Source organism: Ahaetulla prasina, chromosome 4 (assembly GCF_028640845.1).
Source record: "Ahaetulla prasina isolate Xishuangbanna chromosome 4, ASM2864084v1, whole genome shotgun sequence".
NCBI lineage: Eukaryota > Metazoa > Chordata > Lepidosauria > Squamata > Colubridae > Ahaetulla > Ahaetulla prasina.
In genome coordinates, this window is record NC_080542.1 from 29,116,164 (window position 1) to 29,188,252 (window position 72,089).

General features: G+C 37.9%; 2 protein-coding genes across 2 annotated transcripts; both read left to right on the forward strand.

Annotated features, from left to right (window-relative positions):
• The first annotated feature begins 6,366 nt into the window (after positions 1-6,366).
• LOC131198107 (vomeronasal type-2 receptor 26-like) lies at positions 6,367-16,993 on the forward strand. The gene is made up of 6 exons (XM_058182615.1): positions 6,367-6,569; positions 6,909-7,200; positions 9,198-10,058; positions 11,232-11,453; positions 13,814-13,940; positions 16,092-16,993. Exons 1-6 carry the CDS (start codon positions 6,367-6,369, stop codon positions 16,991-16,993), a joined length of 2,607 nt encoding a protein of 868 aa, XP_058038598.1.
• A 7,424-nt stretch (positions 16,994-24,417) lies between these two features.
• LOC131198108 (vomeronasal type-2 receptor 26-like) lies at positions 24,418-47,969 on the forward strand. Its single transcript, XM_058182616.1, has 8 exons — positions 24,418-24,635; positions 25,246-25,536; positions 26,463-27,191; positions 40,082-40,373; positions 43,365-44,228; positions 45,596-45,823; positions 46,546-46,672; positions 47,068-47,969. Exons 1-8 carry the CDS (start codon positions 24,418-24,420, stop codon positions 47,967-47,969), a joined length of 3,651 nt encoding a protein of 1,216 aa, XP_058038599.1.
• The last annotated feature ends 24,120 nt before the right edge of the window (positions 47,970-72,089 follow it).

The window sequence follows — 72,089 nt, forward strand, 5'->3', positions numbered from 1 at the left end:
AAATAACAACATTAACTCTTCTCAGTGCAGTTAAATGAACCAATAAAGGAGAATATTCGTAGCTCAGAGTTGACACGAGGGGTTGTTTCATTACTCAAACTACGTAACATCAGCAGTGCTGCAAGGAATGTTGTTTGCTGTCAGTTTATATTCTAATGGCTTTCCTGTCAATTTCTTCATTGAGGTATTGTTTACTTGATTTATTTTATTTATTTATTTATTTATTAAATTTTTATACCACCCTTCTCCCGAAGGACTCAGGGTGGTTTACAGCCATAATAAGAAACAACAACAATATACACATAAAACCATAATTTAAAAAACTTATTATACAAATGGCCGAATTAAAACATTTAGAATAAAACCCCAAATTTTAAAATGTTAAAACATTAAAACTAATTAAAATCCTATTAAAATCCTATGCCAGTCCTGTGCGAACAAACAAATAGGTCTTCAGCTCTCAGAGGAAAGTCTGAAGGTCCGGCAGTTGCCGAAGTCCAGGGGGAAGTTCGTTCCAAAGGGTGGGAGCCCCCACAGAGAAGGCCCTCCCCCTGGGGGCCACCAGCCAACATTGCTTGGCGGACCGCACCCTAAGGAGTCCCTCTCTGTGCGAGCGTATAGGTCGGTGGGAGGCATTCGGTAACAGCAGGCGGTCCCGTAAGTACCCTGGCCCTAAGCCATGGAGCGCTCAGATGTCATGATGCTCAGATGTTAACCTTGCTGTTAATCTATGTCAGTGATGGCTAACCTTTTCCAGACCAAGTGCCCAAAGTGTGCGTGCGTGCATGTGTGCAAATCCCGAAAATGCAATGCACATGTGGCCCTGTGGATGCACCCCACCCCTGCACAATCCCCACCCCTGCACATTCACGTGAGGTCTCCCCATGCACCCCACCCCCACAAGCACATGTGCTCATCCCTGCTTATGCATGTGCGGCTGCTTGAATGCACCCCCTGCACATATGCAGCAAGCACCCGATGACCTGTTGGGTGGCGGGAGGCACACTGCATGCGCAGTGGAGCTGAATTGGGGTGACGGTTCGAATGCCCACAGAGAAGTTTGCTATCAGGGATCTATGCTAATCTAACTGTTGGTTCCTGGTGGAGAGGTGTTTGGGTCTTTTTTCCTTTTTGGGCTGGGTGAGCTTCTTTTGCATAGTGTATAGCAGTAGTGGGTTGCTACCAGTTCTCCCCAGTTCGCAAGAACCGGTAGTAAACATTTCAAGTAGTTCGGAGAACCGGTAGTAAAAATTCTGCCTGGCCCCACCCCCAATCTATTGCTGCCTCCCGACTCCCAGCTGATCAGCTAGAAGGAAAAAAATCAAGACTCACTTGTCCAAGAAAAGAAAGGAAAAAAAACAAGACACCATCTCTTTAAATTGAGAAGCCAAGAAGCCTCCCAACTGATCAGCTCGCTTTTCAGCCAGGAGATCGCTTGACAAAGAAGAAGGGGGGGGAACACTGTCGTTTTAAATTGACAGAGCGGCGAGAAGCTCCTTTCTGGGTTAGTTGAACAACAAATTGGATAAGAGGAATTCTTATATGGTTCAATGTTTTTGAAGTTTTGGGGTTTGTGCAACATGGGCTTTGTGTTTCTAAAATGGTTTGGGTGATTTCCATTGTGAAGTATCCTGTCTTAAATGAGTTTTCTGCCTGCTTGTAAATGGAGTCGAACTTCCGGCTTCCACTTTATATTATCTGTAAGCACCAGTAGCTGTTTTCTGCTTACAAAGTTTCCTTTATGCAGCTGACAGGAATGTGGAATTCCAGGCAGGTTCCTTGCTAGCAGCTTGATTATTCCTTAATTATCTGGGATATTTTATTTGGGAAATGAAGAGGGGGGAGTTTGATTCCTTCCCAGAACAGATTAGTGGGGTGGGGAGGAAATGGGGATTTTGAAGTAACCTTCCCCTGGAGTGGGAAGGGAATGAGGATTTTAGGCTTGCTGTCAAACATCAGCCATAATACTAATGATTGTTTTGAACAATATGCAGGTTGTATTACATGAATGGCTATTTTATATGTGAAATTATGACTGAAACCTATATAGGTTCACACTGTCAGGAAGTTTGTCCTTAGTTTTAGGTTGCTTCTCTCTTTATTGAGTTTCCATCCATTGCTTCTTGTTTTGCCTTCTGGTGCTTTGGAAAATATTTCCCCCCCTTCCCCCTTAAAAGCCTGTTGCCTATCACACTCTTGGGCAAACCATGTGAGCCATTTCCTCCTTTCAGTGGTCCATGAAAGTGCATCTATAGCAGAGGTCTCTAACCTTGGCCACTTTAAGACTTTAAGACAGCAAAGCTGACTGAGGAATTCTGGGAGTTGAAGTCCATACGTCTTAAAGTGACCAAGTTTGGAGACCCCTGATCTATAGTATGTAGATAATAAAGTTGAAAAAAGGTGTACAACATTTTTGCAGAACTACAGATACATTGAGGCTGGGTGTACAAGGAATGTCTGGGAAGGGAGGGGTCAGGCGAGGTACCCCTTGACATGAGAGACATTGAGTTGGCCATGCCTACCCAGTCATATGACCATCAAGCCACACTCACTGTCATGGCATCAAGTCATGCCCACAACACAAGCCACGCCCACAGAACCGGTAGTAAAAAAAATTAGAACCCACCCCTAGTGTATAGATATTGTTAATGCCTGTGTGTCTATTGATAGCTTGAGTGGTTAGGCACTTCTTGATAAAATAGCATGGATATCCATTTTGTTGGAATGTTTTGTATAGATGCTTTATTTCAGGATTGCTGAAAGTTTCAACTGGAAAAATGTGATCATCCTATACCCATGATGACAAACCTATGGCATGCATGCCACTGGTGGCACATGTAGCCATATCAGTGGGCATGTGAGCTCAGCGCTGGCCAGCTGATTTTCAGGCCTTCTGGGACCACCAGAAATACGGAAACAGGCTGTTTCCTGCCTCTGGAGGGCCTCAGGGGATGGTGGGGAAGGCCTATTTTTCTCTCACACCTGGCTTCAGAACCTTTCTAGGAGTCTGGGGAGGGTGAAAACCACCTTCCCCACCTCCCAGAGGTCCTCCAGAGCAGGGATCACCAACCTTTTGGATCTCAGGGACCACTAAATTCATAATTTTAAATCCTGCGGATCACTAATATGATCTGCCTAATGATTGGCTGCGTGGGTGTGGTAGGTGGTCATGTGACTGGGTGGGCCTGTCCAACTCAATGTTACTCACTAGCCAGCCTCAACTCGCCCCCCCCGCCCCCGCAGCTACTCCTCACCTCCCCACTCAAGCTTCTTAGGGACCCAACAAGAAGCAGTTGTTGGAGCTAAACAGCCACCACAAGAAAGAGTTGGCAAAACAGCTAGCTCAGTTCAAATTGGATTTGACTGAGAAGGAGGCTCAGCAGAAGCACCTCATTGAGGACTACGAGCACAGGCTTTCCAAGCAGCGGGAAGACCTGCGGGAGTGCAAGGCCAGGTACAGGTGCCTGGAGGCTCAGCAGCTGAGATAGTCAGTCAGTTCCAGGCCATGATGCAATTCCACTGGAACAAGGCCTTCCGATTCTTTGCCACCAGCGGCACTTCCCACCAGGAGGCTGAAGCAGACCCCAAGTTGCAATTTCTGCCCCCCTCCAACTCACACAAAAAGACCCCAAAGGGGGAGACTCTCTGCACCAACACAAATGTTTATTGCACGTATCTGTTCCAGGGGCCTTAGTTCGAGGACCTCTGATTTAGTGCAATATTAAAAATGCAAATAATTTTTCTGCAGACCACGAAAATTTACTTGCAGACCACCCATGGTCCATGGACTACCAGTTGGTGACCGCTGCTCCAGAGCCAGAAATGGCCTATTGGGCAACTTCTGGTGGGACTGGAAGTTAGCAAAGAGCCATTTTTCACCTCTGGAGGATCTCTGGGGGGAGGGTAGCTGATTTTACCCTCCCCAGACTCCTAGAGAGGTTCTGGAGCCAGGTGAGAAAGAAAAACAGACCTACTGGGCCATCGCGTGCTAGGAGCGGATGGAGCGGTCACGCGCGCAGGCTCTGGGGCAGGGGCATAGAATTATGGTTGTGGGCATGCACTCCTGCACAACCCCCCATGCCCCTTCTCCTAGCATGCGATGGCAAAAAGGTTAGTCATCACTATCCTAAACCAAGCCAATTCCAAAAATGCCAGGCTAGAATCCTGGCACTCTGACAAATCAGCCATTAATAGACACATAGATATTAACATCATCTATAGACTATGCAAAAGAGACTATTGCTCAGCCCAAAAAGGAACAAAGAATCCCAAGAGTCCTTTCCACCAGCAATCAGCACTCAGATCAGCATAGATTAATTCCAAGGTTAACATCAGACCAACAAACAAGTAAACAATACCCCAATCAAGAAACTTTCAAAGACGCCAACAGCAAACAACACAATAAAAGAATCTTTAAGACCTCTCTCCGCCCACCAGCACTGACAGGCAACCCACTAAAATATAAGCTGACAGCAAGCAGCACTCCTTAGCAACACTGAAGATGTTACCTAGTTTGGTAATGAAATGTTTGCATGAAAATAAGCAGGCTCAGAGACCACCAAGGACCCCTCAGTTAAATGAATGTTATAGTCATCTTACTTTTTTTACTTTTTACTTTAAATACTCAATATATACTAGTCATTTCTATAACAAAAAACCCTTGTCTAAACAATACATCTCAAAATCAAACCTTCATTTTTTCCTTCTGAGTCTTGACATTCAATGTTTAAGAATTATACACTGCAGCAGCTATTTGTCTGTGTCAGTTAAAACTGGAACCAATACTTTTGCTGATTTCTTGAGGTTATAATAGAAAAAAAATCTAATTTCCTTTATTCACATTGGGAACAGCTCAGTGGTGGGTTGCTACTGGTTCACCCTGGTTCAGGCGAACTGGTAGCAGCAGTGGTGAGAGTCTTCACCCACCCGCCCAGACGTATCTGTGCATGCACAGAAGCTTCTACTCATGTGCAAAAGCATCGTGTGCGGGTATGAGCACTTGCGCGTCTGTGAGCGAACCGGTAGCAACCAAAATTAAAACCCATTACTAGAACATCTTCACAAAAAACACTTTGGGTAAATATTTTTAATGCAGAATAAAGTAATATGGAACACCATTGTAGTGAAATTGCTGAGCCTGTAAACTTAAGGTATATATAATTTTCCTACAGCCTCCCAGTAGTAGTATTGATGACAAAAGTGCACATGGTTTGGAGGATCTTGGGAAATTTGGGTGTGTAATAGTAAATTTTGCTACTTTGATCAACACCTTTTCCTGGAAAGAAGACATTCTAAAAATATATCTTTTCGGTTCATAAGGAAACATCTCTTATTTCTAATTAAAATATGCAGGAATCAATGTTTCTTAGACTTTCTAGGTGTTGGAAATTTAGTCCTTCAGTTTCAGTAAACCATATTGAAAAGCAGGGTAGTCCTATGATAACATAAATGAAGCGTCAGTCTTCCTATTTTGGATTGTCTCTTCTTTTACAGCCCAGTTCACAGAAAAATAAAAATAAAATATATTTCTTATTGAAGAAATTAAAGAAATTTCCTTCAGTGGTGATTTTTTAAAGATATTCTATTATATTCAATTTTTTATTAGTTTATAATATGGCATATAAAGAGAATACAAAAGTAAATAGTAGGGAAATTAGGGAAATGAAAAGGGGAAGTGAATAGTGGGGGAAAGCAATGGGGGGGAAAAGACTTTGACTTCTGTCTCCTTTGGTGCAATAAAATAAGGCATTAACATCTAACCTCAACTTTTTACTTTTACATTATAATATAAACTAGCAATTTCTATAACAACAAATCTATCTAATGAGTAAAACCCAAAATCAAAGTTTCATTTTTTTTCCACCTCAAGCACAAAGTCCAGAAGTGGTTTCCAAGTAGAAAGAAAGGCATTTGTATTTTTTTTTCTTTATTCAAAAAAGTCAATTTAGCCATCTCTGCTAACTCCATCCCATTTTTTTCAGATATTCTACATAGAATTTCAGTTCTGTATAAGAAGTACTTCCCATTCCTACAATTAGCATAATCTCTATAATTAAATTAGCTGATATAAAATTGCAGTTTGTCCCAAAGAGGGAACACAGTCAGTGAAATATTGGAGAAATCTAACATCTAGCATTAAAGGTAGGGAAGGGAATATATGTTTGTCAATATGACTTCCAGGATTCAATATTTGGAGTTTTAGATTGGCCAGAAGACTGTCTACTCATTTAATATTGTAATTATAGTAATTATAATTCATTCTACTTGAATGCTAATGAATCAACAGAGATTCTAATGGCTGCTTTGTAGATAAAAGATCTACAAAAAGAAGATTTTTCCATTGACTTCAGGATGTTGGTAGGAGTGATGCTTGTGTTAACTCTGCTTCCATACACAGCATACGAAGCTCTCACAGCAAAATGTAATGTCAGGTATCCAGAACACCCACTTCACAGTTATCGTCAATCTGGAGATCTCATCATTGGTGGCATCGCATCTCATGGGATCTTCCTCTCCTGTGTCAAAGATTTCATGAAGGAACCTCCACCAGCCATGCCTGAGGAACTTACGTAAGGAATTAATTTTAGTCTATGTGTGAATTTATGTTAATTAGAATGCCAGATGATGTTATAGGAAATTGAAGAAACTTTAGATTCTAGGCAGACGATGCAATTGTGTAGAAGGAAGGTGTTTAACTTTTAAAGACATTATATTTTATGATGATTGGAAATCTGAGGTAATATGAAAATATAAGAATTTGCGTATATAAATGTTACATTATTTTTAATATTATGCACTCCAAAGTAGTATACATCTTCTATGATCAACAATGATAAATATCATAAATGCTCCAAAAAGTTTCAGAACTGTAAAATATTATCTGATACAGATTGCAACACTCATTCTAGAATACTTCCCAAGAATTACCAACACATCCTGGCCTTGGCTTTTGCGGTAAAGCAGATAAATGAAAATCCTCAGATTTTACCAAATATCAGCTTGGGATTTCATATTTATGATAATTATTACAATGCAGAATGGACATATCATTCCACCATGCTTCTTATATATACATTAGAACAATTTTTCCCAAATTACAACTGTAACATGCAGAATAAGCTTGTTGCTGTGATTGGTGGACTGGATTCTCTTACTTCTCTTGATATGGCAATTGTTCTGGATACCTATAAGATTCCTCAGGTAAGATTTGCAATGAAGTTTAACACTTCTTTTTTATCATTTCTTTGATTTGGTGGCTCTACTTTTGGTCTTTAAGAATCTTAGAATCAGCTTACTTAATTATGGTAAGATATCCAAAGTTAGTTGCAAATTGATTCATGAATCTTACATGTAAAAAAATAATATTTAAATCTATATAATTAAGCTAAGAATACATTTTCCCACAAATCATATTTACTTAATACATATAATATGTTTGGTCTGATGAGAATGCCATAAAAGTATTTTCAAGGGATTTGACTTCTCAGATCTCTTCATAAGGCCAGATAGTCCTCGAGAATCCATGGAAGTCATGTGAATTAATGCCTGCTAAACTTGATGACAATTTAACTGTCTCTGAAAGCCATTGACCTAGGAGATTTCCTTTTGCTTCTTTGTGCAATGAGTCTGATCCACCAGGATACTACTTATGTTCGTGTGAGAAGAAACAATAATTTCAAAATTTTAAGAATACGTTATAAATACAACTTTTGTAATTTAGAATCAGCCAGACTTCACCTCCAAGGAAGCTGGAAATTGTTGTCTGTTCCAAGTAGGACATTCTGTTTAACAATGTTATCTTTTAATATTTTTATTATTTTTATTTGTTTTGTAGCCTGTAAGCACCCAGGGAGACAGGTAGCATAAAAAATAAATCATAAACAAATAAATAATCATTTTCAAAAAGCAAAGAATGGAAGATTAGTTTGTCATTTTAACTTTGGTTTGTGAAAAAGTAACAGAGAGCGCACATGTGCAATGAATATTAAAATGCTATATTAAGATATTAAGGATTTATATTAATTAGTTCAGTCTGCAAAATAATTTGTTAGTGAAGTAAAATATTCTTTAATGCATTAATTGTTTGATAGACAGACAGACAAATAGATATTATTGATATATCATTATAGATATAGGTATAGACCTACCTTCCACTGAGGACTTGTATATTGCACAAGTCAAAAAGAGTTCTGAAAATATTTACAGAAACCTCACATCCTGGACATAAACTGTTTCAACACCTACCGTCAAAACGACACTAGAGCATTGCACATCAGAACAACTAGACACAAGAACTTTTTTTTTCCTGAACACCTAAGTCTGCACAACTATTAATCTTCTCATCATTCCCATCACCCATCTCCTCACATTTATGACTATATGACTGTAACCTTGTTGCTAGTATTCTTACAATTTATATTGACTGTTTCCTAATATGATTTGATTGCTTGTTTGTTCCCTATGACTATCATTAAGTGTTGTACCTTATGATTCTTCCTGAATGTATCTTTTCTTTTATGTACACGGACAGCGTATGCACCAAGACAAATTCCTTGTGTGTCCAATCACACTTGGCCAATAAATAATTCTATTCTATTCTATTCTATTCTATTCTATTCTATTCTATTCTATTCTATTCTAGAGAGAGATATTTTTATTTAGTGTGTTATTGCTTATCTCATCAGATATGTTACAACTGACAATTGAAACAATATATTCAATTTATTCTTATAATATGGTTCTATTCTATTCTATTCTATTCTATTCTATTCTATTCTATTCTATTCTATTCTATTCTATTCTATTCTATTCTATTCTTTGTTGTTAGTTGTGAAGTCATGTCCGACCCATCGCGACCCCATGGACAACGTTCCTCCAGGCCTTCCTGTCCTCTACCATCCTCTGGAGTCCATTTAAACTCATGCCTACTGCTTCAATGAGTTCATCCAGCCACCTCGTTCTCTGTCGTCCCCTTCTTCTTTGCCCTTAATCTTTCCCAGCATTAGGCTATCTATTCTATTCTATTCTATAGAGAGAGATATTCTTACTTAATGTGTTATTGCCTATCTCATCTGATATGTTATAACTGACAGTTGAAACAATAAATTCAATTTATTCTTATAATATATTACTATAAACAGTGCAACTTAATGATAGATGTTGTAATTATTATTTTTTGTCTTCCTGGATGTCTTTAGCTCACCTATAGTCCCACTCCAGTGATGAAGGACAAATCTCCTGATCTTCCCTTCTACCAGATGGTTCCTAAGGAAGACCTTCAGTATGAAGGCATTCTGTCTCTGCTTCTATACTTCAAATGGATATGGATTGGAGTGGTGATTATGGAAACGGAGAGCGGAGAGAGATTTATACAAACAGTGATACCCATGTTTTCTCAGAAGGGCATTTGTTTTGCATTCATACAGAAAATCCCTGTTATAACTTTTATTACTAATATATCAGAAATACTGCATAAAGGGAGGAATATTTACAATACATTGACACATAGTAAGGCTACAGTGATACTTGCTTATGGTGAATCTAATTCCTTTGGATTTTTTAGATTTCTTTCCTATCAATCAGATGAAGCTATAGACAGTAAACATAGGAAATCTTTAGGAAAAGTATGGATCACCACAGCCCAAATGGAGATTGCATCCTTTGTATTTCAAAGAGATTGGGATTTAGACATCTTCCATGGAGCTGTAGCTTTCATGTTTCACTCCAGGGATGTATCTGGATTTCAGCAGTTTATAGAGAATCGAAACCCTTTCACTACAAAAGAAGATGGTTTTTTCAAAAACTTCTGGGAGCAGGTCTTTGGCTGTGTACTTCCAGATATACCGGATAAAATGGAGAAAAATCATTGCACTGGAGCTGAACAACTAGGGAGCCTCTTGTATCCCAATTTTGAAATGAGCATGTCTGGCCATAGCTACAGTGTGTACAATGCTGTTTTTACTATCGCCCATGCTTTACATGCTATGCAAATAGCTGGATTCAAACACAGGACAAAGATAGAGGGTCAACTGAAGCTACATAACCAACCATTTTGGCAGGTAATGTGCTTAAAATATTCTACAGTCCTAATTCCAGGTTCTCTTCACAATTATACAGTTTCCTTTACATTACATAGTATAATGTAATTTAGTTCAGTTGAAATATCTCTTCTAAAACGTATAATTCATGAAAAATAATTACATCTCATACCATCTCTAACACACACCAGAATAATGTATCTAATTTTGTGATATATTATTAGAATACTTGAAAGACAGCATGCTATTATCTATAGCTCATCCTTGTTTTTTAATTTGTTAATTAACTCCAGAAGAACTCCAAAAGTTATATTTGTCTGTATATAAGACAGCAGGAAGAACATTTTTAGAAGTAGAATCAGCCTTAAGTCATCCTTTCTATCTTTCTGTCTTTATCCATTCCCTCCCCCCCAAAAAAACCCTTCCTAGTGTCCTGAACAAATTGCTCAGAGACAATTGTAGAAGATGCCTCTTTTTGCACCCATTCCAACCTTTATAAAAAATCTGAAACCATGTTTTTAATCATTAGTGCCTCAATGCAAAATGAATTATAGTGGACAATATTTTTTTGAATGAAGGAGGAGTGTTGATGCTGCAGTTTAGCTATCTAAACAGATATTGCAATTTTGGCTCCCCATCTCTAAAGCTTTGGGTCCACATTATTTGACTGCAGGTGTACTGAAATGTTTGCCATGTCCTCTTTCAGCCATATAATAAACATTATTGACTTTTAGGAGCCTTGAATAAAACCAAAATGCAAGGAAACTAGGATTGGTTCTCAGTGATCAGAGAATGAGTGGGATTATAATAACAATGAGTGAGCATTTTAGGCATACATTTTCCCCTACTGTTTTATGAGGTAGGATACTTACATGAATTTGTACATGCTGCTACCAGTAGTTGATGGTATCGGTATCATATATGGTATCAGAGCAGAATTGTTTTGCAAGAGTCTCACAAACTCTCACAATTAACAACATTAACAAGAATAATTAAAATGAAGATTAACAGACAGGGAAGATAAATCCTTCAATTAATGAAAGAATGAAAATATTTCTAACTTAAATGAATAATTAAAGGACCAATGTTTATGTAAATGAAACCAGTCCTGGGACATTTTATCTGCACATGTATTTTGATCCACAATATATTTACATTAATCTTCCTTTTGTTTGTTATCTTTATAAAATTTAGCTCCATTCCTTTCTGAGACATGTTACATTTAACAACAGTCTTGGGGACAAGATAATCTTTGACCAAGATGAAAAGTTAGTGGATGGGTTTGATATAATCAATTTTATTCTTTCTGAAAACCAGTCAAAAGTGAAAATTGGAAGGATAGACCCTCAGTCTCCTGCACACCAAACATTCATCATTGACAAAGATGCCATAACATGGAACAGTTGGTTTAACCAGGTAGGTTGCAGGAACACACAATCTGGGGAATTTCTAATCTGAATAGGAGATTGAAATTGATTGTTAAGTAGGGCAATCATATCATTATTAGCTATGGCATTTTTGCATCTTAATTTTTTGATCAATCAATCAATCAATCAATCAATCATAATAAAGTTAGAAGGGACCTAGGAAGTCTTCTAGTCCAGGGGTCTCCAGCCTTGGTCCCTTTAAGACTTGTGGACTTCAACTCCCAGAGCAAAGCTGGCTGAGGAATTCTAGGAGTTGAAGTCCACAAGTCTTAAAGGGACCAAGGTTGGAGACCCCTGTTCTAGTCTATCTCTTTACTCAAGTAGGAGACCCTGAAACAATTTCAGACAAGTGACTATCCAGTCTCTTCTTAAAGCCCTCCAGTGGTGAAGCACCCACAATTTCTGAAGGCAAGCTGTTCCACTAGGTTAATTGTCCTCACTGTTAGGAAGTACTTCCTTAATTCCAGGTTGTTTCTCTCTTTGATTAGTTTCCATCCATTGTTTCTTTTTCCACCTGAATATCTTGTTTCTGTTATAATTTTTGAAAATTGGAAATATATAGGCTTTTGTTGTCTAATGTATTTTACTTAGCACACAAGTTACTTGGTTACTATATTTTGGAACAATAAAAAATACTTGGAAGAATAATTCATGATACTGATTAAGCAGCTCATTATTTGACAAACAAAGGTGTGTTATTCTGGTATGGACTTGAATGGTCATGAAAGCAAATATTGGGAAGTAAGCAGTTTTCTGATTTGCCTATTTTGGGGAACTGATTCCTGGTTGGGCAAGACCTTGGGTAGGTTGCTGATATTGTCCAGGGTAGGTAACTTGACTTTTTTAAATTTCAGACTTTCTTTTTTCTTGTTAATACTATTGAGATATAAAGCAGATCACTTTGCCTCTGAAAATGCCAGCCACATTAGTTAATGACTAAACGCTGCAGCCGGGGTAAAATGCTCCCAGTTCAGACCCGCTCACCCGATCCAGTAGCAATGGCAGCTGGTGGTTAGGAGAAAAAATCCCTGCCCCTGCCCTCTGCCCCTGCTGAGCTGCAACATCATCAGAGGGGGTTTTTTTAGCCGAAAAATGCTTTTAAAAGTGAAAAAAAAAGCCTTTGATGATCGCGCGGCTCAGCTGGGATCATCAGAACCCTTTAAAAGTTTTTTTTTTTTTAAAATAATCTCTTTGGCCAAAGAAGTTGTAAAAGAAAAGCATTTAAAAGGCTCCTCTGGCAATCCCAGCTGAGTTGCCTGATCGCCAAAACCTTTAAAAAACATGTTTTTTAAAAACAATCCTTTTAAGAGATTCTGGCAATCAGGCAATTTCAGCTGGGATCGTCAGAGGAGCCTTTTAAAATCTTTTTTTCCTCTGGCAATCCCAGCTGAGTTGCCTGATCATCACAGGCTTTTAAAATCATTTTTTACAACTTCTTACAACAGCCCCCACCCATGCCCACCCAATCGCCCCCTCCCCCACTTGCCTAATTGCAGCTTCTTTCGAGCTCGTTAAACCTTGCTTTGCTTCGGCTGCTGCAATCAGTTGCATCAGCTAGCAACTCAATCTGCCTGCTTCCAATTGGGTAAGTAAAGGGGGGGGGGAGCTTTAAAAATAGTTAATTGGGTTTTTTTAAGGAATTTTTTTTTTAGACAGCAATTTAAAGTTAAGGAAGTTTTAATTTTAGCTGCTTTTATCTAAAACAGGGGTCTCCAACCTTAGTAACTTTAAGGCTTGTGGACTTCAACTCCGAGAGTTCCTCAGCCAGCTTTGAACTCTGGGAGTTGAAGTCCACAAACCTAAAAGTTACTAAAGTTGGAGACCCAACTTTAAAGACACAAAATCTCACAAGGTGCATGTGGCATTTTGTGTGTGTGTGTGTGTGATAGTCAGTTGTATTGTGTGTGTGTATAAAGTGTGAAAGTTGGTTTTTGAGGTTTTTGTGTCTGTGTGAGGTTCCTGCTTGTTGTAGGGGCCATTTTGGGTGAAGTACAGCTGCTTTTACATTGTGTGTGAGTCAGTTGTATTGTGTTTTGTGTGTGTGTGTAAAGTGTGAAAGTTGGTTTTTAGTACCTCTTATTGTTTTTTATACTTTGTTTATTATTTTTATTATTTATTGTTATTGGCCACACCCACCAATTAAGCCACGCCCACAGAACCAGTAGGAAAAAAATTTAGATTTCACCCCTGGCTGCAGCCCAACATTTCCAAAAGCTTGTAACTTTGTTCAGTTTGAATATGACAGTATGCATTTATGTAACCATGCTAGAGAGAACAATCACAGCTCAGAATCAAAAGTACTGAAAAAAATATAGCTCTCTTTTATGTTGGCTTTGGTTCATAAATTAGACTGCTCCTGTTTCCCTATGTACACCTCGCTGTAATCCAGGTTCTAGGAAGCAAGTAATGGAAGGGTGGCCATTTTGCTGCTACTCTTGCATCTCATGTCCCAAAGGGAAGATTGCAGAAAAGGAGGGTAAGGATCATATTATTTTTCAGTTGCTTAGTTGTTTCCAAATCTTCATGAGCTGATGAATATCATTTTGTAAGAACTTCCGGCAAATAACTGACACTCGTGAAAATATTTGGATACAGCTTCTTCTGTGTCTCACTTGTTGATTATTATCAATTTTTTTCCAAAGGCCTACTTCAGAGATTCTTGCCTTCCTATTATGTGTCCAAATATTTTTCTTTATCTTTGTTCTTGCACTAGACTGAGCAGTCTGGTTTTACTTTTCTAATACTGAATATACGCTTTACAGTTCAAAGTTTTTTGAACATTTTTCTCCAGCACAACATTTCAAAGTCATACATTTTTGATTGTCCACCTTTTGAAGATTTTTCCTGCACTCAGTATTATCCTTAGCCTTTGAGTGGTTCCCCCATTTTTAAAAAATATTTTCAATGGATGAAAAAATAATCCTAATTACAAAACTATTTTATTTAAAATTCAGTCTCTCATGTATGTTAAAATTTCTTTTTTACTTTAAATATACAAAGTAAAGTAAATATACAAGTAAAGTAAATATACAAGTGAATCCTGCACTTTTTAAAAATATAATTTTATTTATATTTATCTTTAACGCCCGTGTTTATTGGACCGTGTATTATCTGGGTCAATATATTTTGCATACAATTCTGATAATTATATTACCATTTAAATATACATAATCATACTTTTCCAACTTCTAACATTTATGTATACATAGTAATCATAATATTTTCTATTATATTTCAGTATGCATAATATTATTTTCCCAATTTCTACTTTCCACTTCCTTTTTCTAACACTTATTAGAATAAAAGTATTTTAAAAAGTATTCTATGTCTCTCCATCATCTCTTTCCCTTTTGAGAACTTCAGCTCTTATTAGCTTTATTGTGAATCTGTCCTGCTTCTCCTCTGGTATCTGGTAACTCCATTTGTCATTTTTATTTAATCTAAATATTTCCACTGTAATCTCTAGAGTCCCCATCCTCAATTTCTCCATCATTTTTAAAGAATCTTTCTCATTATTCTCTTTTCTATTTTGAATTCTTAAAAATATTTTATTTGTTCCATATTCAAAACTATTGCTATTTCTTCTTTTTGTCTACTAGTATCATTTTTGGAATGATCTCTATTTTTTCCTCAACACTTTCTGTTTTCTCCTCTATTTTCTGACAATTTTTATTGTCATTTTTTATTTTCATTTGCTGAGATTTTTACTAATCTCACTGTATCTTACATCAGTTCAATCATCTCCTTATGACTCCTTGTTATATCTTTCTTAATGCATTGAAACATCTGCATTATTTCCTTATAGACTGAATTTGTTTTCTCCTGCTGAGACATTTTGTGCTGATCATTAATACACTAATCATTCCACCAAAATTTCAATATCCTAATTGGCCAGAAACACCAAACCCACCAGTATTAATAAAATTTACATGGTCCTGGAACTGTTCCTCAAACTGCCCTAAATTTATAATACTTAAAATTATCCAATTTGTACCCTCTGATTTTTCCAAATTTTAAGTCTTATTCAATTTTTCTTCTTTCTTCTTAGTATTCCAAATTGGCCCATGAATTTTCCCCAAATATCTTTAACCCACAAAGTCAGATATGCAATATTGCATCTTTTTTTTATAACTCTATTTAGGAGAGTATTCTTGGGAAGTTAAATAAATTGAAATTAGAAATAAAATGAAAGAAACATCTATCTGACTTCTACAAATTGAGAACCCTCAGGGTTCAAGAATTGAATATTTGGATTCAAGATAGATGGAATAATGTAAAATAATTCAACTGATATCCATCATAACTCATAAGCTAATGGCCACTAAGTCTAAAATTCAGATTATCATGAAGATCACTATCCAACACTGTAAGAATTTCTTTGTCCCTTTGCCACCATTCATATTTTTTTCCAGCCAGGATATAGAAGCTAAGATTCCATGAATTACTGTAAGATATTTTATTAAAAAATGTCAATATTTTAAATTTAATCATATATTGTGGGCTTTACTGTTCATATGCAAGGACTTATGCATGTTATCTGAGTTTATAAATATAGGTATCAATATAGTTATCAATGGTAGTAATTAAGTATAAATTTGATACTTAGACCAGACCCTTTCAATTACAGATTTGAATGAGTGCTATAACTGTACAGAAGAAAAGTATTCCAACAAAAACCAGGATTCATGTATTCCCAAGGACATAAGTTTCTTGTCTTATAAAGAGCCTTTGGGAATATGTTTAGCTTGTTTTTCTCTTTTCTGTTCCATAATCACAGTTCTCATACTAAGGATATTTCTGATGCACCACAACACTCCCATTGTCAAGGCTAGCAACCGGGATCTTACCTATATGCTCCTGGTAACTCTCCTGCTCTGCTTCCTTTGTGCATTACTATTCATCGGTCAACCAAACAAGGTGGCATGTATTCTTCGACAAACTACTTTCAGCATCATCTTCTCTGTGGCTATTTCCTGTGTGCTGGCCAAGACTGTGACTGTGGTCCTGGCTTTCAAGGCAACAAAGCCAGGAAGTGGGATAATGAAGTGGGTGGGCAAAAGATTGGGCTATACTTTTGTTTTATCAGGCTTCTTAATTCAGGTAGGTATTTGCACTATATGGTTGTCCATCTCTCCTCCTGTCCCAGATGCTGACCTGCACACAGAGGCTGAAAAAATTGTCCTACAGTGTAAAGAAGGATCCATGATTATTTTTTACTTTGCAAAGTGTTATATGGGCTTCTTGGCCATGATCAGTTTCCTAGTGGCTTTCTTTGCAAGGAAATTACCAGATACATTTAATGAAGCCAAGTTCATCACTTTCAGCATGTTGGTCTTCTGCAGTGTTTGGCTCTCCTTTGTCCCAACCTATCTGAGCACCAGGGGAAAATACATGGTGGCTGTGGAGATCTTCTCAATGTTAGCCTCAAGTGCTGGGCTGCTGATCTGTATCTTTTTTCCCAAATGCTATATTATTGTTCTGAGATCAGATTTAAACAACAGGCAGATAAAAAGACAGAAGAAGTGGTGAATGTTCCCAAGGAGGTAATTGTAATCTGCATTACAGATGAACTTGTTTGTTTATGTTGTTTTACAAGAGAAATTGTGCTGAATATTTTTCCTAGCATTTATATTGTTTAAGTTTTTAGTGGACCATATTTCTTTAGGAAGACTCTCATTTTGAAGATACCTGGAAAAATAAACAGCAGGTATCTTCAAACTTTCCCCTTCCCAAAATACCCTTTTCAATTCACAATAATATAAAGTTTTGGTAATAGTAATGATAATAAAATTCACAGAAAATATTTTATCACAATTTGTTATTTTATAGAGCTTTCATTAAAGGTGGTTTTACATTTCTGACCATTCACTTAACATTCAAAGTTATAATGTTAATAAAAAAATTGACTTATGACCAATCTTCACACTTCTGACGGCCACAACATCTCTCATGGTTACATATTCAAAATTTGGGCATTTGGATACCACCTGTATTTATGATAGTTGCAGTGTCTGGTGTCCCATGATTGTCATTTGTGACCTTCCTATCTTCCAGCAATAGCACTTAGCAATAGCACTTAGATTTATATATAGCTCCATAGTGCTTTATAGCACTTTTTGAGTGCTTTATACAGTGTCAGAATATTGTTCCCAACAATTTGGAATCTCATTTTACTGACCTCTGAAAGATGGAAGCTTGAATGAACCTTGAGCTGGTCAGGATCAAACTCCTGCCTAAGGGAAGAATTAGGCTGCAGTACTGCATTCCACCCATTGCACCACCACAGTGCAGTGTTAATGAGAAAAGCTGGGGTCACTTAATGACTACATGAGTCACTTAACAACCATGGTGATTTGTTTAATAAATGCAGCAAAATGATTGTAAAATTGAGCATGCCCACTTCACAATTGCTTTGCCTAGCAGCAGAATTTCCTGCTCCAACTGTGTTCATAAGTCAAGAAATACTTGCATTTAGATTGTCATTGTGTAGTATGGAAATAAAAAAAAATCAAATGAATCTTATATACTATACATCATATGTATTTTGCCAACCCAAACTATGAAATTTATTTAGAAGCTGTATCCTTATGCATGAATTAAATGAACCATATTTGATAAATATTAGCATAGATATTCTAAAGGTATCTTTAAAATTCTAATAATAAATAATGGTTTGTTTTTGTTTTGTAGCTGAATAGAATAACATGTACTGGAAAGCCAGCATTTTACAAGGCAATAATTTCCCAAATTTCTTAGGAAGTGAATTGAACTATTTAGACTGCTGGTTCTTTAATTAGCTTGCAACCTTTGTTTGTTTGCTTTGGTCTAAAATATGGAGAAATTTAAAGTAAAAGTACTCCCTTCTGTAAGGAGTAGAAAATATAGGGATTTTGGTCGTAATTATTGTTTTGGTCATAAGTATTGAAAGAAATCATTACATTGTAATGGGATGATGCCACTTTATAAGGGATTATCTGTACCATGAAACTATCACTTCTGTCCCAAAGATTCTCAGACCTTCACCAAGATAATGCAATTAGGAAAAGAAGAGGAGATTTTCAAAGAAACACTATATTGTTTTGAATATAGACTGGATCCAATAATTCTCTTTCAGAATGCCAATCCATGGTATTTCTTCTTTTGATTGGTGACCATTTATTGTCTACCAAATCACAAAAGAAATAGACTGTTGAGAAACGTTTTCATTCAGAATGGAGCCGATAATACAGGTTATTTTTTGTTGTGTGGGGGGGGGGAGCCAAATGGTACCTTTTCTGCTGTGTTATGATTGCAAATTGACTCTATCCTATAGGAAAATCTAGTTTTATTTATAGAATAGAATAGAATAGAATAGAATAGAATAGAATAGAATTTTTATTGGCCAAGTGTGATTGGACACACAAGGAATTTGTCTTGGTGCATATGCTCTCAGTGTACATAAAAGAAAAGATACGTTCATCAAGGTACAACATTTACAACACAATTGATGGTCAATATATCAATATAAATCATAAGGATTGCCAGCAACAAGTTATAGTCATAAGTGGAAAGAGATTGGTGATGGGAACTATGAAACGATTAATAGTAGTGCAGATTCAGTAAATAGTCTGACAGTGTTGAGGGAATTATTTGTTTAGCAGAGTGATGGCCTTCAGGAAAAAACTGTTCTTGTGTCTAGTTGTTCTGGTGTGCAGTGCTCTATAGCGTCGTTTTGAGGGTAGTAGTTGAAACAGTTTATGTCCAGGATGCAACGGATCTGCAAATATTTTCACTATTATGCTATTATGCTATTTTCACTATTATGCCATTATGCTATTATGGATGTTGTCAAGTAGACCAATTTTTCATCTACTATGCACTGCCAACTCTGTTAGTAGAATACTGGGATTTTCTATTTGACAAATGTTCACAACCTATTTTGCTCACTTTGAAAGACATAATAGACCTCATGGCATCTGTTCATTTACCAGAGAAAGTATGTGTATTTACAACCCATTGGCCACAATGATTTGCTATTTCTATTTCTTGTCATTCAGCATTTAAGCAATTTCTGAACTGTATACTGCAGCATCAGGAAACGTATTTTGTTAAGCCAAATTTTGTAATACTAGTAGAGACATCAATGACAAAAGTACATATGGGTTTGGAGCATCTTGGAGAATTTGGGAGGGTGATGGAGAAAACAATAAGAAAATTTGTGCTGTTTCCATCAATATGTTCTTGTGGAAGGAAGATAGTCTAAAAATAATGGGATAATTTTGAATATTTTAGAATATTATGAGATGCATCCAGAAAACAAATGGCAATGATATTTCTAGATGCTCAGAAAGCATTCGACAATGTGAATTGGCAATTTATGATTAATCAATTACAGATAATGGACTTTGGAGAGAGATTTACAAACATGATAAAAACAATTTATGATAAACAAATCGCAAAGATAATGATGAAATGAGAGATGACAGAGAGAATTAACATAGCAAAAGAAGACAAGGATGTCCGTTATCACCATTGTTATTTGTGTTGACCTCAGAAGTTTTAAATAGAAATATAAGATGGAAGGAAGAAAAAAAAGGGATGAAAATTAAAAAAGAAAAATATAAGCTACAACTCTTTGCAGATCATTTAGTGTTTATATTGGAGGAACCTCAAATAACAGGGCCTATATTATCAGAACAAATAGAAGATTATGGAGAGATAATAGGTTTAAAGATAAATAAAGAAAAACCAAAAATATTGGTGAAAAATATGACAGAAAATTAAAAAAGAGATTTAAATGAGAAACTAGCTATACAAATTGTGAAGAAAGTGAAATACTTAGGAATACAATTGACTTCAGGATGTGTAATGATAAAAGAAGATAACTACTATACCTTAAAAAAACAAATCGAGAAAGATTTGGAGAAATGGAAAAACTTGCAGTTATCATTCATGGGAAAAATCACAATTAAGATGAATATATTACCGAAACTATTGTTTTTATTTTAAACAATCTCAATAAAAGTTGAAAAGACCTATTTTCAACATCTCAATAAAATAATAAGAAAGTTTATATGGCAGGGGAGAAAAAGCAAGAATTAATATAAAAATGTTGCAGGATGTGAGACTACATGTAGGATTTGGATTGGCGAATTGAGAATTATATTATCAAGCAGCAGTATTGACTTGGATGAGAATTAAGAAACAGAAGATTAATAACTTTGGAAGGACGTGATTTACAATTGGGATGGCACACATTTTTATGGTCAGGTAGAAGTAAGATGCATGCATATTTTTATAAACACTATGTAAGAAATGCATTGTTTTGGCATGGGAGAGGGTCAGAGATAAATGCTATTTGAAAATACCAGTATGGTTATCAACAATGGAAGCACTAATACACCTAAATATTATTAATTTCAAAAATATGCTTAGATACAAAGATATACTAACAGATAAGAGGGAACTGAAAGGGAAACAAGAATAGAAGAACAAGGGATTGAGATGGATTGGTATACCCATACGCAAATACAAACAAGATATGAAAAAGATGCAAAATCATATGGTTTTTATTTAGAAATGACAGATCTGGATAGGATACTCACAGGAACAGATGATAAAATAATCAAAAAATATACAACTTCTTACTTGGTATTGAATTGGAAGAAGAAGAAGTAAAGGAAACAATGATAGCTTGGGCAAAAAAATTTGCATATTCAATTGAGCTAGACAAATGGCAATAGTTATGGGAAAGGAATTATAAATTATTCTAGGACTTACCTAGTGGCAATGAGGGAGGCGAGGTGTTCTTATGCCTCCACCCTCATTGCATCGGCAGATAACCGCCCGGCCACCCTGTTTCGGGTGACCCGCTCCCTCCTTCACCAGGAGGTGCGGGATGACCCTTTGCAGGGACGAGCCGAGGAGTTTAGTGGTTATCTATACGATAAAATTGCTCAACTCCGGGACGGTCTGGACCGAAATTGGGATGATCCAAGCGAGGGAGAGGAGACACGTCTTGTTGAGCCGGTTTGGGATGAGTTTGACCCTGTGGCTCCCGAGGACATGGACAGGTTGTTGGGGAGGCTTCACGCCACGACATGTTTACTGGACCCGTGTCCTTCCTGGCTGGTACTGGCCACTCAGGAGGTGACACGAGGCTGGCTCCAGAGGATTATCAACGCTTCTCTGTTGGAAGGGGTTTTCCCTGCCGCCTTGAAAGAGGCGGTGGTGAGACCCCTCCTCAAGAAGCCCTCCCTGGACCCAGCTATTTTGGGTAATTATCGTCCAGTCTCCAACCTTCGCTTCGTTGCGTTCCAGTCCGGCTTTCGACCCGGATACAGCACGGAGACAGCTTTGGTCGCATTGTTGGATGATCTCTGGCGGGACAGGGACAGGGGTTATTCCTCTGCCCTGGTCCTATTAGACCTCTCAGCGGCTTTTGATACCATCGACCATGGTATCTTGCTGCGCCGGTTGGGGGGATTGGGAGTGGGAGGCACCGTGTATCGGTGGTTCTCCTCCTATCTCTCTGACCGGTCGCAGACGGTGTTGACAGGGGGGCAGAGGTCGGCCGTGAGGTGCCTCACTTGTGGGGTCCCGCAGGGGTCGATTCTCTCACCCCTGCTGTTCAACATCTACATGAAGCCGTTGGGTGAGATCATCAGTGGCTTCGGGGTGAGATACCAACAGTACGCTGATGACACCCAGCTGTACTTTTCCACCCCGGGCCACCCCAATGAAGTTGTTGAAGTGCTGTCCCGGTGTTTGGAAGCCGTACGGGTCTGGATGGGGAGAAACAGGCTCAAGCTTAATCCCTCCAAGACGGAGTGGCTGTGGATGCCGGCATCCCGATTCAGTCAGCTGCAGCCGCGGCTGACTGTTGGAGGCGAGTTACTGGCCCCAAAGGACAGGGTGCGCAACTTAGGTGTCCTCCTGGATGATCGGCTGTCGTTTGAAGATCATTTGACGGCCGTCTCCAGGAGGGCCTTCCATCAGGTCCGCCTGGTTCGGCAGTTGCGCCCCTTCCTTGATCGGGATGCCTTGTGCACAGTCACTCATGCGCTCGTTACCTCTCGCTTGGATTATTGTAATGCTCTCTACATGGGGCTCCCCTTGAAGTGCACTCTGAGGCTTCAATTAGTCCAGAATGCAGCTGCGCGGGTGATAGAGGGAGCTACGCATAGCTCCCATGTAACACCGCTCCTGCGCAGACTGCACTGGCTACCTGTGGCCTTTCGAGTGCACTTTAAGGTGTTGGTTACGACCTTTAAAGCGCTCCATGGCTTAGGGCCTGGGTACCTACGGGACCGCCTGCTGTTACCACATGCCTCCCACCGACCCGTACGCTCTCACAGAGAGGGACTTCTCAGGGTGCCGTCCGCCAAACAATGTCGGCTGGCGGCCCCCAGGGGAAGGGCCTTCTCTGTGGGGGCTCCCACACTCTGGAACGAGCTTCCCCCGGGTTTACGCCAAATACCTGACCTTCGGACTTTCCGCCGCAAACTGAAGACACACCTTTTCTTCCGCGCGGGGCTGGCTTGAATTGAATTTTAATGTCAAATTTTTATCAATTTTAAATGGGGTTTTTAATGTATGGTAAATTTTAAATTTCCAGGCTAATTTAAATAAGTTTTTTAAATTGCATTTTAAATTGTACTTTGTATTGTTTGTTTTATTTTGCCTGAGTCCTTCGGGAGAAGGGCGGTATAAAAATCAAATAAATAATAAAAATAATAAATAATAATAATAAATGAACGATGTCCACTGCATATAAAGAGAACCAATATAAAATGTTTTATAGATGGCATGAAAAATTGGCAAAAATGTTTAAAGACAAATCAGCTAAATATTAGAAATGCCATCAGACACCAGGATTGTACTATGATATGTGGTAGACATGTCCAGAAGTGAGAAATTATTGGATTAGAATTAAAACATGGTTAGAAGAAATGCTTGAACAACTTATTGATTTAAAACCTGAGCTGTTCCTATTGGGTATCCTTCCAGAGAAAATTATCAAAGAAAAGGTATATTTGATTACATGTAATACATGTAATAACTGCAGTGACGATAGTATTTGCACAAAGTTGAAAAATAGAGAAAATTCCTTCAGAAGACGAAGTAATTAAGAAAATATTAGATTGTACAGAAATGAATAGACTGACTTTGATAACTAAAGGAAGAGAGAATTCGAAATATTAGAAGATATGGAGACAATTTTACAATTGGTTAGAGAAGAGATAAAGATAAATGTATTAATAGTAAACAAGAAAATGTTATGATAAATGAAGTATGGGGAGAATGCTATAATAAAGAAATGGGAAAAATAAAGAAACAATGACGATTGGAGGAGTAAGAAGAAGAAGAAGACACAATAGAAACATCCAGATGATACACTGAATGATTGATTATGTATTGTATGTTTGTTTGTTTATAAAATAAAATAAAAATTATTTTAAAAAATAAGTTGTGTGTGCTTCATCACTGGAGGTTTTTAAGAAGCGACTGGACAGCCACTTGTCTGAAATGGGATAAGAATAGGGGGCTGGACTAGAAGACTTCCGAAGTGCCTTCCAGCTTCATTCTGATTCTGATTCATTCTTTTCCATTTAAGTAGAAGCGAGGACTTCTGTTCAGAATATGTGGCAACTATTGTTTTTTCTGCAATTTTCACATGTATTTTTGGAAGACTGCCTTCTTGTTTAATTATTGAACCTGCTATAATTAATGTTTTTCTAGTTATCCTCTATGGAATCCAGTCACCTTTACCATAACAACATGGGTTATGGAGGGTGCATTGTCTACTAATTGTCAGAAGTGAAGAATAGGCAAGGATCTGGCTGATGGTTTAACATTTACACTTGCTAAATTTAACAGATAAATTCAAATCAACCCACCATAATTTTGGACTTGGGAATGTTATGAAGGTATTATAAGTAGAAAAATAATGAGAAACAGATTCACTTAGGATGATGGTATTATACCTCTTGCTACTAGTGATGTTTCCTTGTAAAATATTTGAGCCTTATATTGTAGGATACAGAATCCAACAACCACACAACCCAAGCCACAAGTATCATCAGGAAGAAGACTACATAATTGGTGTCATTGTATCTCAGAATTTTATTTTATTTAATAATGAAATAGAGTTCATAGAATATCCTCTGCCAGCATCAGTTGATGATTTCAAGTAAGGATTAATTTTAATGTAATAAAGGAAGATCAGGTAAGTAGGTAGGCAATCAGTCAGTCATGCAGCCAACTTCATAAGGCAGAGCCAGATGTTTAGAATATAGTGACAAATTTTGCCAGATGTGATTTTTTCCCAATGTAAATTACTGCATTGGCATATCACAGCTTGTTTCATGGGGTTCCCATTTATAATATTAAATAAATTGAATTTTTTGTTATTCTCAATTTATTCTGTTATCAAACTATTAAAATGGAAATGTTTTTTTGCTTTATATTAATATATAGTTAGTAGAATTAAAATATTATAAAGGACATATGTATAGGATATAAGATTGGGGGTATGTGTAGAAAAATGCCTTGTCTTCCATTGCTAAAATAATAATTATTTTGCAAATATTTCAGAAATATTTATTTTATATAAAATACTAAGATCAACATTAATGTGGCTGATTTTTTTTTATGGTTAAGCTATCTTATGCTAATGATTTCCATAAAAAACAGATTAAATACTAATAACTTTTAATGAATATAATGTAGATCAGTGATAGTGACAGTTATTTTTTAAAGGTAAATTCTTCTTTTGGTATGAGTTGTAACTCTTCTTCTAGTTTATTGCTTAAGAATTATCAGCATATCCTGGCCCTGACATTTGCAGTAAAGGAAATCAATGAAACCCCTCTGATCTTGACTAACCTCACCCTGGGTTTCCGCATTTATGACAGTTATTTCAATGCACAGTGGACTTATCATGCCACATTGCTTCTTATATCTTCTTTTGAGAAATTTGTCCCCAACTATTCATGTGATGCTCAGAATAATGTTATAGCAGTCATTGGTGGTCTTGATGCCCAAACTTCCCTTCACATTGCAACTCTTGTAAATACCTACAAATTCCACAGGTAAAGTCTATATGGTTTCATTAATAATCTATGTATATGTTCAGTATGTTAATGTCTTTAGTATGAGTGTTTGCATATATAGATTCTATTTTATGGAATGGATACTGAAATTTGAAAGCACTTAAAATTAGAACCAAATTAAATAATGGTATTAGAAACCAGTGGTTTTATTTTTGTCATAAGCAAAGGTCTGATCCTATGGCTAACTTTCATGACCATTGTCAATGTTTAAATTTTCTCTAATTTACTTGCAAAATTATGTATACCTATTCTTTGAACGAGATAATTCATATGTCGTATATAGTGTTTTATCTTTTCAAATATTCCTTGCAACAATGATCCTGAAAATTTATTGACATTTGTGGCTGATTAGTAATTCCTCAGTTTAAATAATAAAGTACATGAAGTTTTTGTTTTTTTAAAAAATATTTTAATTAAATTACTCAGAAATTGAGAAGGGAAAAAAGGTACCCTTGTCTGATGGTGTCTGATGGTAGAAATTTAAATTTCAGAAGAAACAGATGCATATAGGAGTAAATCAGGATGAATAGAATAAAGAGGAAATAAAGGAAAGCAACAAAGTTCAGATTCCTAAAATTAAAGCACATCTACTTAAACATTCATTTGTATCGCAACCTTCCACCTAAAACTTGCAGTGTTTTTTTTTATTTTCCAGTCTCAATCAAAGTACAAGAATAATTATGCAAAATTACTTAAAGTAGGTGCTGAGAGTAAAGTTTTTCAAATATTTGAAAGCAAAATATAATAGTATTCTTTCAATCTTTTCCTTTTTATATAAATATTCAGTTAATCTATAGTCCTGCTTCTGTGAGAAATAAGGAAGTTGAAAGCATTTTTTCCTATCAAATGATTCCTCAGGACGATCTTCAGTATGAGGGAATTCTTGCTCTGCTCCTGCATTTCAGATGGACATGGGTTGGGATCATTATGATGGATAATGACAATGGAGAAAGATTTCTACAAACCATTGTTCAATTGTTTTCACAGAGTGGTGTTTGTTTTGCCCTCATTGAAAGAATCCCTACACTAAGATATGCTATTGCATTTTATAAAATGATAAAAGAGGGAGAAAAAATACGTCATAAACTAACACAGACAAAGGCAAACGTCATTGTGACCTATGGAGAATCTTATTCTATGGCATATTTTAGATGGATTGCAATTTTATTGGCGGATCATACACTACAAGGTAAAGTGTGGATAAGAACAGCTCAGGTGGAACAAACTGCATTCATCTACCAAAAGGACTGGAATGAAGAATTGCTCGATGGTTCCCTAGCTTTCACAATTCATATCAGTTACATACCAGGATTTTCCCAATTTCTTGAGAGACAAAATCCTTTTCATGTACCTGAAGATGATTTTATAAAGACCTTCTGGGAAGTTGCCTTCAATTGTAGGCTCCCAGATGCAGCTGGAAGCAATAACATGAGGAATACTTGTTCAGGGAAGGAGAAGCTGGAGAGCCTTCCTGACTCATTCTTTGAAATGAGCATGACTGGCCATAGCTATAGCATCTACAATACCATCTATGCAGTAGCTTATGCTCTGCAAGACTGTCATTATTCAGATTCAAAGACAAAGCAACCGTGGTCAGAGGAGACAGAAAAGGACAGCATAGACAATTTTGGCAGGTAACTGCCAACTGATTTATTTTTCATTGTATAAATAACACTTAATCTGAACATAATTGTGCCTTTAAAAAACAAACAAAAAAAGCAAGCCAATGTTTTTGACCTCTTTTTCTCTCTCTGCCAATAATATATTTTTTCCAAAAATAGTTAAATTAAAATATCAAATCATGGTAAGACACATCTGTAGGAATTCAAAAATATATTCATTTTTTTCTTTCTCAGTTTTTCCAATAATGAATTCATTTTGACTAATAAACATATTCATTTTATAAAATTATTTTAAAACAAGCAGCATGAAATGTATTCATCTTTTTAATGACAATTTTTCTCATATAGTGATCACTCAGATATACTATATTGTATTTCTAATTGGATTTTCATTTAGTATGATTCGTATATTCCACTGTTACATATGGTTTTATGGTGAAATGTTTTATGTTTTATTCTGTATTTTGATAGGGTTATGAAATAATGAACAACTATAAAAGAAAGGGGGGGAAATTATTTTTCTCAATATATGTATTTTAAATTGGGAAGTTCTAATATATAAATGTATTTTTAAGCAAATTCCAATAAGATATTAGATTTGTGTGCTTATTTTAATAACATTGTGCAGCATTGCTGTTAAACAAAATGTTTTTCCTTAAATATGTTATTTTCTTTTATATTATTTTTGTAAGCCATTCTTTGAACTACAGTACAAAATTCAAAAGAACAATATTTTTGTAAAATGAAGACATTAGTAGAATTAGTAGAAGAGCCAAGGTGGCGCAGTGGTTAGTGTGCAATACTGCAGGCTACTTCAGCTGACTGCTAGCTGCAGTTCAGCAGATTGAATCTCACTGGCTCAAGGTTGACTCAGCCTTCCATCTTTCGAGATGGGTAAAATGAGGATCCAGATTGTTGGGGGCAATATGCTAACTCTGTAAACCGCTTAGAGAAGGCTGTAAAGCACTGTGAAGTGGTATATAAGTCTAAGTGCTATTATTATTTCAACATTCCAATGGGTAGAGGCTCAAGAAGATATTGGAATTGATTGGGCCATTTCTAGAGACAGTTTAATGACAGTTTGATGAAAACTGGTAAAAACAACAAAATATCACAATTTGAAAGTTCTGACTGAAAGAGTATGGAGGAAATACTTTATTACCATACTGATTGTCTACGTGTGATACCAAAGGAATTCATCAAATATGTTTTTCCAAATAAAAATAAGTGTACTATATTGACACCACGATGGCCTAAAAACCTAACCAGAGATACTGGCAAGTGCTCAATTTTCCTGGACATGATATTACCAAGACATGGTCCACCAACATATAATGCTCTTTAAGTAGCATACATGGTAGCTAGAATATAAATACCCTGCCTATAACACATAGCTCTTAGTATTCAACAAAAATGAATGCTTTATGAACATTCTGTTTCTGTTTTATTACTGGTGCCAACTTACTAAAAAGATCTGGTACTATGTACACCCATTCAGCTGGAAGAAAATTTAAAATCCAAAATTCCTGCTTCAAATTTGCTGAAAGCAACTTTGTCTAGCACTGTATCTCTTTTGTATCTGTCCACTGTGGCTTGTTCCTGACCATGAATCAGGCTCATTCCTCAGCAGATTAAAGACTTTGTTACCTTCTCTGATTTTGGATGACTCAATTTTCTTTCACATCTTTTACTTGGCTCTTAGAAAGCTTTGTGTATAAAGGAACACACCATACTTTCTTCCCCGTATTAGTTTTAGTTAACATACTTTCATTTCCTCATGCTTTCCATACTCTCCTCCTGCCTTATTCTTCATATTCCTGTTGCCCATGTTTAACTCAAGACCAGCCCTGATGTGTGGTTGACACTAGTTTCTCGGAAAGCCCCATATGAAGATGAACTCACCACACTGTACCGCAATGAAAAGTATTCCAGTGGTCAGTCACATTCCTGAATTCAGAGCAGGAAATTTTACAGATGCTTTACAAATACAACATATAGTTTATGGAAATAATTTTTGACTCTTTGTCTGGATCTGAATCATAAAAGTCAATGTTCAGTCAATTATACTATGAACATTAATTTGGCCATAATTATAACAGCAACAAGTACCTGGACATAGCAAAATAGAAGAGAAAAAAACTGAAGATAACAAAATACAAAGACCTGCAAATAGAAATAAAATGATTGTGGCAAAAGAAAATAAATGTAATACCAATGGTAATAGGCACCTTGGGTGCAATCCCAAAAACAATTGGAGCACCAGTTAAACACCATCGAAATTGACGACCTCACCATCAGTCAATGGTAAAAGGCAGCTTTGCTCAGAACAGTTTATATCCTGCAACAATACCTCTAACACCACCTGCCTATCCCAGATCCTTGGAAAGAACTCAAGAGATGGATAAAAATGGCAAATACAGTTGGAACATTTGGCTGACTGTTCAATGAATCGTAACTATAACAATCATAATAAAAATAGCAATCATATTAATAGCAACAAAAACAACAGATTGAAATATATTCAAATATGTTCTAGTCTATGTACAGCTTTAGATTTAGTTTACTTCTTGGGCATCTCTGCTTCATAAAATATACTTTTCTTCCACTAAGCTTCTTTCATCACCAAAGCAGCCACACTTTTTTTCTATTTATGCCATTAAAGACTTTGTACAGCCTCTTGTATATTTTGCTTATCCTCCTTCAATCCAGCTCCATTCCTTTCTGAAAAGCATCTCATTTAACAACAGTGCTGGAGATAAAATTGCCTTCAATCATAATTTATTATTATTTTATTTATTTATTTATTCGTATTTGTATACCGCCCTATCTCCCGAAGGACTCAGGGCGGTTCACAGGCAAATAAAACATTTATGTACAAATTAAAATAACCATTAAAAAACTTATTCTAAAGCCAGATTCTTAAAAAATAATATAAATATTAAAACCAGTTAAAACCCCTATGAATTTAAAATCTAGTCCAGTCCTGCACAGATGAATAAATGTGTCTTAAGCTCGCGACGGAAGGTTCGGAGGTCCGGAAGTTGACGGAGTCCTGGGGGGAGTTCGTTCCAGAGGGTGGGAGCCCCCACAGAGAAGGCCCTTCCCCTGGGCGTCGCCAGACGACACTGCCTAGCTGACGGCACCCTGAGGAGTCCCTCTCTGTGAGAGCGCACGGGTCGGTGAGAGGTATTCGGTAGCAGTAGGCGGTCCCGTAAGTAACCCGGCCCTATGCCATGGAGCGCTTTAAAGATGGTTACCAAAACCTTGAAGCGCACCCGGAAGGCCACAGGTAGCCAGTGCAGTCTGCGCAGGATAGATGTCATACGGGAGCCACGAGGGGCTCCCTCTATAACCCGCACAGCTGCATTCTGAACTAACTGCAGTCTCAGGATGCCCTTCAAGGGGAGCCCCATGTAGAGAGCATTGCAGTAATCCAGGCGAGACGTCACGAGGGCGTGAGTGACCGTGCATAGGGCATCCCGGTCTAGAAAGGGGCGCAACTGGCGCACCAGGCGAACCTGGTAGAAAGCTCTCCTGGAGGCGGCCGACAAATGATCTCCAAAAGACAGCCGTCCATCCAGGAGGACGCCCAAGTTGCGCACCCTCTCCATCGGGGCCAATGACTCGCCCCCAACAGTCAGCCGTGGACTCAGCTGACTGTACCGGGATGCCGGCATCCACAGCCACTCTGTCTTGGAGGGATTGAGCTTGAGCCTGTTTCTCCCCATCCAGACCCGTACGGCCTCCAAACACCGGGACAGCACTTCGATAGCTTCGTTGGGGTGGCCCGGTGTGGAAAAGTACAGCTGGGTGTCATCAGCGTACAGCTGGTACCTCACACCGAAGCCACTGATGATCTCACCCAGCGGCTTCATATAGATGTTGAACAGAAGGGGCGAGAGGATCGACCCCTGCGGCACCCCACAAGTGAGGCGCCTCGGAGCCGACCTCTGCCCCCCTGTCAACACCGTCTGCGACCGATCGGAGAGATAGGAGGAGAACCACCGATAAACGGTGCCTCCCACTCCCAATCCCCCCAACCGGCGCAGCAGGATACCATGGTCGATGGTATCAAAAGCCGCTGAGAGGTCTAATAGGACCAGGGCAGAGGAACAACCCCTATCCCTGGCCCTCCAGAGATCATCCACCAACACGACCAAAGCCGTCTCAGTGCTGTAACCGGGCGGAAACCAGACTGGAAGCAGGTCTAGATAGACAGTTTCATCCAGGTGTAAGGAAACTGATATGCCACCATACTCTCTACAACCTTTGCGCGGCGGGTTGGAGACCGGACGATAATTACCTAAAACAGCGGGTCAGGAAGGCTTCTTGAGGAGGGGTCTCACCACCGCCTCTTTCAAGGCGGCCGGGAAGACTCCCTCCACCAAAGAAGCACTTGTAATTGCCTGGAGCCAGCCTCGTGTCACCTCCTGAGTGGCCAGCACCAACCAGGAGGGGCACGGGTCCAGTAAACACGTGGTGGCATTCAGCCTACCCAACAGCCTGTCCATGTCCTCGGGAGCCACAGGGTCAAACTCATCCCATAAAATGTCACCAAGACCGCCCTCAGACGTCTCACCTAAGTCACCGCAATTTTGGTCCAGACCATCCCGAAGCTGAATGATTTTATCGTATAGATAACCATTAAACTCCTCAGCACGTCCCTGCAATGGGTCATCCCGCTCCCCCTGATGAAGGAGGGAGCGAGTCACCCGAAACAGGGCGGCTGGGCGGTTATCTGCCGATGCAATGAGGGAGGCGTAGCTACGCCTCGCTTCCCTCAATGCCACTAGGTAAGCCCTAGTATAGGACTTCACTAGTGTCTGATCAGCTTCGAGCGGCTAGACCTCCAGGAACTCTCTAGGCGTCTTCTCCGGCGCTTCATCCCCCTCAGCTCCTCGGAGAACCAAGGAGCCGGTTGGGACCTGTGCCGGGTCAGAGGCCGCAAAGGCACGACACGGTCTAAGGCCCCCGCCGCGGCCCGTTCCCAGGCCGCAACAAGTTCCTCAACCGTGCCGTGAGCCAGCCCCTCAGGAAGTGGCCCAAGCTCCGTCCGGAACCTCTCCGGGTCCATCAGGCACCTGGGACGGGACCAACGTATCGGCTCCGTCTCCCTGCGGTGTTGAATGGCGGTCAGAAAGTCCAGGCGAAGGAGGGAGTGATCTGACCATGACAAAGGTTCAATGACTATTTCCTTCAAGTCCAGATCTCTCAACCACTGACCAGAGACAAAGATCAAGTCCAGAGTGCCACCCCCAATGTGAGTAGGGCCATCAACTACTTGGGTCAGGTCCAAGGCCGTCATGGAAGCCGTGAACTCCTGAGCTGCTGTTGATGACGAGCCGGAAGATGGCAAGTTAAAGTCCCCCATGACTAAAAGTCTGGGGGTCTCCACTGCCACCCCAGCAAGCACCTCCAGGAGCTCGGGCAGGGCAGCTGTCACGCAGCAAGGAGCCAGGTACGCGACCAGCAAGCCCATCTGACACCTATGACCCCATCTCACAAGAGGATTCGCACCCGGCAATCTGAGGTACAGTGGTCTCCCTCGGCTCTAGGCTCTCTCTAATCACAACCGCCACCCCCACCCCTACCCTGAGCCCTCGGCTGATGGAATGCACAGAAACCGCGGGCACATCTCAACAAGGCACACCCTTCCGTGCCCAACCAGGTTTCCGTGCGCCTATAAGGTATATAAGTCTAAGTGCTATTATTATTTCAACATTCCAATGGGTAGAGGCTCAAGAAGATATTGGAATTGATTGGGCCATTTCTAGAGACAGTTTAATGACAGTTTGATGAAAACTGGTAAAACAACAAAATATCACAATTTGAAAGTTCTGACTGAAAGAGTATGGAGGAAATACTTTTATTCCAGAAATAAAACTTATTTGGATGTTTTTCCCAGAAATATTCTGGCTAATTTTTTTTAAAAATAATTTTATTGTGTTTTTTTTTAAATAATGCAAATACAATACCAACTAAAGTCAGAAAAAATAAAAGTGTAGAAAGAACAACAAAGGACAAAAAGAATAAGGAAAAAAGAAATATAGATCTTCATCACAACAAGTACAAACAAACATAGTGATAATTTGCCCCCTAAACATTTAAATACAAATATCTTTTCTTCTTGTAGCCTTTTCTTCTCTTTTATTCAAACTAAATCACTAACATTTTAGTCCTGGTATCAGCAAAAAGTACATAAAGGATTCTCAGAGTTATATAGAAACATGTCTTATTTTAACCTTGATCAAACAAACTAACTTTGCGTCCCTTCCTTGATCTTTGATTTATTCAGATGTTGTTGTAGGATTTGATATCTCTTCAGCTTTTACTTTTTATATCTTACAGGTTTCTTCAAGACTTTAGCAAACCTCTTTTGTAAACTTTAGTATCTTAAACTTTAGTATCTTAAACTTTAGTATCTTAAACTTTAGTATCTTAAACTTTAGTATCTTAAACTTTAGTATCTTAAACTTTAGTATCTTAAACTTTAGTATCTTAAACTTTAGTATCTTAAACTTTAGTATCTTAAACTTTAGTATCTTAAACTTTAGTATCTTAAACTTTAGTATCTTAAACTTTAGTATCTTAAACTTTAGTATCTTAAACTTTAGTATCTTAAACTTTAGTATCTTAAACTTTAGTATCTTAAACTTTAGTATTAGTTTTAGTTAACATACTTTCATTTCCTCATGCTTTCCATACTCTCCTCCTGCCTTATTCTTCATATTCCTGTTGCCCATGTTTAACTCAAGACCAGCCCTGATGTGTGGTTGACCCTAGTTTCTCGGAAAGCCCCATATGAAGATGAACTCACCACACTGTACCGCAATGAAAAGTATTCCAGTGGTCAGTCACATTCCTGAATTCAGAGCAGGAAATTTTACAGATGCTTTACAAATACAACATATAGTTTATGGAAATAATTTTTGACTCTTTGTCTGGATCTGAATCATAAAAGTCAATGTTCAGTCAATTATACTATGAACATTAATTTGGCCATAATTATAACAGCAACAAGTACCTGGACATAGCAAATAGAAGAGAAAAAAACTGAAGATAACAAAATACAAAGACCTGCAAATAGAAATAAAATGATTGTGGCAAAAGAAAATAAATGTAATACCAATGGTAATAGGCACCTTGGGTGCAATCCCAAAAACAATTGGAGCACCAGTTAAACACCATCGAAATTGACGACCTCACCATCAGTCAATGGTAAAAGGCAGCTTTGCTCAGAACAGTTTATATCCTGCAACAATACCTCTAACACCACCTGCCTATCCCAGATCCTTGGAAAGAACTCAAGAGATGGATAAAAATGGCAAATACAGTTGGAACATTTGGCTGACTGTTCAATGAATCGTAACTATAACAATCATAATAAAAATAGCAATCATATTAATAGCAACAAAAACAACAGATTGAAATATATTCAAATATGTTCTAGTCTATGTACAGCTTTAGATTTAGTTTACTTCTTGGGCATCTCTGCTTCATAAAATATACTTTTCTTCCACTAAGCTTCTTTCATCACCAAAGCAGCCACACTTTTTTTCTATTTATGCCATTAAAGACTTTGTACAGCCTCTTGTATATTTTGCTTATCCTCCTTCAATCCAGCTCCATTCCTTTCTGAAAAGCATCTCATTTAACAACAGTGCTGGAGATAAAATTGCCTTCAATCATAATTTATTATTATTTTATTTATTTATTTATTCGTATTTGTATACCGCCCTATCTCCCGAAGGACTCAGGGCGGTTCACAGGCAAATAAAACATTTATGTACAAATTAAAATAACCATTAAAAAACTTATTCTAAAGCCAGATTCTTAAAACATAATATAAATATTAAAACCAGTTAAAACCCCTATGAATTTAAAATCTAGTCCAGTCCTGCACAGATGAATAAATGTGTCTTAAGCTCATGACGGAAGGTTCGGAGGTCCGGAAGTTGACGGAGTCCTGGGGAGTTCGTTCCAGAGGTGGGAGCCCCACAGAGAAGGCCTTTCCTGGCCGTCCCCAGACGACACTGCCTAGCTGACGGCACCCTGAGGAGTCCCTCTCTGTGAGAGCGCACGGGTCGGTGAGAGGTATTCGGTAGCAGTAGGCGGTCCCGTAAGTAACCCGGCCCTATGCCATGGAGCGCTTTAAAGATGGTTACCAAAACCTTGAAGCGCACCCGGAAGGCCACAGGTAGCCAGTGCAGTCTGCGCAGGATAGGTGTCATACGGGAGCAACGTGATGCTCCCACTATTACCCGCGCAGCCGCATCCTGAACTAACTGCAGCCTCCGGATGCCCTTCAAGGGGAGCCCCATGTAGAGAGCATTGCAGTAATCCAGGCGAGACGTCACGAGGGCGTGAGTGACCGTGCATAGGGCATCCCGGTCTAGAAAGGGGCGCAACTGGCGCACCAGGCGAACCTGGTAGAAAGCTCTCCTGGAGACGGCCGTCAAATGATCTTCAAAAGACAGCCGTTCATCCAGGAGGACGCCCAAGTTGCGCACCCTCTCCATCGGGGCCAATGACTCGCCCCCAACAGTCAGCCGTGGACTCAGCTGACTGTACCGGGATGCCGGCATCCACAGCCACTCTGTCTTGGAGGGATTGAGCTTGAGCCTGTTTCTCCCCATCCAGACCCGTACGGCCTCCAAACACCGGGACAGCACTTCGATAGCTTCGTTGGGGTAGCCCGGTGTGGAAAAGTACAGCTGGGTGTCATCAGCGTACAGCTGGTACCTCACACCGAAGCCACTGATGATCTCACCCAGCGGCTTCATATAGATGTTGAACAGAAGGGGCGAGAGGATCGACCCCTGCGGCACCCCACAAGTGAGGCGCCTCGGAGTCGACTTCTGCCCCCCTGTCAACACCGTCTGCGACCGATCGGAGAGATAGGAGGAGAACCACCGATAAACGGTGCCTCCCACTCCCAATCCCCCCAACCGGCGCAGCAGGATACCATGGTCGATGGTATCAAAAGCCACTGAGAGGTCTAATAGGACCAGGGCAGAGGAACAGCCCCTATCCCTGGCCCTCCAGAGATCATCCACCAACACGACCAAAGCCGTCTCAGTGCTGTAACCGGGCCGGAAACCAGACTGGAACGGGTCTAGATAGACAGTTTCATCCAGGTGTAAGGGAAGCTGATATGCCACCATACTCTCTACAACCTTTGCTGCGAAGCGAAGGTTGGAGACCGGACGATAATTACCTAAAACAGCCGGGTCCAGGGAAGGCTTCTTGAGGAGGGGTCTCACCACCGCCTCTTTCAAGGCGGCCGGGAAGACTCCCTCCACCAAAGAAGCACTTGTAATTGCCTGGAGCCAGCCTCGTGTCACCTCCTGAGTGGCCAGCACCAACCAGGAGGGGCACGGGTCCAGTAAACACGTGGTGGCATTCAACCTACCCAACAACCTGTCCATGTCCTCGGGAGCCACAGGGTCAAACTCATCCCATAAAATGTCACCAAGACCACCCTCAGCCATCTCACCTGAGTCACCGCAATTTTGGTCCAGACCATCCCGAAGCTGAACGATTTTATCGTATAGATAACCGTTAAACTCCTCAGCACGTCCCTGCAATGGGTCATCCCGCTCCCCCTGGTGAAGGAGGGAACGAGTCACCCGAAACAGGGCGGCTGGGCGGTTATCTGCCGATGCAATGAGGGAGGCCGCCAAGATATATATATATATATATATATATATATATATGGTATTCTGTATGTGATGGGTTTATATGTAATGAGCTTTCTTAATGGCTTGAGTTTTATATCTGTTCCTCTCCCCAGTTTATTATTTTTTTTATACTTTTATTCCAGAAATAAAACTTATTTGGATGTTTTTCCCAGAAATATTCTGGCTAATTTTTTTTAAAAATAATTTTATTGTGTTTTTTTTTAAATAATGCAAATACAATACCAACTAAAGTCAGAAAAAATAAAAGTGTAGAAAGAACAACAAAGGACAAAAAGAATAAGGAAAAAAGAAATATAGATCTTCATCACAACAAGTACAAACAAACATAGTGATAATTTGCCCCCTAAACATTTAAATACAAATATCTTTTCTTCTTGTAGCCTTTTCTTCTCTTTTATTCAAACTAAATCACTAACATTTTAGTCCTGGTATCAGCAAAAAGTACATAAAGGATTCTCAGAGTTATATAGAAACATGTCTTATTTTAACCTTGATCAAACAAACTAACTTTGCGTCCCTTCCTTGATCTTTGATTTATTCAGATGTTGTTGTAGGATTTGATATCTCTTCAGCTTTTACTTTTTATATCTTACAGGTTTCTTCAAGACTTTAGCAAACCTCTTTTGTAAACTTTAGTATCTTAAACTTTAGTATTTGTTTTATTCAACATTTTAAAAATGTATTTATATTCTTTCTGGATCAAATGTGATTTATTTCTTTATTCTTTGTCCAAGCAAAGAGGCAATGCAATTTATTTTGATGTAATCCGGTCATCTGAGTCATTCAGAGCTTCGTCTTCTGTCCCATTGGCCAATTGACAAATCCAAAGAGCAGGCTTCTCCAAGGATATGAAAAGAAAGGAGTTCTTGCATACTTCAATATGAAGCAGTTTCAAGAGATGCCTTGTTCAATGTTTACTAAACAAATCGTCCCTTTGAATATTTGTGCAGCGTCAATATCCATTTTTCACAATAGTATAGGAGAAGGGCATACAGTATATCAGAATATTTGTCTTCATAGTTTTCATCTTTTGTTCAAGTAATCTAACTAGTTTACACTTAGGGCAAATGTAATTTGTGTCCTCATAGGTAGGAATGGAGGTACAGTGGCTCAGAGGCTTAAAAATGCTGGAGAAAGTCTATACTCTGGTGGTTTGAGCCCTATCACAGCATGACAGAGTTAGCTCATGTTACTTGCATCAGCTGCTGTCAATTTAGTAGTTTGAAAACATGTAAATGCAAATAGATAAATAGGTACTACTTTGGTGGGAAGTTAACAATGTTCAATGTACTCAGTGTATAGTCATGCTGGCTATATGACCACTAAAACATCTTCAGACAATGCTGGCTTGCTTGGCTAAGAAATGAAGATGAGTACATTCATTAGTGTTGGACATGACTGCACTGGGACATGACCACACCTTTACTATAAAAATATATTAAAATGTGTGAAACCAAAAAGTGGCAGGCACTTACAGTATACTTCACATGAAGTAGGTTGATCACTAAAAATTAGTCTTTTGTTAAAGTAACCTTTACAACCAATCTACATTGTCAGAGGGTCATGGAAGTTTATAGGGCAGAGTAACAAAATAAAGACAAAATTAAAAAAGAAGCAAACAAAAGGAGATCATTTATTGCTTCCTCTTATTTTAGCAGCTGTTTGTTGTCTAAAGAGCCCTATGTCTCATCGCTATTCTTCACTCCTCTTTCTTTTTATTTTCCTCTCTTTCTCCTTCTCCTCCCTTCCTCCTTCCTTAGGAAACTTAGGAGGTGCTTTGGGGAGAGAAAGTAGCAGTCGTAGGGCAGCTTTAGGTGCAGGTGGGAGATAGACCTTACATCCTAAACAAGGGGAGGATTGAAAATCCACCAGTCTCTCCAGCAGAGGGCAACCATTAATCATATCAAGCTGTATAATGTGCTCAGAAAACTGGAAATCCCAGAATATCTCATTGCCCTCTTTAGAAACAGGTTAGGAAACCATAGTATGTCAAAAAGGTGTGAAACAGACTGGCTCCACTTTGCTAAAGGCGTATGACCTTCTTTCCTTATTTAAATTTTATGCTGTATTGGAAGAAGATGTCTGGCTTTAAAACTGGAGCAAGAAATATCAATAACCTGCACTGTTTTGTTGAAACTAATACTAGATAGCCAAAAATGCAAAAGATTTGCAAGCTCTAGTAGCAAAAGTTTGTTTAATTAATTACAGTCTGGATTGTTTCTTATCATACAAGTAGTGAAAGATGTGTTGACTCTATAAAGCAAGACAAATTTTTAACTTTACCTCAGTAGGGATTCCCAACATACCTTCCTTCTCCTTTAATTACATCCTTGGTTGACAGTGTTTCTTCTTGAAATCCCTACAGATTCTAGGAACCATGTCAGAAAATCCATTGTGATATTTATTCTTGTAACAAAATCAAGGTATGGAAATCACATTGCTTCCAGAGAAATCAAGATACTCGGTCCTTTACTTTAATATGTATGGATTGCTAGTTCCACTGCTACAAATATTGCTTTTCCAAATATTGATTGTGACTGACACTAAAATCTGCAAGGACAAGGAGCCACATTCTCCACTCCATGTGTATCATCAACCAGGAGATATCATTGTTGGTTTCATTACATCTCAGGCATTCATACTTGATGATAAAAAAGTCTTTAATATAGAACCTCCGCTAACAATGTTGGATGAAATTATGTATGAAATTGGCATTCTACTTTTATTTCCTCAATTCCAAAATATTTTTGATCAGCTACTAACTTAATCTATGTGTTGAGTAATGCAAAACACCAATAAAAAGAAATAGATTGGTGAAAGAGAAATTGAATCTCTTATTTCTTCACATGGGGTGAAATTTGTCATTGGAAAAAGCACTGTAGTCATTGGATTTTGTATATGACAAAGATGGGCATTTATAGACCTTGTTATAATATTATTTAAGGTTTTTCTTTTCCACTTTTTTCCATGAAGTTAGACTGTGAAACTGCTAATCCTACCTCTTTTTTAAATAATGGAATTTTTTAATAGAAATTTATAGCATTTGTATTATTAGGAGTATATTTTCTTTATGTTTAATAAACACCCAAAAGTTTACTAAACCTTTCATTTGTCCAGTAATTTTTGTTTTTACAGTAGGTTAGAATAGAAATACACACAATTTCTTTGAAACACTGAACTAAAATAAAACTTCCTTTATAGTATGGTGCCGAAGAATTACCAGCAAGTTACAGCCTTGACATTTGCAGTAAAGGAAATTAATGAAAACCATCAGATTTTATCCAATTTTACTTTGGGCTTCCACATTGAAGACAGTTATTTCAATGCAAAGTGGAGTTATCATGCTGTGATACAACTCCTATCTTCATTGGAGAATTTTGTCCCCAATTTTAAATGTGGCACCCAGAATAATCTAATGGCAGTCATTGGAGGGCTGGATCCAGATGTTTCCCTTTATGTAGCAACTGTTTTGGATATCTACAAAATTCCACAGGTAATATTTGTTTCTTTTTCTCAAATGATATACAATTTTGCAGGTTTATTAAAATTTAGAGAACTTCAAAATGATACCAAACATTTGTCTGAAAGTGAAATGACACCTAACAGTAAAGAACTGCCGAAATCCAGACCATTTGGAAAAAAAGGGGAAAAAATAACACACTAATTGTATGATGTATTAAATTCTGCAGCATCTCTCAGTGATTCCCTAACCATTCGATCTCATGGCTGCATAATTTAGAAAAGGAAATTCTAGATATGGATTATATCTAGAATTATGATAGATGCGATGTATTAATTTAGTAGTAAGTATTTCCAACTCTGTGGAGTGATTCTGGATGAACAAATGAAATACTGAGACCTCTTCCTACGAAGAACACTATAATTCCAATTATGCCTCCTTCAGACTTTTCCTCCTTTCCTCATTGCATCTCAGTACTTCAGTGAGAAGTATCAGGATGCAGGAAAAATAATCATAGATGGCAAGTGCAATTAGATCCTCCATCCATTGAGTAAAAGGAGCCATACATTTTTATTTTCAGTGTTACAATTTATGGAAAAGGTTAATGATCTCAAAATGAATATTATTCCTAGATTAATTTATATTCCAAGAGGATTCTAATTTATATATCTGAAAAGTACTTTCAGGAAATGCATTTTTTAAAATAAGTTCTAATATGGTTCTTTGATTCTGAGAGTATCTTTACAAAAAGTGGATTTGCCAACAAATGAAGGAGGATTTAGTTTTCCAAATCTGAAGCACTATCATCATACTTTAACTATTATCAAGTATTAACTAGTGAATATCTAGTAAAAATATTCAACCATTTTTTCTATACAAAATTGACTGTATGGGGAAAACCAGACTTAAAAATGGGGAGAAATATGATGATATAGAAAAATTGGGTAGAAGAGATATCAATCTTGAATATATAGATAACAAAGATGATTTTTTTAGCTATATTAAGAGAAACGTCATCTACCAGATATAATCAAGTGGCCATATTAACAGTTATAATATTTGTTAACAACATTGTTATGGTCAGCAGCTTTTTCATATTCTAAAATACCTGAAATTCTAGAATAACTTATTAAATCTTTTAAAATAAAAAAATCCTACTTTAGTTAATACAGATATTAGTTATAAAGAAATCTGATGTGCAGAATGGAATAAAGAATTAGAGGTTCCTACATTTTCTATAAACGATAGAGTGTTTTAGGTCCTGTAGCAGAAATGTCAATTAACTTCAAATGACAATTTACAATTACAAATTCACAATTTTGTGAACACTGTTATTTTTGTATACAAAGGGATGGTCAAAACCAGCAGGACTTTATGACAAGGCACATGGAAAGCTGTTACCTTCCCACCGAAGTGATACCTCTTTATCTACTTCCATTTGCATGATTTGAACTTCTATGTAGAGAGGATGCAAGTAACAGAAATTCACCTCATCACAAAGCACTTGGGTCTTGAATCCAAGCTGTCAGCTTTCCAGCTGACAAGCTCAGCATCTTCAAACATTGGGATAGGAACGGTAGGCATGCTGGTGCTCTTATGCATGCCCCTAACAGACCTCTTAGGAATGGGGTGAGGTCAATAGTAGATAGTTTTTGGTTAAAGCTTTGGGGATTTTGGGAAGAGACCACAGAGCCAGGTAGTGCATTCCAGGCATTAACAACTCTGTTACTAAAGTCATATTTTCTGCAATCAAGATTGGAGCGGTTCACATTAAGCTTAAATCTATTGTGTGATCGTGTATTGTTGTGATTGAAGCTGAATTAGTCTTCAACAGGAAGGACATTGTATCAGATGATTCTATGAGTTAAATTCAGGTAATGTCGAAAGTGGCGGAGTTCTAAATTTTCTAAACCCAGTATTTCAAGTCTGGTGGTATAAGGTATTTTGTTGTAATCAGAGGAGTGGAGAACTCTTCTTGTAAAATATTTCTGGACACGTTCAATTGTATTAATGTCCGAAATGAGGTGTGGGTTCCAGACAGTCGAGCTGTATTCAAGAATTTGTCTAGCAAATGTTTTATATGCTCTGGTTAGTAGTGTAATGTTTCTGGAGAAGAAGCTACGCAAAATTAAGTTTACAACTCTTAAAGCCTTTTTTGTGATGTAATTGCAGTGGGCTTTGGCACTTAGATCATTTGATATGAAAACTCAAAGGTCTTTAAGGGGGTGAGGGTCATCTACAAGGTAATGTCCATCCAGCTTGTATTTAGTGTTCTGATTCTTTTTTCCAATGTGTAAGACAGAGCATTTGCTGGTTGAGATTTGGAATTACCAGATTTTTGACCATCCGACACAAAGTCAAGGTCTTTTTGAAGGGTAGCTGTATTGTTGGTAGTGTTAAATAGTTTAACATCATCAGCGAAGAGAACACAATTACTTATAATATGGTCACAGAGGTCATTATGTATAATATGAAGAGCGTTGGTCCTAGAACGCTATCTTGGGGGATGCCGCTATTGACAGGAGCAGGATTTGATAGGGCACTGCCTATTTTTCATTATTTTTCATTATTTTTATTATTATTTATTATTGAGCCATTCCGCTGCCCCCCCCCCAATAAATATAATGCTTCTTTAAAACATATGTTTTATAATACTTACTAACTTTTAGGAGAACGTATTGGATTTTATAAATATAATTTTATGATAAAAGCTAAAATTTTAGGATAATAATTTTATCATCTGAAGAACTGCAAATTTAATATTTAGAAATCCTCATTGTTTCACTGATTTCCAATTTCTATTATTTTAAGAATAGGAAGGAAATGGATTATTAGGTTGAGTCAGAGAAAGAAATCCTCACAGTTCTGATTTCTTTTACCACCTTAACTTCTGATATAATTGCATTTTTCAAATTATTATTGGTACAATATATGAAAATTAAGTTGTTTTTTCAAATGTAAACATGTGTACTATTATCATATTGCCATTGGACTCTTCTCCTTTTCCTCCATATCTCTCTTTAGCTCATATACGGCTCACCACTAGTGATGAATGATAAAACCCCAGGTCTGCCTTTCTATGCGATGGTGCCTGAAGACTCCATCCAATATGCAGGAATTCTCTCTTTGCTTCTGCATTTCAGATGGTTATGGATAGGCATCATTATTATGGATAATGATGTTGGAGAAAGATTTATACAAAGAATTGTTCCTCTGTTTTCTCAGAATGGCATTTGTATTTCCTTTATAGAAAAGAATTCTAAACCCTCTTTTGATATCGATGAAGTAGGATATATAACCCAAGGGGCAAGAATGCATGATAAAATAATGCTCAGTGAAGTCAATGTATTATTGGTCAATGGAGATTCTTATTCTATGGGTATTTTTAGATGGTTTCCATACCTATCTGAACAAGAACATGTTACTGAGAATCCAAAAGGTAAGGTGTGGATACTAACAGCACAAGTGGAACTCACTTCATTTGTTTTTCAAAAGGATTGGGATGCAGAATTTTCCAATGGAGCTTTGTTTTTTGTAGTAGACTCCAATGATCTACCAGATTTTGAGCTGTTTCTTAAAAATCAAAACCCAACAAGCCACAACACAGATGGCTTTATAGTGGACTTCTGGCAACAGGCCTTTGATTGTGTGTTTCAAAAACAACATCTAGATCAAGTGAAAGGAAAAATTTGCACAGGGAAAGAGGACCTGAAGAGTCTTCCTGCAACTTTCTTTGAAATGCAAATGACTGGTCACAGCTACAATGTCTACAATGCTGTTTATGTAGTGGCCCATGCTTTAAATCACATGTTTTCAATTGCAGGATTCACATATAATGGAAAAAGAACTGCTAATGAAGTAAAAGTTAAAGTTCATGACTTGTGGAAGGTAATTTTTGAAATAAATTTAGTTAGAATAACTTCCTTCCTTAACATTCAGTTTTAAAGAATATAGTAAAAGCATCTACCAAATTCTCAGCATCCTTCCTTTTCTTTTTCTTCTCCAAGCTACAAAGATCTTTACTCTGAACTCTAGCTAAGTTAAATCAGCTTGAAAGAGTTTTCTCACTGCAATCTATTTTGGACCTGAAATAGTATAATGGTTCTATTTCATGTCCCAAGACTCATTTATTTTTGTGCCAGAGATTAGAAAGAGATAGACACTTCCAGCAGATTTGAGAAGGAAATCACATTTCCAATGTCATTTATATTATATTATAAATATATGTATTCATTTTACATTTTACAATGTTGTATAGTTTATCTCTGTGCTCAGCATTGAAACTCTTCTACTGCTGTAAAGTTACAGCACTAAATAAAGAAGCTGGTGAAAAATGCAAAAGCTAGAATGGATATGTGTATTATTCTATATGTACAAGGCAAATATAGTTTAACATGAAATATATATTTGATAGAACAGAACTTTATTTCAGTCATTGGCCAATAAAAGTACAATAAACAAATAAACAATACCAATCTATCTCTTTACAGCAAGAACTATTAGCAATCATTTGTGGATGAAGTTTATATATAATGCAGCAAAATTAAATAATTTTACATCCATTATTTTAAAAGTAGTGCAGATAAAAGCTATCAGACTACCCTGGAAATTTTAATGGTGTAATCAATATCTAGTGAATGTAACGATGGAACTGTCGATACAGAAGAACATGAGCTGTGGCTTCTATAGCACCCATATCATGGGGGCAGTATTAGGATTCAGTGGGGTTTTGCTATATTTTCCTTCCAAGAAAGTCGTGGGGATAAAACTCTCCTAATTTAGAACACTGTCATATAATATACAGTAAATATGAAGCTGGTTTAAATACTAATATTTAGTTATATACAATTATATTGTGAGAAATACAGCAAATCCTGTTTGACATTCTAAATCTAATAACCTTTGACTTAGTATTGATCTGCCTTGATCTACGTAACTCTAAGGTTAAGATGGCATCACTGCAGAAGCCATAGAAGCTCAGCTCCTTCTGGATTGCTGTTGGAAATGCTTCTTTTAAAAGTACAATATAAATATGATTTAACCTGAACCGGAGATTTGATAGAAATCTCCACTAGAATTTTAAAAAGTATATTGAAGTTTGGATTGACTTTGGCCTTCAATGTGATTCTTCCAGTATAATTGTAATTTCTGGGCAAAAAAATCAAATTATATTTTTGCAAGTTTTTGTGCATGATTGTATCTATCCACTCTTGTTGAACTTATCTTTTATTTTTGCACTTTCATTTTCAATCCAGCTTCATCAGTTTCTAAGGTCTATTTCCTTCAACAATAGTGCAGGGGAAACCATCACTTTTAACCAGGATGGTGAGTTGGTAGCTGGGTTTGATGTGATCAACTGGATTGTTTCTTCCAACCAGTCCTTTCAGCGTGTGAAAGTTGGAAGGGTGGACCCCCAGGCCCCTCCAGACAAAGTGTTCACCATCAATGAGGATGCTATCACATGGCATAGTTGGTTTAATCAGGTACAACTTTACCTAGTTTGGAAAGGCACAACTCTCAGAACAAAGTCATAATTCACTAGTACCAATCCAAGTGAAGGTTGGTCAATGATGTTTTGATGTTAAATACTATCTTAGATTATAAAATAGAACTGTATGTGGCTGAACAAATAAAGCTATACACACTTCTGTACCTTTTTCTCTGCTGCTGACTTAATTGAATTAATTTGTTGCAGGAGAGCACAACAAAATTAACTTGCATTTTATAAGATTCCTTTCAATTTCAATTTTATTAAAATTTCAGAATTACTTTCTTGTAATAAGAAGTCTGGTACTTAATATGCTTCTTTAACATGAAATGCAACTAACAATAAGTACATAAGTTTTCATTTTATTTACATCATGTATTTTCTTCTACAACTCTTCTTACAATTATTGCTCCTTAAATCTCAAAAACATGGTTATATATATCATTAAAATAAAGGAGATATATTAAATATGATTCAATACAGATTGTTCTCTTAATCCTGGAGGTATATTCTAATGGGAATATTTGAAAGAGATAGCCGTCCCTTATTTTCCCTTCCATTTAATCTACAAGGATTCAAGAAATACACAGGATCTTTCCCTCCATTTCTTTTTGCAACTTTGGAAATACGTATTCATGAGGAATTTCCAAGAGGCTGAATTTCATTTTAAGGTTCAATTATACTGATGAATATTCTTGATTTTTGTGTCTGGATTAGGCAGTACCTGTCTCTCTGTGCAGTCAGAGTTGCATTCCAGGTTCCAGGAAGAAAATGAGGGAGGGGCAGCAATTTTGTTGCTATGATTGCCTTCCATGTCCTCAAGGGAAGATTTCAAGCAAGATGGGTATGTGTCTTAAAACACCCTTTTAATCAGCCCTGTATGATACAGTGTAGGATGAAATGTTTGTTTCTGGTTTGGTAGGCTATTTGAGTTCCTTCAATTCATTAAGATGTTGTTTGTTCAGTTGTCAAGTGGCCCCTATAATAATAGTGCTTTCCTGTCATGGCCAACTTACCATAATTTGATTTTGAAAGTTTAAGCAAGACTTCATCCTTTTGTCATCTGTCCTGAATTTTTAAATTATTTTTCTATTTGTCTCTTTATATCTGTAAACTGCCTAGAATTGCTTTATAATGGAGATAGCTGACATAATAAAAGAATAAACATTTTAGAATTATAGTATTGCAGAATGTTGGTCAAGCTTTAAATAAGAAAGTATGTTTCATTTTTTTCCCCAGATATGAATGACTGCAATAAATGTGCAAATGAAAACTATCCAAGCAAGACCCAGGATTTCTGCATACCGAAAACTGTAACCTTCCTTTCTTATAAAGAACCTTTGGGACTTTGTTTAGAGTTCTTTGCTGTTTCCTTTGCTCTGATTACAGTCTCTGTGTTTGGAATATTTCTGAAGCACCATCACACTCCCATTGTCATAGCCAACAACCGGGACCTCACTTATGTTCTCCTAATCTCACTCCTGCTCTGCTTTCTATCAGCCTTGCTTTTTATTGACCAACCTGGCAAAGTCTTGTGTCTCCTTCGCCAAATCACTTTTAGTATAATCTTCTCAGTGGCTGTTTCTTGTGTGCTGGCAAAAACCATCATAGTTGTTCTGGCTTTTTTTGCCACCAAGCCAGGATCTATATTGAGAAAATGGGTAGGGAAAAAACTTGCCAATTCCATTGTTCTTTCCTGTTCTCTTATTCAATTAGTTATATGTATTATATGGCTGTCAACCTCTCCTCCTTTCCCAGATATTGATATGCACTCAATTGAGGATCAAATTGTTCTGGAATGTAATCAAGGTTCTAAGACTATGTTTTATTTTGTGCTGAGCTATCTGGGCTTTTTGGCCATAGTGAGTTTCATAGTGGCCTTTTTTGCCAGGAAGTTACCAGATACTTTTAATGAAGCCAAGTTTATCACATTCAGTATGTTGGTTTTCTGCAGTGTTTGGTTATCCTTTGTTCCAACCTACCTGAGCACTAAAGGAAAATATATGGTAGCTGTAGAAATCTTCTCTATCTTAGCCTCCAGTGCTGGACTACTAGGATGCATTTTTCTCCCCAAGTGTTTCATTATTTTGTGGAGGCCTGAGCTGAATAATAAGAAACAGCTGATGTACCAAAAGAAATGAAAAAGAAACACCCCAAAACCTGAGTATTTTGTTATCTTTTGCAGTGTACTTATCTGTATACTTTTCTTTATCTTCTTTTCAGTGTTTCATGTTTTCCTTCCTTCCTTCCTTCCTTCCTTCCTTCCTTCCTTCCTTCCTTCCTTCCTTCCTTCCTTCCTTCCTTCCTTCCTTCCTCCCTCCCTCCCTCCCTCCCTTCTTTCCTTCTTTCCTTCTTTCCCTGGCTCCCATCCACCCATCCACCCATCCATCCATCCATCTATCTTTCCTCACTCTATTTGATGGACCATGAAATGCAAACATATTTGATCTTGCTACAGTTGAATTGAAACTGTTCTTATTCTTCTAAACCATCAGATCTCCAGGTACTAAGAAAGAACATCAACACATTACTTGGTTGCCTAAGTAGAAATGTATTGTTGAATATCATCTACTGTTGAAATGTAATGTCCTGCTCAACCTCCCAATAAAAAGAGGAGAAACACAGAACAACATGCTATGAAGTATACCTAAATTGGATAAGTAAGAAAGTTAGGATGAATGTACCAATCCCATCCCATGTTTACCAGAGCTCATTCACAAATGCAGTCAAAAGTTTCTTTACCTGGGCCTCTAATGTGATTACATGAAATCTAGATAATCTGCTTCCACAAGGGCCCTCTGTAGTTACAAATTTTCCATATTGAAAAATTATCTAGTGGGTCTGAATTCAGGGATACATGCCACTTCTCAGAAATCCTTGGTCAAATAATAGGCTATGTTTTTAACGTACAGATGATTCACATTAGAGAGACAATTGAGCTGCCAAGACCCACCAATGCTTTCATCATCTCCCAAGGACCACAGTTATGACAGATTCCCATAGACACCAATCTGGAAACTCAAATTCCAGATTTCTCTAGCACTATTGGTGTTGGCTCTGTCCCTCTTAAGATACTGCACTAAGAAACTGCTAAATGTTTACTGATACACTACACCCAGCAGCCCAAATGAGATGGACACAAAGTACAGCACCAAACATGACAGAGTACCTAGCTAGCATGTATGTGTGAGGGAAACCTTTACCTCTACCTTTAGTGTGACCCCAATAAGGCTTCGCAGCACTGATAATCTCAAGAACCTTTGCCAGTCTCCACAGGCCCGTGGCAATATGCTGATTCTATAATTCTTGCGGTCTGTCATACATCCAATTCCTAACATAGTTGCTATATTAAAATATATATTAAATAATAACCAGAATGTAAGTGACCTTTTTTACTTAATGTTGTATATTTAAAAAACCTAGAAATTTACCAAAATGAAGGGAGAAAGATCCAAATAGGGATCTGCATTGGGATGAAGCAGCCAAGAAACTGAGGTTCACTAATGAGTGATCTGTGCATGGCAGGGCAGAAATCAAAATCTACCCCAAATCCAGTACATTCTGCCAGGAAAACAAGATCAGATATATTAACACTATAAGTTATATCCTGGATGACTTGGGTCAAGTCCATGGCTGTCATAGTGGTCATAAACTGTCATAATGGTCATAAACTATTGTCTTGCTTCTGACTCCACAGTTGTGGAGTCAGAAGCAAGACAATAGTTTATGACCACTATGGCAGCCATGGACCTGACCCAAGTCATTCAGGATATAACTTATCCTGGAGGGCATTTTGAAATCCTCTAGTACAGTGGTAGTCAACCTGGCCCCTACTGCCCACTAGTGGGCGTTCCAGCTTTCAAGGAGGGAGATAGGGGTTTTGTCCGATACTGAAGCACTTTCCTTTTTTTTAATTTAATTGACTTTTTTAAAAAAAATCATACCATTATTTAAAAACATTTTCATTAGGTTTTCATAAAATTCCCCGTGACAATTTAAATTTCTGAAAATATACTATTTGTATCGACCGCGCACAAGTTTAGTTCACGTTACGTAAGTGAAACTAAATGGCGCTATACTGCAAACAAAAGAGCCTCGTCCCAGAATACTCGCACATCTCCCCCCACACCACCCAGCTGTAACAGACAAGCAGAGCTGGTAGCCGGTACCCCCACCAAACCTACTTTATAAATCACCATTACTGTGGAACCGGTGGGCGGTTAGAAAATTTTACTACTAACAGAGATACAAAAGTGGGCATAGGTATAAAAAGGTTGACTACCTCTGCTCTAGTACCATAAGTCTGGGGAACTCCACTGACAGCACAGCCACAATATCAGGCTCAGGCAGGGAGGCTTGTCTAATAACAACAGTTCTAACTGACATCTCATGGTTCCCAATTTAAGTAATAGTATCTCGCATCTGGCAATCTGTGGAGCAAGGCCATATGCAGTCTCCAACTTGTTCATACTCTGTTTTCAGTCTCATCAGAAATATATACAATTTAGCAATAAGATGTTCACTGTTAATAGGTAACACAATTTCAAATGTAGTCTAATCATTAAAAATCATAAATCTTTTCTTGTTTTTATTTTCTTTGTTTTTATTTGAAATGCATCTTGGGAGTGTTCTAGCTATTAGTTCTTAGCTATTTGTGTTTAGTTTTTATTTTTGTTTACATAATATACTTTTTGTTGGGATAGCCATAGATATATTTATAAACAAGAGAAGAGTAATGTTTATAGTGTTATTCCGTATATAGTGTTATTCTGTATGTGATGGGTTTATATGTAATGAGTTTTCTTAATGGCTTGAGTTTTAGATCTGTTTCTCTCCCCAGTTTATTATTTTTTTTATACTTTTATCCCAGAAATAAAACTTATTTGGATGTTTTTCCCGGAAATATTCTGGCTATTTTTTAAAAAATAATAATTTTATTGTTTTTTTTTAAATAATGCAAATACAATACCAACTAAAGTCAGAAAAATAAAAGTAAAGTGTAGAAAGTACAACAAAGGACAAAAAGAATAAGGAAAAAAGAATATATATCTTCATCATAACAAATACAAACAAACATAGTGATATTTCAAAGGCCATATTGTTTTACCTCACTATGTTTGATATATATTTATTTTAAAAGATTTGTGGTGATTTTAGTGCTGAAACATAAACCAAGAGATTATGACTACTAGTCTTCCCTTAGGCGTGAAAGCTTTCTTGATGACTTTGAGACAATCAACTTCATAGAGTTGTTGTGGGAAAAAAACAGGAAACAGAAACATTATGTGTGTAAACTTGAGTTGTATAGAATAATTCTGGATTATAAATATAATAATAATATTTGGGACTAATATAATTATTAATAGCATTTCATCATTAACTATTTATTCTTCCTACAGTTTCTTCACAAATGATCCTACATTATTACATATAAAAGAGCTACTGTGTAGTAAAAATTATGGGCTCAGAGAAGAACTAGGGTAATTTAATTCAAATGCGGTCTCAGCCACAGAAGCTTACTACCTTACTTTAGGCTAGTCAATCATTTTTAGACCAACTCATCTCACAGGTTTTGGGTGGGAAAAAATGGAAGAAAGAATACCATGTGCATTATTGTAAATTCTTTGCAAATAATGATAAAACTAACAATTTGAGAAAAAATATAAAGCTAATAATCCTGTATAAACACAAGTATATCTTCCTCTAGTATAAAAAGGAAACCAATGGAAGAGAATATCTGTAACTCCAAGTTGGACTGTAGAGTTCTTGATACTCTTTGAGCTTAGTTGCCTGCATCCTCACATTGATGATATTATCTGGTTAGGTAATGAAAAATCTGCAGGTAAACAGCCATGTTCAGATATACATAAAAGTCAGTATAAAGTGTGGTCACAAAACAATGAGCTCCTAGTACCTTGGGTTTATGGTAGAATCTCTACAATTTGCAAAATACTGATACTATATTTTTACTGTGTTTTTAATTAGACACAACCTCTTTCTGTATGCAAGAGAAAGCTGTTCTCCAGGATTAAGCAAGAAAGTAAAGGAAGGAGAACCATTTTGCTGTTATGATTGCATCCCATGTCCAGGAGGGAAGATAGCTGATGAGAAGGTAAGGTATATTTTGTGCAGATGAATTAATTAAGTCTGTGCATAATTATTTAGATTTGCCTGGACAAATAGGCTTGCCCTACAGAGACAATGTGGTTTTCTTCATCCAAGCAAAGAGGCAATGCAATTTATTTTGATGTAATCCAGTCATCTGAGTCATTCAGAGCTTCATCTTCTGTCCCCTTGGCCAATTGACAAATCCAAAGAGCAGGCTTCTCCAAGGATATGAAAAGAAAGGAGTTCTTGCATACTTCAATATGAAGCAGTTTCAAGAGATACCTTGTTCAATGTTTACTAAACAAATTGCCCCTCTGAATATTTGTGCAGCGTCAATATCCATTTTTCACAATAGTATAGGAGAAGGGCATACAGTATATCAGAATATTTGTCTTCATAGTTTTCATCTTTTGTTTATTTATTTTATTTATTTATTTATTAATCAAACTTATATACCGCACCATCTCCCGTAGGACTCAGGGCGGTTCACAGGCATATTAAAACAGTACAATAAATAAACATTAAAACCCAGTTAAAACTAAATAATATCATGGCCTGGTCACTAAAACAATAAAAACCTATAAAAACCCCATTAAAATATGCTAAAACCTTTTATCTTAGGCTAGTCCTGCATGCTGAAACAATAGAGTCTTCAGTTCCCGTCTGAAGGTCCGGAGGTCGGGTAGTTGTCGTAATCCTGGAGGAAGCTCGTTCCACAGGGCTGGTGCCGCCACAGAGAAGGCCCTCCCCCTGGGGGCCGCCAACCTACATTGTTTGGTCGACGGCACCCTGAGGAGGCCCACTCTGTGGGAGCGCACAGGTCGTTGGGAGGCAATCGGCGGCAGAAGGCGGTCTCGAAGGTATCGGTCCTAAGCCATGGGCGCTTTAAAGGTGGTAACCAAGACCTTGAATTGCACCGAAGACTACGGTAGCCAGTGCAGGCCGCAGGATAGGTGTTATATGGGAGCAACGCGTGCTCCCTCTATCACCGCGCGCCGCATTCTGGACTAACTGGAGCCTCGGGTGCTCTTCAAGGAGCCCCATGTAGAGAGCATTGCAATAGTCCAGGCGGAAGTACGGGGCATGAGTGACTGTGCGCAAGGCGTCACGGTCAAGGAAGGGGCGCAACTGGCGAATCAGATGGACCTGATAGAATGCTCCCCTGGCGACGGCTGTCAAATGATTCTCTAAGGACAGCCGGTCGTCCAGGAGGGCGCCTAAGTTGCGCACTCCTCCTGGGGTCAGTACTTCCTCCCCCACAGTCAGCGATGGTGTAAGCTGACTGTACCGGGACGCTGGTACCCACAGCCACTCTGTCTTGGAAGGGTTGAGTTGGAGCCTGTTCCTCCCCATCCAGACCCGCACGGCCTCAAGACACCGGCCCATCACCTTGACAGCCGCTGGGGTGGTTCGGGTGGAAATGTACAGCTGCGTATCATCAGCGTACAGATGATAATCCACCCCGAAACCACGGATAACCTCACCCAGCGGCTTCATGTAGATGTTGGACAGGAGGCGAGAGAACAGACCCCTGAGGCACCCCACAAGTGAGGCGCCGGGCCGATCTCTGCCCCCTGCCAACACCGTCTGCAACGGTCAGAGAGATAGGAGGAGAACCACCGATAAACGGTGCCTCCACCCCAATCCCTCCAACCGCCGCAGCAGGATACCATGGTCGATGGTATCAAAAGCCGCTGAGAGATCTAAAAGAACCAGGACAGAGGAACAACCCCTGTCCCGGGCTCTCCAGAGGTCATCCACCAACGCGACCAAAGCCGTCTCGGTGCTGTAACCGGGCCTGAAACCGGACTGGAACGGGTCCAGATAGACAGATTCCTCCAGGTGCTGAGGAAGCTGATATGCCACCACACTCTCAACCACCTTCGCTAAAAAGCGAAGGCTGGAGACTGGACGATAGTTCGCTAAAATAGCCAGGTCCAGGGAGGGCTTCTTAAGGAGGGGCCTCACCACCGCCTCTTTCAAAGCGGCAGGGAAAACACTCTCCAACAAAGAAGCGTTGGTAACTTCCTGGAGCCAGCCTCATGTAACCTCCCGGGTGGCCAGCACCATCCAGGAGGGACACGGGTCCAATAAACATGTGGTGGAGTTCAGCCTACCCAACAACCTGTCCATGTCCTCAGGAGTCACAGGATCGAACTCAGCCCAGATAACATTCTCAAGACTCGTCTCCGCCATCCCACCTGAATCTATCCAATCAGTGTCCAAGCTGTCCCGGATCTGAGCGATTTTATCAGACAGATATTTGAATGTTAAACATCAAACTTAAAGACTCGAGATCCATCCCACCACTAAAAGAATCTAACGGCAAAGAATATAATGATGAAACAGCTAAAGCAAACAGCTTTAACACATTCTTTGGCTCAGTCTTTGTTAACGGTAATGGTTCATATCCGACATTCCCCTATCATACAACAAACTGTGAACGACAAAATAGATTTCACAGAAGAGAATGTTGAAAAAGCTCTTCGTAAACTGAAACCATCCCTGTCTATTGGACCTGATGGACTATGTGCATACTTCTTAAAAAAGCTTTCCACTAATATAGCAGAACCCCTAAGCATAATCTTTGAAAAAGTTTTCACGACCAGTTCCCTTCCCAAACTTTGGTCACTAGCAACGGTCATCCCAGTCTTCAAAAAAGGAGACCCCAGCCTAGTTGAAAATTACAGACCAATCTCTCTATGCTGCATCACCTGCAAAGTAATGGAATCTATCATCAACCAATCCATTACCCTCCAACTAGAAACAAACAACCTACTCTCTAATAAACACTTTGGTTTCAGAAACAAATTATCATGTAATTTACAACTTCTCCACTGCAAAACATATGGACTACAAATCTTGATCAAGGCAAAGCAATAGATGCAATTTACATAGACTTATGTAAAGCTTTTTTTTTTTTGCAACAATACACGAGCACACAATAGATTTAAGCTTAATCTTGATTGCAGAAGATATGACTTCGGTAACAGAGTTGTTAATACTTGGAATACACTACCTGACTCTGTGGTCTCTTCCCAAAATCCCCAAAATCCCCAAAGCTTCAAACAAAAACTGTCTACAATTGACCTCACCCCTTTCCTAAGAGGTCTGGAAGGGGCGTGTATAAGAGCACAAGCGTGCCTACCGTTTCTGTCCTGTTGTTTCCTTTCATTATATGCAATTAATATAGTTATTACATACTCATACTCATGTATATGCTTATATAATGTATAGTTATTTCATGCTTATGCTTATATATACTGTGTGACAAAATATATAAATAAATAAAATAAATAAATAAAATTAGGGGTGACCTGAAAGCAGTTTTCCAGTATTTGAGGGACTGCCCCAAAGAAGAGAGGGTCAAATTATTCTCCAAAGCACCAGAAGGCAGGAGAAGAAACAATTGGTGGAAACTCATCGAAGAGAGAAACAACCTGCAATTGAGGAAAAACTTCCTAACAAAGAGGACATTTAACTAGTGGAACAGTTTCCATCAGAAGTTGTGGGTGCTTCATCATTGAAAATTTTGAAGAAGAGACTGATAGCCACCTTTCTGAAATGTTATAGGTTCTCCTGCTTGAGCAGGGGTTGGACTAGAAGACCTCCAAGGTCCCTTCCAGCTCTATTCTATTCTTCTTCTTCTATTCTTAAAAACAATTCCCCCTAGGAGAGGAAGATGAATATATGATTATTTACAACGTCTGTACTTTTGAACAACTCCCTTAATCCACTCAAAGGTCCTTAAATCGATCACGGACCCAGGGTGACCTGGTTTATAACCAGCGCAACTTACAACCTATAAGGTCGGGTTCATTCAAAGGACTGCCAGTAAAGATATTAGGAGGGGACCAGTGTTCAGCCCCCTTCTGGCTTTACAAACTAAGTTGACAAACTTCGCATGCTTTCCAAATGCGATCAGGGCCCATGGGAAGATACGTCTGGGATCCAGAGGTTTTTCCTGAAGGCTTTTATTCAATGCTCCATCTATGTGGAAAATAATGAGCATTATTCTGGGGGGACATTAGTTCTCCCCCAGGGGAGTATTCAGCTCTCTGCATCTGCCCTACTCTAGACATTCCTATTTCTGCTGGAAGACGACCAAACATGGAGATGTTCCAGACATCTCTTCGATGGTTGATGGTTGCTACCACCCTTCTCCATTGGCACCTGTGGCTCTCTCTGAAGGTTCTCGTGGAACCTTCTCCTTTCTCTGAAATTAAATTGTCCCGCCTTTCTCCAGGGCCTGTTTCCACACTCTCCCTGCCAGGTCCTGTTTCCATGACCTTCCTTTGTGGTCCTTCACGATGTAAGAATTCCCTTTATGCTTCCTCACTTTCCCCAAAGACCAGCTGAAAGGGAGGTGCCCAGAGGGTCGTTGGTTGCCCCCTCCTCACTTTGGAAGAGCTTTGAATCTCCCGCTGCCTTAAGGAAGTTCAAAAGATCCTTAAAGACCCATTTCATCCTGAGGCCTCTTCTTTTTTGAACTATTACCATCTGGAAGAAAGTACGAGACAATATGAACATGGACAGATAGGCTGAAAAGCAGCTTCTATCCCAGAGCAGTAACTATACTGAATTCTACTGTAGAATACAATATTAATGCAATATCATTGTATGCAATTTCAATTCAATTGCATACAATGTGAAGGAGGTGTGTTTTTGTTTTATTTTTATAGGTTTTTTTTAAAAAGTATAATATGCAGTAAAGATGGCACTTAATTTCATTCTATGAGGCGCCATGACAATAAAGTAAACTAGTTTACTCCACTGAGGCCTTTCCCTCTCGGGCCTCCTTGGCAAGGGAGGAGGCTCTTTCAGGGGGCTCTTTTTGATCTCCGTCTGAGGAGGCCTTGGAGGCGTCCTGACAGTAGTCTTCTGGGCCAAATCAGGCAGAACCAGCGCTGGAGGCTGAACCTTCTTCCTGACCTCCAATGGAACTGGGGAAGACGTCACAATCCGAGGCAAGGCCTGCATGGTTCGCTGAGTGGCTGAGGTACTGGATGGATGAGAGTCAGAGAAGAGGACTTCCTGGTTGCCCCACCAATGCAGGTCATTATTATTGATCTGTGGACCGGACTCCTTGCTGTCCTTCTTCTTTAGGTAGGGCAACTTTTTCAGCATACAATCCATCCTGGTTTCCACTTGGAACAAAGGCAGAACAGTGCCTCAAGTGGGTTTACTCCCCTGAGGCCTTTCCCCCTGAGGCCTCCTTCGCAAGGGAGGGGCTCTTTCAGGCCAGGCTTGATCTCCATCTAAAGAGGCCTCGGAGGCCTCCTGACAGTAGTCTTCTGGGCCAAATCGGGCAGCACCAGCACTAGAGGCTGAACCTTCGTCCTGACCTCCAATGGAACTGGGGAAGACATCACAATCAGAGGCCCAGACTTTCTGAGTGGGATTACTGGACTGCTGGACTCCTCAGATAGTCTACCACTTTGGTGGACAGCCAAGCCTCCTCTCATCATGTAGCTGATAGCACACTGTAACACTGTTTTTGACAATGTTTTCCTCCTTCCCCCTTGACCTCTTCTCTTCTTTTTCCTTCTCTCATTTTCTTTCTCTGGGTTTCTGCTCCCTTCCCTCCTCCTACCATTCTTTCTTTGTTTAATTACACATCTAGCACTTTATTTTTATTTATTTGTCAATCATATATAAGATAACAAGTAAAATTATAAACATTATTTGGATACATGACAAGAGTAAGTAAAAAAGGAATATTAGGACAGGGATGGTAAGCACGCAGGTGCACTTATGCACGCCCCTTACAGACCTCTTAGGAATGGGGTGAGGTCAACAGTAGACAGTTTAAGCCCAAAATTTGGAGTTTGGTGGCATTAGATATTTTATTGCAAGCAGAGGAGTGGAGGACTCTTCTTGTGAAATATCTGTGGACTCTCTCGATTGTATTTATGTCCGATATGCATTGCGGGTTCCAGACAGATGAGATGTATTCAAGAATTGGTCTAGCAAATGTTTTGTATGCTGTAGTTAGTAGTACAATATTAGCAGAGAAGAAGCTATGCAAGATTAGGTTAACAACTCTTAGTGGCTTTTTGGCAATACCTGACCTTCGGACTTTTCGCCGCGAACTGAAAACTTATCTGTTTGTTCGGGCGGGGCTTTCTTAAATTGTCTAATTTTAAATTTTAAATTTCTTTTAGTTAATTTGGGGTTTTTTAGATTTTAACTATTTTAATTTCGGCCAATGTTGTTACAGTGGGCTCTGGCACTTAGATCTTTAAAAATGAGGACTCCAAGGTCCTTGACAGAGTGAGGGTCATCTGTAAGGTGATGTCCATCTAATTTGTATTTTATGTTTTGATTTTTTTTTTGCAATGTGCAAGACAGAGCATTTGTTGGTTGAGATTTGAAGTTGCCACTTTTTAGATCAATCTTACACATAGTCAAGTTCTTTTTGAAAGGTACTAGCATTGTCTGTAGTATTAAATTGTTTAACATCGTCAGCGAAGAGAACACCGTTGTTTCCAATATTATCAAAGGTCATTTATGTAAAGTATGATGAGTGTTGGACCTAAAACACTGTCTTGGGGAACATCACTATTAACAGGTACAGGATTTGATAGAGCGCTTCCTATGATCCATGGTATGGATCGTAGCCCTGCCAGAAAACTCACTAGGTAGGAACTTTGATCAGGGATGAAAATGAAATGGAGGCAGTACCTCTCCTTTCTCAAATAGCTCACGGATGTGATCCCCGGTTAGCTGCTTTGTTCTACTATAGCTTCTGCTTTTAGAACTATTATTCACCCATCTATTCAATGCAATTGGCCAAGACCCCTTCATATAGGATGTCTATGCTTCCTAGAGATTGGCACTGTACCTATGTGATCCATTCTATTAACATTGGTAGAACAGCTAATTATCATAACAGAAAAGGAATAGATGGAGATATTTCTTCATATTTTAATCTGACTACTAGATATTTCGGCAAGGCCTCCCAGTGAGATTTTGCCATTAAAATTAAGATTTTTAAATTTATTTATTTATTTATTTATTTATTTATTTATTTATTTATTTATTTATTTATTTTAATTGAAAGAGTTTTAAAAAACAAAAACATTTTTCCCCCTTTTTTCCCCCTCCCTCCCAAAAAACAAAACAAAACAAAACCCTCCCCCCCTCCCTCCCCCCCCCCGGCTTCCCGGGTCAATCACAAGGTATTGTTATACATAAACCAAACATAGAATAAAATTTTCCCTTCCAATCCAAATAACCACATCCAAAGCTTTTCATCTCCCAACCCCCTACCCATTACATAAAATAACTTTCTAATTATTCAAAGGCAATCTGATATTTCTTAATCTGATATCTGTTTTGTAGATAATCAATCCATTTTTTCCATTCAATTAAATATCTTTCCTGCGTATTGTCTTTTAAAAACGCTGAGATTTTAGCCATCTCAGCCAAATTAATAACTTTCAATATCCATTCTTCTATTGTAGGTATCTCTTCTTTCTTCCAGTATTGTCCAATCAACAGTCTTGCTGCTGTTATTAAATTCAGAATCAGTTTAGTCTCAATCCCTGTACAATCCGTTATAATTCCCAAAAGGAAAAATTGTGGCAGGAACTTTATCTTCTTCTTCAGTACATTTTGAATAATCCACCAAATTCTTATCCAAAAGACCTTAATTTTCTTGCAAGTCCACCAAATATGAAAATATGTAGCATCATCACAATCACACCTCCAACATTTCGCTTGGATATTAGGATACATACATGATAATTTTTTGGGATCTAAGTGCCATCTATAAAACATCTTATAAAAGTTTTCCCTTAAATTCTGTGCTTGTGTAAACTTAACATTTCTAACCCAGATTTCTCCCATGTTTCCAACATTATTGGCTCCTGAATATTCTGTGCCCATTTTATCATACAATCCTTTACCAAATCCTTTTCCGAATCTATTTCAAGCAGCACATTGTACAATCTCTTTATATGCTCCTGGGTCTGATTTCTAATTTGCTTTATTAAATTTTCCTCCTTTGCATTATACCAATTTTTGATCTTCTTTCCATCTAGCACGTATTTGCCCATATTGAAACCAAGTATAATTCCCCCCTTCTTCATTTAATACCTGTAATGATTTTAATTGCAATCTACCTCCTTCAGCATACAAAAGTTCTTTATAAGTAATCATTTCCTGTTTCTGTTCTATATTTATATTCTCTATTGCATGTCTAGGGCTCGCTCATATAGGAATCTTGTAATCTAATTTATAGGAATATTTTTCCAGACCATAAAGAGCACTTCTCAACACATGATTCTTAAAAGCCCTATCCACTTTTTTCATAAAATAAATACGCATGCCATCCATATAACAAGTCATAACCTTCTATATTCAAAATTCTTTCCTCTGTTAAGTTAAACCAGTCACTTATTACTGAAAGGGTTACTGCTTCATAATATAGTTTAAAGTTAGGCATTCTTAAACCACCTCTTTCCCGTGAGTCCTGTATTATTTTCATTTTAACCTCGCCTTTTTACCCTGCCATATAAATTTATTAATCCCAATCTGCCAATCTTCCAAATTTTTATCCTTTTTAATTATTGGTATCATCTGGAACAGAAACAAAAATCTAGGTAACACATTCATTTTAATAGCCGCAATCCTTCCCAATAGGGATAACTGCAATTTCTTCCAGACACTCATATCATTCTGAACTTTTTGCCATAGCAAGTCATAATTATTCTTATAAAGTTTCTTGTTCGATGAGCTAATATAGACCCTAAATATTTATCCTTTTTTACTACCTCAAATCCTGTCATTTCCTCTAGTTTTTGTTTCTGTTGTATAGACATATTTTTAATTATCACTTTTGTTTTATTCTGATTTATTTTAAATCCTGATACCTTTCCATATTTATCAATTACTTCCAACAAAAATCTACTTGAATTTATAGGATTTGTTAACGTAACCACTACATCATCTGCAAAAGCTCTAACTTTGTACTCATATTGTCTAATCTTAATTCCTCTATTTTCATTAATTCTCGTATTTTATCTAATAATGGTTCCAGAGTCAAAACAAACAATAATGGTGATAAGGGACATCCCTGTCTCGTTCCTTTCGCAATCTTAATAACTTCTGTCAAACTACCATTTACTATAATCTGTGCTGTTTGCTCTCCATAAATCGCTTTAATTATTCTAATAAAACAATCTCCAAATTGCATTTTCTCTATTAATTTAAATAAAAAATCCCAATGCAATCGATCAAAGGCTTTCTCTGCATCCAAAAAAATAAGTGCTGCTGAAGTATTCTTCTTTTCCAAATATTCCAATATATTAATAATCTGTCTAACATTATTCCTCATCTGCCTCCCTTTTATAAAACCAGATTGATCAGTATGAATTCTTTGTTGTAAAACTAACATTAATCTATTTGCTATTATTTTTACAAAAATCTTATAATCATTATTTAAAAGTGAAATCGGCCTATAGTTACCAGGTTTAGAGCAGTCTTGCTCCTCTTTGGTATTAGTGAAATAAAAGATGTTTTCCATGACGGGGGTATTCCCACTCCTAATTGTATCTGATTAAATAATTCTTTAAGTGGGCCTAATATTTCATCCTGTGTTTTTTTATAATAAGTTGCTGTAAGACCATCTGTACCAGGAGTTTTCCCATTTTAATTGTTTAATTGCCTCCACTATTTCTCCAGTAGCTATCGGCCGATTCAGCTCCTCCCTCTGTTCTAATGTTAGAATATTAACCTTATAATCTTTCAAATAATCATAAATGTCCCTATTCAATATTTTGTCTTTTGCATATAGTGCAGTATAAAATTCTGAGAATGCCTTTTTAATTTTATCCTGTTGGTATATCTCTTTACCTTTATATTCTATTTTTTGTATGACACGTGCTTTCTGTTTCTTCCTTAAATTATATGCCAACCATCTCCCAGGTTTATTTGCATTACAAAAGGTATTATGTTTAGCATATTGTATATTCGTTGCCACCTGGTCTGCCATTAACATATTAAATTGACTCTGTAATATTTTTATAGCCTCTTTAAGTTTGTGATCTTGTGGGTTTTGAATTAATAACTGTTGCTTCCTTTGAATTTCTTCTTCCAAATACCTACGCTGCCTTTGTTTATTATTCCTTTGCCTATTGTCCAAGTAAATCAATATCCCTCTAATAAACGCTTTGCTCGCCTCCCACACAGTTCCTATAGGTGTCCCTTTGTACATATTAAAATCAAAAAATTCTTTTAACTGTTTCTTACAATAAGTTACATTATCCTCATATCTAAACAGATTTTCATTCAACCTCCATGTTCTACCACCTTTTTTCCCTTGTAATAATTCCATCCATACTGGGCTATGGTCAGTTAAACACCTCGGAAATATCTTCGTTTTCTTCACCCTAGAAAGCAAGTCATTAGAAATTAAAATAAAATCAATACGTGAAAAAGATTGATGCCTATCAGAAAAAAAAGTAAAATCTCTCTCATCTGGATTCCGTAACCTCCATATATCTCTAAACTCAAAGTCTTCCATCATTTCAAAAAAGGATTTTGGTAATTTTGCATGTATAGGTATCTTCTTGGAGGAGGTTCTCTTATCCCTTCTTGTATCAATTACTCCATTCCAGTCTCCTAATAAAATAAACGAACTATAATCCCAGACGGTCAACCTCTCATGTAACATTTTATAAAACTTTTCTTGTTGCTGATTAGGTGCATAAATACCTATCAACAAAGTCTTTTGCATCTATCACCAGTTCAATAGCAATAAATCTTCCTTGAATATCTGCCTCAATTAACTTAGCTGGTATATCCTTCCTGATATATACAACAATTCCATGCTTCTTTTCCAAAGCTGATGCAACAAAATGGTTACCCAATTTTGAATTAATTAAATATTTTTGGTCTGATAATTTTATATGTGTCTCTTGCAAACAAATCACATCATTTTTAAATTGTTTCAAGTAGTGAAATATTTTCCTTCTTTTCTGAGCTGAATTCAAGCCATTAACATTCCATGACAAAATTCTATTTGCCATTACTGGCCTCCTGAAGCTTTGAAGCAGACAACGGAAGCTCCTCCTCCGGTATCTTCCGTCTAGCTCCTCCCACAGCTTCCATACTGGGATCCTGACTTTTACTTTGAGACTGTTGCTCTTCTTTACGCTTAAGGGCTCCTCTTGTCACCCTTTGCTCTTGTGGTTCCTCTAATACTGGCAGCAATAAAGGCTCTTGGATCACCACGCCTTCTTGAGTCTCTTGAAGTTTTCTATCACTTCTATTTCGACTTTCAAAACTGTAGAAAGAAAATCCTTTGCCTTTAAAACAGTGTCAATTCTATATCTCCTTCCTTGATAGAATAGTGTCAGTCCAACTGGCACCTCCCATCTGAATTGAATCTGATGTTTTTTAAGTTCTTGTGTAAAAAAAGCAAATTCCTTCCTGTCTCTTAACATCTTTGAAGGAATCTCTTTCAACACCTTCAACTCCTGTTCTCCAATTTTTAAAGTTGTCTGATATGAAACTTGCAGAATCTGATTTCTCATAGTCCTTTTCACAAAATAAACCACACTGTCCGAGGAAGCTTTCTCTGTCTTGCAATCCAGGAATTAACTCTATATATTTTATCAATTTGGTAAGCTACCTCTTGGGGTCCACTTCAATAAATTCAGCCAATGCTTCTGATATAATTTTCTTAAGTCTTCTCACGCTCTTCTTGCATACCACGAATTCTAAGAGCTCCTTCCATAAGTTTATATTGTAATATCACAACCTGATCTTCATTTTGATCCACTTTTTCTGAACACCTTTCATTTGTCTTCTAAATGCTTATTTGACTGAGAGATCTGTTGCATTTCTTCTTCCAATCCTCAATTTTTTACTCAGTCCTTGAACTGCCATGAGAATATCTTCTCTTATTTTTGCATTAAAATTCTCCATCATCTCTTTTGCCTATCTTCAGAAAGTTTTAATTGTTCTTTCAATATTTCCTCAAGACTTGGTTCAGATCCCTTCTTCCAGAAGGCTTTAAAGGTTTAGCTGCCATTCTGTCTTCAAAAGAATCAGGAATTCAAACTTAATAACTCTCCTTCCCTCCTTTCAGTATAAGAGAACTCCGTTTGTAACAATCCACAAATAACGCTACTTTGTTGTACTAAAAATTTTTACTTTCACTTTCAGACGCCATTTTAAAAGTCAATTAATCAAAGACAAAGAAAGGTTTCAAGTTTCAAAAGGAGTCGGTATACTTGCCGTGTTGATTCTGCATCAAAGATCGAGCGCTTGTGAAATTCCGTCTGCTTAGAAAATCAATCAATTTAATAAGTCCTTTGAGCAGAAATGACCTCTCCTTTTCCTGATAAAAACAGGAGCGCATTTAAAGTTGGAGATAGTGAAGTTCGTGATCATAAATCCAGGAAAATTCGCTCTTGAGAGCAAACCCCCTGTCAGACCTGCCACTCTCCCACAACTCTGATAACCTCTTTCACCCAGAGGTTATGCTAAGGTCAGTGAACAGTGATTTATACTGTTTCACTGACTTTTACGATCTTCTAACGCGGAGTGCCCTGTTAGAGCACCCGGCAGGAGCGGTGACGTCACTGGAGCCATCACTTTTGTGCTCTTATGCACGCCCCTTATAGTCCTCTTAGGAATGGGGTGAGGTCAATAGTAGACAGTTTTTGGTTGAAGATTTTGAGTAGAGATTATGGAGTCAGGTAATGAGTTCCAAGCATTAACAACTCTGTTGCAGAAGTCATATTTTCTTCAGACAATGCTGGCTTGCTTGGCTAAGAAATGAAGATGAGTACATTCATTAGTGTTGGACATGACTACACTGGGACATGATCACACCTTTACTATAAAAATATATTAAAATGTGTGAAACCAAAAAGTGGCAGGCACTTACAGTATACTTAACATGAAGTAAGTTGATCACTAAAAATTAGTCTTTTGTTAAAGTAACCTTTACAACCAATCTACATTGTCAGAGGGTCATGGAAGTTTATAGGGCAGATTTAAGAAAATAAAAACAAAATTAAAAAAGAAACAAACAAAAGGAGATCATTCATTGCTTCCTCTTATTTTAGCAACTGTTTGTTGAGGGTATTCTAAAGAGCCGTATGTCTCATCGCTATTCTTCACTCCTCTTTCTTTTTATTTTCCTCTCTTTCTCCTTCTCCTCCCTTCTCCTTCCTTAGGAAACTTGGGAGGTGCTTTGGGGAGAGAAAGTAGCAGTCGTAGGGCAGCTTTAGGTGCAGGTGGGAGATAGACCTTACATCCTAAGCAAGTGGAGCAGAGGTTCCCAATCTTTTTCGGTTTGCGGCTCCCATAACACTTCGGATTTTTTCCGCGGCTCCCTTAATAGGTACATCCGATTTTTTTTTAAATTTTTGTCTTTTTAAGGATTTGGAAATCTACTTTTTAGAATAGATTTAGCACTATCTTGATTATTCAAGTTTAATAAGAATTTGTCCATTTTAGGGTGATCAGAAAAATAAAAGTAACTTAAAAAAAAAAGTAACTTAACCACCATTAAGCAATGCCCTACTGGGGAATGACCGCCTCCAAAACTTTTCGAAGCCGCGCCCTCATGAGTAAGCCGCCATCTGCATGACAGTAAACACAGGCAATAACAGAGGAGGGTCTGCCTGTCTGGATTTGCTGATGGACGCGCCGTCTCCTTTGATGGGAGCGGCCTCTGCGGAACTTTCCCAGGCGTGGGGGTCCCTGCTTCGGTCTCGGAGTTTGGCCTCTCACGATCCCCTTGTTCCCTCGGGTCTCCGCCTTGTGGAGGAGGTGGCTGTTCTCGCCTCCAGCCTGGCTCACCTGGGAGGAACCAACGGGGTGGTTTTGCTATTTTCTGCGCAGCCCCTCTTTCCCGATGCCGTCGAGCGTGGTGGCCGCGGCCGTGTTGGGCAGCGTGTCGGGTGGTCTGGGAGGCCAGTGGCGTCGCGGGCAGACTGGAGGAGGTGCGCCGTTGCCGTCAGGCGGCGGGTCTGGGCGGGCGCTGTGGTTCAGGCGGGCGGGCGGGCGGGCTCGCGCTTCTCCTTTGGTCCGTCGTCGGCGCCTGCCGTCTTCCTGCCTGCTGTAGCCTGCCCCGGGTGTGTGTGGTGCGCGGGGTCCCTTGGCTTTTGGAGTTGTCCCGAGTTGCGGTGTGTGAGTCCCGGTCGCTGCAGCCGTGTCCGGCTTTGTGCGTCTGGGATCCCGCGGCACCGCGTGTGGAGCGGACGCTGCTCCTTCGCGGCGCCCTTGTGGCGGTGGCGCGGCTCCCTGGGGAGCCGCGGCTCACACTTTGGGAATCACTGAAGTGGAGGATTGAAAATCCACCAGTCTCTCCAGCAGAGGGCAACCATTAATCATATCAAGCTGTATAATGTGCTCAGAAAACTGGAAATCCCAGAATATCTCATTGCCCTCTTTAGAAACAGGTTAGGAAACCATAGTATGTCAAAAAGGTGTGAAACAGACTGGCTCCACTTTGCTAAAGGCGTATGACCTTCTTTCCTTATTTAAATTTTATGCTGTATTGGAAGAAGATGTCTGGCTTTAAAACTGGAGCAAGAAATATCAATAACCTGCACTGTTTTGTTGAAACTAATACTAGATAGCCAAAAATGCAAAAGATTTGCAAGCTCTAGTAGCAAAAGTTTGTTTAATTAATTTTTATTAAACAGTGATTTTACAGAAATAATAATACAGTTTTAAGAAAAAAGAAATAAGGAAAAGTGATAAATAAATAATAAAGAAATAACAGGAGAGAAACAGAAAAGAAAACTAACTAACTAACTAACTAACTAACTAACTACATAAACAAACAAATAAATAAATGCTGATTTTAAAACAGATCTATGAGATTTAAATTATATTTCTTTTCCATTTTTTTTCAGATATGAACGACTGCTATAAATGCACAGGCAAAACATATCCGAACAAAAAACATGATTTTTGTATTCCCAAAACTGTAACTTTTTTGTCTTATAAGGAACCACTGGGTATCTGCTTATGCACTGCAGCACTCTTCTTTTCATTAATCACAATTTTGGTACTGGGAACATTTATAAAGCACCATAACACTCCCATTGTTAAAGCTAACAACCGGGATCTGACCTACAGCCTTCTCATTTCCCTTCTGCTCTGTTTCCTTTCTGCATTGCTCTTTATTGGTCAGCCTAATAAGGTGACCTGTCTCTTCCGGCAAACTGTGTTTAGCATTGTGTTTTCAGGAGCTATCTGTTGTGTCCTTGAAAAAACCATCACAGTCGTTCTAGCTTTCAAGGTTATCAAGCCAGGATCCAGAATGAACAAATGGTTAGGGAAAAGACTGGCTACCTCTATTGCTTTTTCTTGTTCATTTGTTCAAATGAGTATTTGTACCTTTTGGCTGGGGACTACTCCACCCTTCCCAGATGAGGATCTGCAGTTGGTAACTGAAGAAGTTGTATTAGAATGTAATGAACGGTCAGTGATTATGTTTTGTTGTGTTCTGGCTTTCTATCCATTGTGAGTTTCAATGTGGCATTTTTGGCCAGGAAATTACCTGACAGTTTCAATGAAGCCAAATTTATTAGTTTCAGCATGTTGGTCTTTTGCAGTGTTTGGGTAGCTTTTGTTCCAACCTATCTAAGCACCAAAGGAAAATACATGACTGCTGTGGAGATCTTTTCTATTTTAACATCTGGTGCTGGGCTTCTTGTTTGCATCTTTTCCCCAAAATGTTACATAATTATAATGAGGCCTGAGCTGAACAATAGAGAACACCTAATAAGAAGAAGGCATTGAATAAAGCTTATGAGTGATTTATTATAATTTGTAATTCAATGTGCAGCATATGTTATGTGATGTTGGTGTGACAATATGTATCAAGTGTTTGTTGTATCTGTGGATCATATCTGAGTAAGAGTGATGCATTTGTATGATGGGTGTTTTTATTTTTATGTGGTCCTCACATAAACCATCACTGGGAATATAAAGCTCGTGGGATTCCAATCTTCTGGGGGAATATTTTTTTCTGGAATTAGAGAATTAAATTTAAGATTTCCTGGTTCTGAATTTTGATCTCTCATTCATTCTTCCTTTTCAATTTTTAATCTTAAAGAAGCTATGTATGCTATAAGGATATAAACAATATACACAATAGCAATAATTTTGTGCCCATAGCAAACTCTCAGCATCTAATGTATTCCTACCAACCTAAAACAAAGTGAAAGGAATAAACAGATTTAGAAAAGTAGAAATTTGAGACAAAGCCTACCGGCCTGAAATAATGGTGGGACTCAAATTAAGGGAAATAAATGGAGCGTTAAAAACAGGAAACGATCCAATTTAAACAACAAATGTTAACATTAAAATTAGCAAAGATGTAACCATATAAGGAAGCAAGGAAGCAATATACAACAGGGTGAAGGTTGCATTTTCTTTTACTCCACATTTCCAGTATGAAAACCCCCATAGTACCTCAGGGCAGTTAACAAAACAAGGTTTTAAGCCCCTTCTGGAAGGCCAAGAGAGTGGATGTGGATCTTGAGGGTCACAATTTTCCAGAAAGTGGATGCCAAACTTGACTATTTCATACTGCCTATGTCTCTGCCTTCAACTCCATGATTTATTTAATAATATGGTAGAAATGTGGTTAAAGCCATAACTATATAAAATTTCTGTGATACTTGTCAGTTTCTTCTAGAAAGTTCATTTCACATTAGATATAGATTAGGTAGCTGGTTGCTACTTCAGGTTTGAAATAATTACAGTCTGGATTGTTTCTTATCATACAAGTAGTGAAAGATGTGTTGACTCTATAAAGCAAGACAAATTTTTAACTTTACCTCAGTAGGGATTCCCAACATACCTTCCTTCTCCTTTAATTACATCCTTGGTTGACAGTGTTTCTTCTTGAAATCCCTACAGATTCTAGGAACCATGTCAGAAAATCCATTGTGATATTTATTCTTGTAACAAAATCAAGGTATGGAAATCACATTGCTTCCAGAGAAATCAAGATACTCGGTCCTTTACTTTAATATGTATGGATTGCTAGTTCCACTGCTGCAAATACTGCTTTTCCAAATATTGATTGTGACTGACACTAAAATCTGCAAGGACAAGGAGCCACATTCTCCACTCCATGTGTATCATCAACCAGGAGATATCATTGTTGGTTTCATTACATCTCAGGCATTCATACTTGATGATAAAAAAGTCTTTAATATAGAACCTCCGCTAACAATGTTGGATGAAATTATGTATGAAATTGGCATTCTACTTTTATTTCCTCAATTCCAAAATATTTTTGATCAGCTACTAACTTAACCTATGTGTTGAGTAATGCAAAACACCAATAAAAAGAAATAGATTGGTGAAAGAGAAATTGAATCTCTTATTTCTTCACATGGGGTGAAATTTGTCATTGGAAAAAGCACTGTAGTCATTGGATTTTGTATATGACAAAGATGGGCATTTATAGACCTTGTTATAATATTATTTAAGGTTTTTCTTTTCCACTTTTTTCCATGAAGTTAGACTGTGAAACTGCTAATCCTACCTCTTTTTTAAATAATGGAATTTTTTAATAGAAATTTATAGCATTTGTATTATTAGGAGTATATTTTCTTTATGTTTAATAAACACCCAAAAGTTTACTAAACCTTTCATTTGTCCAGTAATTTTTGTTTTTACAGTAGGTTAGAATAGAAATACACACAATTTATTTGAAACACTGTACTAAAATAAAACTTCCTTTATAGTATGGTGCCGAAGAATTACCAGCATATTACAGCCTTGACATTTGCAGTAAAGGAAATTAATGAAAACCATCAGATTTTATCCAATTTTACTTTGGGCTTCCACATTGAAGACAGTTATTTCAATGCAAAGTGGAGTTATCATGCTGTGATACAACTCCTATCTTCATTGGAGAATTTTGTCCCCAATTTTAAATGTGGCACCCAGAATAATCTAATGGCAGTCATTGGAGGACTGGATCCAGATGTTTCCCTTTATGTAGCAACTGTTTTGGATATCTACAAAATTCCACAGGTAATATTTGTTTCTTTTTCTCAAATGATATGCAATTTTGCAGGTTTATTAAAATTTAGAGAACTTCAAGATGATACCAAACATTTGTCTGAAAGTGAAATGACACCTAACAGTAAAGAACTGCCGAAATCCAGACCATTTGGAAAAAAAGAGGAAAAAATAACACACTAATTGTATGATGTATTAAATTCTGCAGCATCTCTCAGTGATTCCCTAACCATTCGATCTCATGGCTGCATAATTTAGAAAAGGAAATTCTAGATATGGATTATATCTAGAATTATGATAGATACGATGTATTAATTTAGTAGTATGTATTTCCAACTCTGTGGAGTGATTTTGGATGAACAAATGAAATAATGAGACCTCTTCCTACGAAGAACACTATAATTCCAATTATGCCTCTTTCAGACTTTTCCTCCTTTCTTCATTGCATCTCAGTACTTCAGTGAGAAGTATCAGGATGCAGGAAAAATAATCATAGATGGCAAGTGCAATTAGATCCTCCATCCATTGAGTAAAAGGAGCCATACATTTTTATTTTCAGTGTTACAATTTATGAAAAAGGTTAATGATCTCAAAATGAATATTATTCCTAGATTAATTTATATTCCAAGAGGATTCTAGTTTATATATCTGAAAAGTACTTTCAGGAAAAGCATTTTTTAAAATAAGTTCTAATATGGTTCTTTGATTCTGAGAGTATCTTTACAAAAAGTGGATTTGCCAACAAATCCACTTTGGCCTCTGGTGGCTCAACAGGCTAATGCAGCCTGTTATTAACAGCAACTGTCTGCAGTATTGTAGGTTCAAGTCCCACCAGGCCCAAGGTTGACTCAGCCTTCCATCCTTTATAAGGAAGGTAAAATGAGGACCCAAATTGTTGGGGGGCAATAAGTTGACTTTGTATATAGTATACAAATGGATGAAGACTATTGCCTGACATAGTGTAAGCCGCCCTGAGTCTTCGGAGAAGGGCGGGATATAAATGCAAATAAAAAAAGAAGAAGGAGGATTTAGTTTTCCAAATCTGAAGCACTATCATCATACTTTAACTATTATCAAGTATTAAATAGTGAATATCTAGTAAAAATATTCAACCATTTTTTCTATACAAAATTGACTTTATGGGGAAAACCAGACTTAAAAATGGGGAGAAATATGATGATATAGAAAAATTGGGCAGAAGAGATATCAATCTTGAATGTATAGACAACAAAGATGATTTTTTTAGCTATATATATCTACCAGATATAACCCAGTGGCCATATTCACAGTTATAATATTTGTTAACAACCTTGTTATGGTCAGCAGCTTTTTCATATTTAAAATACCTGAAATTCTAGAATAACTTATTAAATCTTTTAAAATAAAAAAATCCTACTTTAGTTAATACAGATATTAGTTATAAATAAATCTGATGTGCAGAGTGGAATAAAGAATTAGAGGTTCCTACATTTCTATAAACAATAGAGTGTTTTAGGTCCTGTAGCAGAAATGTCAATTAACTTCAAATGACAATTTACAATTACAAATTCACAATTTTGTGAACACTGTTATTTTTGTATACAAAGGGATGGTCAAAACCATCATTTTTTTTGGATATGTAATAAGGGTACAGATAATGATTTCCCCTTTCCAGTGTGTCTGACTCTGGGGGCAGTGCTCATCTCTTTGTTTTAGCCAAAGGAGCCAGAGTTGTCCAAAGACATATCTCTTATCATGTAACCAGCATGACTTTATGACAAGGCACATGGAAAGCTGTTACCTTCCCACCGAAGTGATACCTCTTTATCTACTTGCATTTGCATGATTTGAACTTCTATGTAGATAGGATGCAAGTAACAGAAATTCACCTCATCACAAAGTACTTGGGTCTTGAATCCAAGCTGTCAGCTTTCCAGCTGACAAGCTCAGCATCTTCAAACATTAGGACAGGAACGATAGGCACACTGGTGCTCTTATGCATGCCCCTGACAGACCTCTTAGGAATGGGGTGAAGTCAATAGTAGATAGTTTTTGGTTAAAGCTTTGGGGATTTTGGGAAGAGACCACAGAGTCAGGTAGTGCATTCCTGGCATTAACAACTCTGTTACTAAAGTCATATTTTCTTCAATCAAGATTGG

Bases quoted from the DNA above. Each gene is read 5' to 3' on its own strand.
- LOC131198107 (XM_058182615.1), top strand. From the start codon at position 6,367: ATGCTTGTGTTAACTCTGCTTCCATACACAGCATACGAAGCTCTCACA. The intron at 7,201-9,197 runs GTAAGATTTGCA...GGATGTCTTTAG, and splicing joins ATACCTATAAGATTCCTCAG to CTCACCTATAGTCCCACTCC. The intron at 13,941-16,091 runs GTAAGGATCATA...TTTCAATTACAG, and splicing joins GAAGATTGCAGAAAAGGAGG to ATTTGAATGAGTGCTATAAC.
- LOC131198108 (XM_058182616.1), top strand. From the start codon at position 24,418: ATGGTATTATACCTCTTGCTACTAGTGATGTTTCCTTGTAAAATATTT. The intron at 40,374-43,364 runs GTAATATTTGTT...ATCTCTCTTTAG, and splicing joins ATATCTACAAAATTCCACAG to CTCATATACGGCTCACCACT. The intron at 45,824-46,545 runs GTACAACTTTAC...TGTCTGGATTAG, and splicing joins GGCATAGTTGGTTTAATCAG to GCAGTACCTGTCTCTCTGTG.